At 37.0% G+C, this 72,089-nt stretch overlaps 15 non-coding genes and 1 pseudogene across 15 annotated transcripts; all 16 read right to left on the bottom strand.

The window, feature by feature from the left end:
• Window positions 1–27,463: 27,463 nt before the first annotated feature.
• Window positions 27,464–27,574, bottom strand: LOC150088013 (U5 spliceosomal RNA; annotated as a pseudogene).
• Window positions 27,575–28,843: 1,269 nt separating this feature from the next.
• On the bottom strand, window positions 28,844–28,958 carry LOC150088012 (U5 spliceosomal RNA). The gene has a single exon (XR_016546808.1). It is a non-coding gene; the product is annotated as a U5 spliceosomal RNA (small nuclear RNA).
• A 1,289-nt stretch (window positions 28,959–30,247) lies between these two features.
• On the bottom strand, window positions 30,248–30,362 carry LOC150088011 (U5 spliceosomal RNA). Its single transcript, XR_016546814.1, has one exon. It is a non-coding gene; the product is annotated as a U5 spliceosomal RNA (small nuclear RNA).
• A 1,275-nt stretch (window positions 30,363–31,637) lies between these two features.
• Window positions 31,638–31,752, bottom strand: LOC150088010 (U5 spliceosomal RNA). The gene has a single exon (XR_016546813.1). It is a non-coding gene; the product is annotated as a U5 spliceosomal RNA (small nuclear RNA).
• A 1,270-nt stretch (window positions 31,753–33,022) lies between these two features.
• Window positions 33,023–33,137, bottom strand: LOC150088009 (U5 spliceosomal RNA). The gene has a single exon (XR_016546807.1). It is a non-coding gene; the product is annotated as a U5 spliceosomal RNA (small nuclear RNA).
• Window positions 33,138–34,398: 1,261 nt separating this feature from the next.
• Window positions 34,399–34,513, bottom strand: LOC150088008 (U5 spliceosomal RNA). Its single transcript, XR_016546810.1, has one exon. It is a non-coding gene; the product is annotated as a U5 spliceosomal RNA (small nuclear RNA).
• Window positions 34,514–35,783: 1,270 nt separating this feature from the next.
• On the bottom strand, window positions 35,784–35,898 carry LOC150088007 (U5 spliceosomal RNA). Its single transcript, XR_016546843.1, has one exon. It is a non-coding gene; the product is annotated as a U5 spliceosomal RNA (small nuclear RNA).
• Window positions 35,899–37,149: 1,251 nt separating this feature from the next.
• Window positions 37,150–37,264, bottom strand: LOC150088006 (U5 spliceosomal RNA). The gene has a single exon (XR_016546818.1). It is a non-coding gene; the product is annotated as a U5 spliceosomal RNA (small nuclear RNA).
• A 1,291-nt stretch (window positions 37,265–38,555) lies between these two features.
• On the bottom strand, window positions 38,556–38,670 carry LOC150088005 (U5 spliceosomal RNA). The gene has a single exon (XR_016546842.1). It is a non-coding gene; the product is annotated as a U5 spliceosomal RNA (small nuclear RNA).
• Window positions 38,671–39,921: 1,251 nt separating this feature from the next.
• Window positions 39,922–40,036, bottom strand: LOC150088004 (U5 spliceosomal RNA). Its single transcript, XR_016546817.1, has one exon. It is a non-coding gene; the product is annotated as a U5 spliceosomal RNA (small nuclear RNA).
• Window positions 40,037–41,327: 1,291 nt separating this feature from the next.
• LOC150088003 (U5 spliceosomal RNA) lies at window positions 41,328–41,442 on the bottom strand. Its single transcript, XR_016546816.1, has one exon. It is a non-coding gene; the product is annotated as a U5 spliceosomal RNA (small nuclear RNA).
• Window positions 41,443–42,714: 1,272 nt separating this feature from the next.
• LOC150088002 (U5 spliceosomal RNA) lies at window positions 42,715–42,829 on the bottom strand. Its single transcript, XR_016546841.1, has one exon. It is a non-coding gene; the product is annotated as a U5 spliceosomal RNA (small nuclear RNA).
• A 1,273-nt stretch (window positions 42,830–44,102) lies between these two features.
• On the bottom strand, window positions 44,103–44,217 carry LOC150088001 (U5 spliceosomal RNA). Its single transcript, XR_016546809.1, has one exon. It is a non-coding gene; the product is annotated as a U5 spliceosomal RNA (small nuclear RNA).
• A 1,287-nt stretch (window positions 44,218–45,504) lies between these two features.
• LOC150088000 (U5 spliceosomal RNA) lies at window positions 45,505–45,620 on the bottom strand. The gene has a single exon (XR_016546839.1). It is a non-coding gene; the product is annotated as a U5 spliceosomal RNA (small nuclear RNA).
• Window positions 45,621–46,910: 1,290 nt separating this feature from the next.
• Window positions 46,911–47,025, bottom strand: LOC150087999 (U5 spliceosomal RNA). The gene has a single exon (XR_016546815.1). It is a non-coding gene; the product is annotated as a U5 spliceosomal RNA (small nuclear RNA).
• Window positions 47,026–48,305: 1,280 nt separating this feature from the next.
• On the bottom strand, window positions 48,306–48,420 carry LOC150087998 (U5 spliceosomal RNA). Its single transcript, XR_016546840.1, has one exon. It is a non-coding gene; the product is annotated as a U5 spliceosomal RNA (small nuclear RNA).
• Between the last annotated feature and the right edge of the window lie 23,669 nt (window positions 48,421–72,089).

Raw genomic sequence — 72,089 nt, 5'->3', positions numbered from 1 at the left:
TATTTTTGTTTTTAATTTATGGCCACTGCTACCGAATAACTAGATTACTAATTGTCTAGGACTGTTTCATCGAGCCCTCTTCACCCATCTAAATGTTTGATTCTTCCCTCGTATCACCATCAATCACTCATAAAATTCCACCCCATTATCGCCTTAACCGCACCACAAAATTTGAGAAGCCAGTTGCGAAGGGGAGCTCATTTTTCTCTGTGGACAGCAAACCGGCTCTACAAGGTGTGACCTGAGAGCGCCTATTATGTATGTATGTCTATTCACACTGTAATACGATCGCTGTCTTTCTTTACCCCCCTGGAAACAGCTTGAGTTCGAGTCTCTTGATGGGAGGAACTTTTTATCGGAATTTTTTTCAACATCATTGAGCAGTTAGTCGGTCTCAGGCAAGGGTCGCATGTTTTTCATCCAGCAAAGTAGGCAATCTACCAAAAATTCGCCCAATTTGGTTTTATGCAAAAACAAAAACAGCAAACTACACTGCTTGGTGAGAATTTTCTAATTGATTAGACGAGTAGTGGTAACCAAAGGTGGCACCTACAGGTACACCAAATCAAACGATTTCATTTAATCATTCCAACATAAAATTGTGATAACTACGCTAAAGTCTCCAAAAACACACAAGCAAGCCTATGCTCTCGTTTAATTTCACAGAGTCCCTTATACATTTCAGAACCACCACAAATCCTCTGCCCACCGATTTTGGCAAAATAGTTTTCTTATAAAGACTCTCTAGTCTTAAAATACCAGAATCTGAGACTGCAAACCAGAACGAACCTGGACCTGATTTCCTACATACCAGAGGGGAACCCAGAAAGTCTGGCCCTCAGCCAATGCTGACCTCTGAGTTAGACCAATGCCATCGCAAAATAATTAGATGTTTTCTGTACTCACTGTCTTGAATTGAAAAATATTAATGAGAGGAACACTGATACGATTAACTATCTCATTGGCTTTATTCGTCGCTAAAATGAATGAACAAAATACAAATAAACTTATTAATTAAGGAGAAAAAACTTTTCAACGAGTTTAGCTAGCTAAAGTTTAGCGTGATTAACTTAATTTTAAAATTAAGTTTATTATCGAGTTATTTAAATAAAATATAAAATCAGTTTATTTACGATATTTAAATGTTTTAATCAATTCAAATATTTAATCTTGGGAAGTGGATACTGAGTAGCATTTAAAATATCGGTGACGATGGTCAGACATGCAATTGGTAGGGAGAGTTCATCAATAATAATTTAGTTTTATTTTTACAAACTTGTTTTATGCACAATAAATATTTATTTGTTTCCTTTATTTAATATGTTAAATACAATCTTTACAGAGTTCAAAGTTGCTAAGCAGTCCTGTGCTTTCTTTCATTTCCTAGCCCGATGGAAAATGTCTAATGGTCATAACTATAGATATAAACTTTAAAAAATTTAAATATGCTCTCTGTTGAAATTATAAATTAGAGTTGAACTTACTGGAACCTAACTACATTTCGTCAGATTGTTAACCTTGACAAACAGGAAGTGCAGTTCATTCAGCGGTCGACAACAGCCTGACCGAATCTAAACTTCTTGTGATCAAATGTGTTATTTTTCCCTAATAGTTTGTATTGGTGTCCCATTTCAATGTCGTAATTCTACCAACGTTCTGTCTATCCCACTGAGGTGTCACACTTTAATCAGTTCCCTCCACCAAGATTCCTAGCTTTCAAGCCGTGTAACCCTCACCTTTGTAGTCGCTTCTCATATCGACATATCTTTGCTATTCTCACCAGACGAGTCCCGTCTTTTGATCCTTTTGACCCTTTCAAGACCTTGAGACCTCAGCACTCACTATTCCAAATGCGATCTCACCATTGACTTGCATAAATGAACAATAACCTTCTTCTTATCTCTCTACATGCAAAAATACGATAAATTATTGATAAGCCACTCTGCTTCTTCCTAGCCACCTGCTTGTAACTTATATAACCGATTGTATTGTAACTTAAAAGACTCCTTATTTATATCCTTCAACTCTGCGCCCCTCCAATGTATAAGTTATTTACCGATTGTTACTTTCCAAATATAAACCATACATTTAGCACTATTTCTCCGACCATCCATGGAACTGTTCAAATCATTTTAAAGAAGCCCATCTGACTTACACCGTTCACAATATTCAACATCGTATCCATTATTCCTCCTCGATATCTATCAAGAAAATCAGTACAAGGATGGCCCATTGCCGACCCGTGAAGGATCCTATTTATAATTTTTGCCCACTTCAAAGAGTAACCAAATAGCAACTCTCTACCTCTTAACTATAGCCGTGTTTCAGTCTACCTCAGGACCTTGCCCATTAATACAATTCTTCAGCTTATACAGCAACCATTCACGTGAAACGGTATCAAGTGTTTTGCCGAGATCTAGTAAATGGCATTATAAATAACTCCACCTATAAATGTCATTAAAGTTACGCCAACTGATAATCAAATTCTTACAGCAATGAGAGAATTTGATTCTCTCAAACAAACATGGGGATTCTATCTATGATGTAAGGAAATTTTACCGCAAGGAAAATGAAGATTATTGCATCGTATTAAGCATTAGACCACACTTCAGGCTGATAGGCATGTATGTCTGAAAACCAGGCAACTACGTGGAGGCGGATTGAAATTTTAAAAGAGCAGAGAGTAAACCCAGCTCCTGAGGATATATTTTCTCTTTCTCATTTTTCTTTTTTTCTCTTTGTCACGTTAAGAAAGCATAGCTACAGGAAAGTTTACTTTAGTTAAAGAATAATTAGCTGTTGAGACAAACTGTAGTCTCCTCCTGTGAGAATATTTAGAATGTATACAAAAGAGTGTACAAAAGTTAGTGGAGAGAAGACGAATTTTCTCAGAAATAAAAACAAAAATGGATAAAAAGAAGAATTGACAAGAGTTGTTCCTTAGCTTGAGGTCAATATCCATTTCATTTCTAGTTGCGCTGATGGAGCAAGGAAATGATCTAACCATTGAAAGAAAAGAAACGAACTGAAGATCAAAGTGGGAGATGATCTTTTTTTAAGGAATGTTTCAGCTAATCGTATTCCAGATGCAAATATTGAGAACAGTCCACGCTATATTTTGGAAACGTAGTAAATGCGAGTACTTTTATTTTTATTTTATTTTACAAATGACTGCCGCATCTAGTTTCCATGAATAGTCAGAAATATACTTGGTGTATTTTGACTTTTCGCATTTAAAATATGAAATCCCATCAAGAGTACAGTTTTAGAGTTCATTCTGGAAGCAACAAACCAACTTTAAACGCTGTGCAGAGTAATAGAGTGAATGTGTGGATAAAAACAGTTGATTAGACCTTCATTTATTTATTTTTTATCAGAGAAACTAATTAAACGTTGCCTAAGTAAAGGCTTTAATCATTTTTGGTCAAAACCCGTCTCTGTTTGGGTTCTTTAGAAATTGTGCTAAGGCCACGAATGGTCAGAAGTTCGTTTGGGAATTTATGCTGCACACATCTGTTAAAAATCATCATAAGTTTATGACCGAAAAAAATGTATACCCTGGACACCTGTCCTACATTTTTTACTGAATTTTAGAGTAGATATGCGCAGTAATCGGCTTAACTAGAAGTCATAATTACTGTAATCTCTGACCCGAAAGGTTAATATCACCAAGATGGATACCCCGAGGGGATAATTTGTGGCAGCTATGGTGAACGAGGCAAGGGCAGAATATCCGCAAAAGAGTTTGTGTTATAATCTTCATTCTGCGCTTTTTATCTTCTTCATGATTACGTATGCAAAGCCTTTCGTTTAAGGATTCGGACGAAGAAATAAACGTGTTTAACTGAAAGCTGTAAATATTCACATAAAACAGAAATCGCACTTAATATAAGTTTTTTCAAATACATTTATTTTTAATTAAGATGCCAATTAGCTTAAGGAGCTTTAAAAAGCTCCTTAAGCTCTTTGGTCCACGTCCTCTACGAACTTTGGGGTACCTGTACCAACAGCACCACTACATTCTATAAGTCCGCTTTTGGAGTAGTGGGAAATATCCCCTGTTCATCAACAACTGACAGTTCCATCTATGATTTCACTCTTGACTCAGTACTTCATCCTCAATGATTTGTAAATGTTTATTCATTTCCATTTTACAGTAAATTTTCGCTTTCTGTTTAAGTACTCAGTGCAGATCGTCAACTTGCAAAGTTGCAATCAATTATTTTTGGGGTTTCTCATGATATGATTCGTTTTTTGTAACCAATCTATAACCTGATTTCACAAAGTTATTTTTTTTCTAGTGACAAATTCTGTGATATACAAGAATTACCTCTGTGATAGTAGAAAAATCCGATAAAGATATGTTAAAAATCAAGTTACTTGCAACATGAAAAAGTTTTGAAGCAAAGTTATCTATGCATATTTTTATATTGACGAAATTCCAGAAATTTTCCACTTTGTAAAAGTGCGAGTGCCAAGCTTGTTGGGTCTTGAAGTGATCCATTGGAGTATATTCAGTGATCGATTTGAATTTGCAGGAGGTAAAATATTGAAAAACTCACTTCTGCGCCTAAGCTCGGACAACTACAGTTCCGACTGAAGGGGTCCTTTAAAAATTCCTCTAGCGTTTAATGGGATTCGAACAGCTCTCTGAACAAGTGATAAATGGTCAAACTACCATAGTGTCACATAAAATTTAAAGCTAGTAAAATTCAGTACGAAGAACTGAATGTTGTGATTATGCATTCAACCATTTTTCCATGCATTTCGCAATACAGTATACGGTGCTGAACTCTTGCAGCGTGATTTATCCTTTCTCTCCTCGTACCTCTGGTGGTACCCATGATGGTGCAAAGTATTACGCGAGTACTCCAAATTTCAAACATTAGGATTATCTCTGTGGTGATTTATGGTTATAGATCCGGGAAAGAATGTGATTGATAAATTTACAATATCGCATCGAGGTTTTAATTATATTGTAAGTAAAAAAGAAATTTGGCTAACATTATTTTAAACGCAGAAGCTTATCCTCTAGCTCTCTATTTAATTTTGATTTCATGGCGTATTGAGGACGCATCAGGAAATAATACACTGTGCTGTCTTGAGGGAAAAGGTCATTTGGGGTGATTTGGTTGGATTGAGACATAGACCATATTGGCAAACCCAAATTATACTGAAATATTGTTTTCTAAATCATCGCTGATTTCTTCCAACGTGGTGGCACACGGGATTTCTGCAACGCTGGAATCGTTTCTACAGACAACCAAAACGAAAGAAGAAAATTTAAACAGCCTTTAAAGAAAAGATTATGACATTGACAATTTTAAAATGAAATGGAAGGTATGTATACTCAATCATCAGCATATATGGAAAAAATTTGGAACAGTTTAAAATCTTACAATTCACGGAATTAAAAGATGTTCCAAAATAGCATGATATAAAGAGTTCTTTGTTTTTTTTTATGGAAAATGAGTAAACATTGATGATAGTAGATTATTTGACCAATTTATGAATTTTAAGGAATTTGTTTCTGAGAAAAAGAAAGATGATAATTGAGAAAACTTATAAGCCCATAGTGGGCTGAATATTTTAATCAACGTAAGAGTTCCGAGTTTTTAAAAATTGCTCAATATACATTTTCTATTTTTGGCCACAAAGGGAACGTAAAGCGTATATTTTCATTAATTAGCAATTAACGTAGCAACATTAGAAATAAAATGGAAACAGATACTGTGAATAATATTTTGTTAGTCACTTGTAATTTGAAAATGGATTGTTAAACATTTTACGATTACGAGGGGGTATCAAAAGGTTCGCACCCTTACCAAGAAATAATAGCCCTAGAAAGGTGAAACTTCACAGGAAGTTTAATCCTTTTCTATGTACTCTCCATATATATAGTAACACATTTCTCCTATCTATGGATCAGTTGTAAATGCCTTGATCATAGAAGTCCGCACATTTTTACCTGAAACCACGATTCCACTTCATTGATGACTTCCTGAGACGTGCATTGACATGTCTTTAGTCTCCGGATCATACTGGTACACCCAGCGTCGTCATTTCTCACCAGCCGATCGAAAAAAGTTCTCAACATCCGCATGACACAAATCCAACAGTTGGCAAGAACATTGCATTAGACATTGCTTCTGCAAAGGCGTCAGCAATCTTAGAACCCATCGTGCGGTGACCACAGACATGTACAGATGGTCATGTAAAATGCTGTGGGCAGACCCATAACTAATTCTCACTGCATTTGCCATGAAATTAATTGTCACACGTCAGTCACTCAGCACCAGCTGCTCAACCTTTGCAACCGTTTCACTGTCTGTGGATGTTGATGGCCTTCCTTCTCTTGGCTCGTCAAAGACACTTGTACGACCGCACTGGAACTCTCGTTTCCACTTTTTCACAGTGTCATAGGATGGACAATTGCCCATACACAGCTTTCATTTCTTCGTCGATTTCCTGAGCTTTCTTGCCCTGAAAATGCACGAACTTGATCAGTGCTCGATACTCCATTTTGTCAACCATAGCGTCCTTCCTCAGATTCCGGGCTCCACCTCTGGTGTACGATCACCTTCAGGAATGAAATTTCACATGTTAGTTATTGAATATGTAGACAACTTATATTAAAAACGGCATCTTCGTACTGATGTTTTATCCAGGTCAGAGTACGAACTTTCTGACCCCCTCGTACTTACTTTGTAATCCAGATTTACTGCAAATGATTGGCAGTAACGATAAATATGTATTGTAATTTTTTATAATAAATATAATTTTTAAATTGTCGTCCTTTTTTTCCTATTTTGTCCTAGTTTTTGAATTCTAGATCTGATAGCAGCACGTCACTTTGTAACACTGCAAGTTTTAGTAAAATTTTAAACTGCAGTACAATTCTCAATTGTACAGATTAATTAACAGACCCCCCAATACGCATAAACTACCAAATAAGAAAACTGCTTTGCCCATTTGTGTTTTGTGGGGCCAGTAGAGTTTAGATTATTTTCGTTCGATGGTTCAAAAAATATGTGTGTGTGCCTTTGTAATACCAATATTTATTTTAACATTATAATATATACAACTAGGAATAGTGTACGTTTTTAAAATGCCAACAGATATATAAATAAATATTTAACATATTTAACAAAAAGCGTTCAATTCTTAGCCTTTATTTATTATTTAAGAATATTAATTATTTATTCTCAGATATTGCCCAGTAATTCTCACGAGTATTAATAAATATCGTTACGAGTATACTGAGTTAGACAAGACAACTATGCATTCTATAACATACATACAAATTTAGAATTTAGCCTTCTGTTTGACTTTTGTAGTTTTTGCTTTTTGGCCTCAATCTGTGGGGATACTTAATCCGGACCAGAACAGAAATTTGTGGACATAACTTCCGTAAAGGATATAACGCTATATGCATTTTAAATTGTGTTTAAAAGTAAGTGCTGTGCTCAATTTTAACCGAATTAGTGCTGCATGAATACCAATCAAATGTGTTTTGTTAATATTTCAAACTTATCTAAATAATAAACTGTTCCGTTTGTATTCAGAGAGACCGCCCTGTCACGCCATAAATGATTATGCGTAGTGATTTCTTGCTTGCACTTCTTGCTAAATGATTATGTTAAGAACAAGACAAATGTTTCTTGGGGTCATAATTAGTCATAGCGAGTTGAAGTTCTTATCCTCTATTTGGAGAAACGCAGCCGCGTGACTAATCGCTTTGCACTGTTCTCAAGATTGATTACTACCTGGCTAGTAAGAGCAACATTTATTCTTTTAAATGAGTTGTGTGACTGCATTAAAGTCATTTCCATATTTATATAATAAAATTACAGAAATTTGATATTAAATCTAATATTTGGCTGGAATCAAATTTTTTTCTAAGACATACAAATATCATATAAACTGTCCTACAGTCGTTATAGAGGTCATTGTAATCTTGGTTTAAAACCCGCCTTGGCTGAATTAATCATTCTCGGGCGCTTTGTGCCCTCCCCCAAATCCTAAAATTCTCGCAAAAGGAAACTGATCAGAGAATACGCACCATTAATGGACAAATATACCTGCGAATCCTCGTCGCCTCTGTTGCCTTGGTGCATCCCAATACGCTGCTGTTCTGTGCCTAATTTTGTTGTTACTGGACTCTTGTGGTTCAGGGCATGCCGAGATAATAGGATACAAAGAGAATCCATTAATCTTGCATTTATTGAAGGGATTACCTCTGCAAACTTTAAATGCCATTGAAGAATTCACGAATATCGAACACTAAGTTTCATGAACAGTCTGTAAAAATTCTTTGTTAGTTAAACGTCCCTACAAAGGCACTGCATTCGCTAAACTTATTGTATATATCACTTCCGCGACGTAACTTTCTTGATCATGCATACTGCCGCAGTAATGATCCATGACGAGGTGGCTTACCGCTCGTAATTACCTACAGCAACCGGAATAGTGAAAGCAAACAACTGCAGAATTGGGCCTTCCTTCTGCCTTTACAATCGACAGATGAAGCTAAAGAAAAAAAAGGTTAAAATCCAGCGAAATGGCAGCCCGATCATTCATGTGGAGTAGAGAAATGTGGTTGGCTTTAAGAACATTTTTAACTCTGTTTCCAATGAATATTTCTCGAGTTGCAGACATCTCTCAAAAAAAATAAAAATAAAAGCGTTATGGCAGATTTTTTCCTATAAGATTATATTTTAAAGCTAAACCGCAGTCTCTTTGGACCATGGTTTGAAATACCATCAAACTCCGTGTAAACGAAATATTTCGTATTTGTTGATATCCGATTTCTTCTCAAACACTGTCTACCCTTTGATCTCTTCTTTTTGACCTCTTTTTACTGAAGGAAGTCTCTTAACCTTATTAACCGTATTAACCTTATTCAGTCAAATTCATTTAGGCCTTCATCGTTCACCTCTTTAAATTACTCTCCACAGTTTTTTTATTGTCCAATCAAAGTTATAGTAAAGTCATTTACCGTGATGTTAGTACTCGTCATTCCATCTGGCTTGAATCATATACCTTCTTATGATGAATCAGATACCTTCTTAAAATGAATCATATACCTTCTTGAAGGTATATAATTCATTTTATTTAAATTTAAAATATGCTCCAACCCATTGATTGGAGTACTGGTTCGATTTTTTGTTAAATTAAATGATTTTTTTAAAACATTTTCTGTGATTAATAGAAATGAAAAATAAATATATTTATCTCCTTATCAGTTTAACTACATTATCTTTATAGAACATTTAATAAAACACTATAGTTTGCGTTCTCTAAATTTAGCCATTTAGTTTACTTACAACTATATAATATTTATTACTCTTCTCCCATATACTTTTAAGCCTCTTTTCTCTATATATGTATCACTTCACAAGCTCATCACGATCACGAGCCTTCTATAATAGTACACGCGAAGTCTGCACGAGCTGTCAAAGCTAGCAATACTGAATTAAAACTATATTTAATCTATGAATTTCTTTTTTTCCATACAAATTGTATGGATTAATAAAATCATAAATAATAATAAACAGATATATCTAGTAAATTGTTTATTCACACTAAGTGTTTGCTTATTCTTATTTATGTTTTTAATAATTATTATTTATATTGTTTTACTATTGAGACGTCCATAGCCATTTTTTTTTAATTTAAAACAGCCATAGTTGAGAATCGAGTAACATATTTAGATGAAATTTGTGGTTTTTTGGTCCTGAATCGATCTAGAAATTACGACCCACATGTTATGAAACGCCCTGTATATTTAAATACCGGATGATGAATGAAACTAAATATAAGAAAAGCTCAAATCCATGACCTCTAGAACAATCTAGCCCACAAGGAGTTACACAGTTTGTTATTATCGAATAAAAAATGATGAAGGAAACTGAGTTTATTGGGTCTGAAAGGAAATAGGCCAATTTATGTAGGTTAAATTAGAGACAGAGTTTGTTGCTGTTTCCGTCTACTTTTTATTTTTATTTTTTATTTATTTATTATTATTTTTCGTTCTCTAAACTGATTACTGAATTATTGCCCTGAAGTTATAAGCAAAATTTAAATTCTCAAGCAGTTTCTTTTATTTTAATAGGTAGTTCTAATATGTAGTTTGTAGTTCTGTACTTTGTGAAAATAAGTAATTCTGTAGTTCAATTTGTTGTCATTCTAGTGCATTTTTATAGAAATGGAGACTGATGGGGAGGAAAAGATAAATTTATTTCGCTGCCGGAACCGGATATCTAAATGAAGCCGAGAAGTACCATTTCTTAAACGCATTTTACGATATGGGGTTGATTTAAATATTACTCAGAATGGATTTAGTGACGCAGCAGCGCGAGAAATTGACGGAAGTCTGCTATCGGTTTCGACGGAAGTCGAACCCGTTTTAACGATTCGAACATTTCACTCTCTACAAATAGTTCGGATTAAGTTTTAAGCTACATTCATATCCGGCTGTTACAAATGACCTATTTCTTTTAAAATAAGTCAGTCGTTTAAGGCAGAAACAGATAATACTATCCTGTTTTTATTAAAAAAAAACTCTTTTGAAAATAAATTATAAAACTGAAATTTAATTTAATGAAAAATAATAAATTTTATTTGAAATATAATCTGGGCACCATTATTCAAAAACTCTGGAAAAAAGGATCTTTTTTTGGACGTATATGTAAAGGATTATGATAATGGCTTAAATTTGGTTGGAACGAATGAAAACTAAGTAAAACCTGCCAAAGATTCCCATTTTTGAAAACCATGGTTGATTCCCCACGCCTCCATGGACCTAAGAATATCAGGCTTCAAGAAGAATATATACATGCTGTGACAGCAACAACTCAATTGGAAGTATTACCACATTTCCTCTAAACCAGACTTGTCCCCATGGGACTACCACCTTTTTGAACTGTTTTATTGGCTGCAAACTTGAACCTATAGAACCCTTCGAGATCGACATCAAGGGAGTCCATGCCTGTTGTCAGCTTTGCCTGACGAATGGAGGGTGATTGAGTCGAACTGACATCAGCGTCAGTGGCTCTGATCTTCATAAACGTTTTGTACCTGAATGTCAAGGCTGATGTGGACAAGGGAGGAGGAGAAATGACCTCTTGTAGAACCAAAGGCCTACTTTATTTTATGGTGATCCCAAACACGAAAGGTATTAGTAGCTATAATACTTAGTACCATGCATGGGTTGAAGGCTGAGAAAACGGAAAATTGTGATTTCCAGGGAATACTATATATTAAGGAAGGTTGTTCCAGAAAACAGAAGTAAACTGCAGCCGTTATCAACGCACTGCAGGATGGAAGCCTCCTCAACAATTCATGCTAAGGGAAATGGACCATAATCTGCCACGCTGGTCCAGTGCGGGTTAGCAGATCGACGGTATTTAGCGGGCAGGGGCTTGAACCCCGATCTACTCAAAGAGCGTGTGATACTGCACTCCGACTCCTGACCACTCGGCTACGGAGGCCGTTCAGAAGTATAAGGAGATAAATATGAGGGAAAGTTAGTTCTTTGAGTTGGAAGTTGGACCATGAATGGATGTTGACTAGATGACGCACCTCTTTATTACAGAACAGTCTATTTTCGCAATGCTCTGGAATAAAGAGGCTGAATTACATTTCAGAACAGTGTCCATGGAAGTATCTATAGAAAAGGCATGAAACAGAGACCTCATAAGAGACTGGTTATTAAGTAATCTGAACTGCCCTCTTTTGGATTGTTTAGGACATTGATATTCTGTAGGAGTTTTTTTATTTATTAAAAGCAATAGATATTAAATGTAAGTTTATTAAAGCACCTTTTATTTTCTAATTGTTACAAAAATGGTGGGGTTACATCTGTCAGGTAGAAGTTTATGATTTATTTATTATTTTTTAATTTTGCTTCGAGTTTACTGATATATCATCTTTTCTTAACGACAGTTTGGATGTTTATCATCGGTTTGTTAATGGCTAGTGTAGTTCCCTAATGGTAAGTGGTTAACTGCAATCCTAATATACCTTCAGCAATAAACTCTGCTTTGCTATGTTTAACGATATCTAGGTTTCTAGGCAGGAACACATTTCTTAACCTCGGCATTAACCATAGCTTCAAAACGCACCATCAAAAAAAGAGCAATCAGTTTATGAATAATCGCTCTCTTACGGACTCAATGCACTTTCTGTAACATAGAAAGAGGGAGGGGGGCTCTGTAAGAGAGAGATTATTGACTTATTTTGTGCCTTATTGTTATTGTCATTATAATTTGTAGCTCATTAGCATAAAAAAGCCATATTGCGCCATTATTTATCATGTCTGTACACACTTGAACAGACATAATACACAATAGAGGACCGAGTTGCATGGACTGAAAAACCCGGAATAACTGATGGGAGAAAAGATTATTCCCTCCGCCTAACATCGATATACTACTGCTTCAATTGAAGAAGACTTGAGAAATTCCTATAGTCATCGACGCGAATCGAACCCAGACCTCTCCAAACGATTAGCAGACAGCGATGTATGGTGCAGACTAAGTTGCCACGAAGGATGTCTGCATGTATACAGGAAGGTCTGCCCAAATTGGGTTCCCAAGCGTCTCAACGATGAATAGATACAAATATTTGCGAATGGGGTTGTGTCTGCAGAATCTAAAGCGATATGAAGAGGAAGGAAATGGTTTCTTTGAGCGCGGTAGCGAAAGGTTGCTGTGCAGATCGGATATGTGCCTAGTCTGTCGTGGAGATTGTTTTGAAAAGTGACTTTTTAGATGCTGCATCACCTCGATGAGACTGTTATGCCAACATGTTTCATGAGTAACTAGTCTTTCATTAGATAGCAGGTTGTCTTACTGACAAAGCGCAGAATTGTAAACTTGATTTCGTATTACCGCATGGCAGCTCACATGCGGTATACGAAATCAGAGTTTTCAATTCTGATGTACACAAAGCTAACTGTTGAAGTAGTGCAGTACTAGTACAACTCGTCATAAAGGCAAGCTTGTCTGCTGTAGAAATTATATTGCATTATCCATGCGTACTCCTGTTTCATGACATTCTTTTTCTTCAACTTCTTGACCAGGGCATAATTTCTCGTTTGCGATAATTGACAACAATTTTAGCTTTGAAATCCAAAAGGTAACCAAATTTTGCTTTTAAATTCAAAATTCGAAAAATCATAAAATGGTAAGGTAAAATCATAAAATCCTTGTACAGAATTTCAAAAGGGCAATTTTTTTTTAATTTTTTTAATATCAAACCAATTGCATCTTTAACCAATTTACTGGCATTTTTTTCTTCGCTTAGTGATTCTCTTTTCTAAGAGTGTTGTAGAAAAAACTCTTCAGAGTACATTATATAGATATTTTTTTCTTGTGACGAGCTGATACCATCTTTCTTTTAATACTTTTTGTTCATAGATACCCACAACAGCAAAACTATGCTTCAATATTAATGAATATTACCTACCTCAAAGTTATTCAAAAAAGATTCATTTGTAATAATTTAAATACGGTAATATGATTTACCATAATATAATATAATATGATTTACCATACTTTAAAAGTTGCTTGCGGAAAATAATTACAATAAAGCATAAACGTAATTTCTTCAAATAATCAGAACTGCCATTTTCGCAAGGAAACGTAACATGGGCTTGACACCACTATTTCTGAATTTTTCATTATGATAATGATGTGTCGATTGCTGTAATCACTCTTCGACCTAACGACTTGATTCATTCACAAAAGGAAAGGAAATAAGGTGAATATGTAGGTGGCTATAAGTCATTTTTTTAATTGATGACTTTACACCATTCTGATTCTTAACAGCTCATATGTAACTCAAACAAGCTACTGATATGATCAAATGTGTACACTTAGATTTTTGCTTTCCAGTTACTATCCGCTTATGTTTACAGGAGATCATCAAAATGACCACCGTGTGTCTGAATACAAGCCTGCGAACGCCTCACCTTCTTAGACCTTCTTACCCGCTCAAAGGTTCTAGAATCTGTTCGGTTTTCTGGTAGATTTGTTTTACACGTTTTCCGAGCATTTCAATGTTACCAAATGGAGTGGAATAAACAATGGCTTTCAGATGGCCCCACAAGTAAAAATCGAGTGGATTTAGGTCCGAAGAGCGTGCAGACCAGGCAAAGGGTCCTGCACAACCTATCTATTTATTAGGGATTAGCCGCTCATCCAAAGAGTTTTTGGATGAGCGACTAAAATGAGGCAGAGTACTGTCGTGCATAAACCACATGCGACGAATGACATCAAATGTAACTTCTTCCAACAAATCATTTGCATGATCTCTTAAAAAAATTGCAGTGGGATGCCTTTGTTAATATCCCAGGCAGAACAAAAGACCCGATTAAATTGTCGCCAATTCCTGCTCATACATTCATGCTGGATTGTTGCTGGTGTCTTGATTGAACAATGGCATGAGGATTTTCTTCAGCTGATTGATGAGCATTGTGAAAATTGACCACACCGTCCATAGTAAAAATACAGCGGATAGGAAATGCTAATTACGAGCACACATCTGCAGAAACCAATTACAAAACGCTTCTTGTGGCGGAAAGTAAGTTTCAATAAGCCCTTGTACTCTCTGAAGATGATATGGATAAAGCTGTTCATCCCATAACATTCTCCACACACTCATATGTCCCACGTTCTCTGCTATTGCTATCCTTCGGGTGCTGTCATCAACATTTTCTTCAATGATCGAGGACCTGTTCTTTCAAATCAACAGTTCTGGTGCTGATGTGTCCGCGTTCATGTATTCTCCGAAAGGTCTTATTTGGCACATGACGATTAGAGAGGTTTTCTGCATAAATACATATTGCTTCGGCTGCATTGCTTCTTGTAAGTCCATACAAGAGATTCATGTTTGCCATCTCTCGATTTGAATAAGCCTCCATTATCACAGCAAATGCGTAGTATCAAAATATTAATAACAAGCTCCTAATTTAGTGTTCTTGTCAGGAGAACTAACTGAAATCACTCAAAGAACACTACGTAATCTTAATATATTTCTTGACTAAATGTCTAATAGTATGAAAACGTTGTTTATGCATGTGTCATGCACTTCCATCATTTCTACTACCCAAGTAATATGCATGCATCGTTTAATTATACAGTATCTCATATTGTGAATACCTTCACAACGAGTTGCCGAGGTATTGCACTGCTTTCAATAAGTAAATAAAATCATTCGCAGATAAACAAGAGAGATAGTGAATACCTAATTAAGCTATGAAAGGGAGGTATGTGTTTATTGAAATTATACATACATGTTAATTAAAAAATAAGAAGAAAATTTAAAAGATCAAAATTATACTAGTATTATATTTGATTTTATTGAAATTATATAAAGTTAGGAGCGTAATCTTAGGAGAAGCTAGAGGGATTTAAACAGCTGGAATGGTCTTAATAAGCAACCTTTGCCTTCACAAAGAGTTAGCCTGATATTGAACTACTTTTAAACTTGATTGCCGGAGAGAATAATCTGACGTTTTTTGAAAGAGGAGACTATTATTATAATCTGCTTCAGGACTTGCTGGTACTTCAGAAGACAGCAGGTGGTCGTTGGACAGCAATAATTAGGCAAAATATAAGAGATGTCAGGAGCAACGCTCAAAAACAAAGGCTACAAAGATTTAAACTGCCTACTCAAAGAAACGCTATTATCGCTCACTTTGCTTCCACAAAGCATTGCCATGGTATTACACTACTTTTAATGAAATAGCGTCCAAGAGGTTAAATGCTCAGAACAAATTTCGCCTTCACAACGAGTTGCCATAATATAGCACTCCTTTCAAACCAGTGGCATCACCAAAAGGTTTCTACCATTTGTTTAAGCGGCTTATAACAATAACCAACGACAACATTAAAATTATCTTACCAACCTCCCCTTCAGGGATTCCTTGTGAATCACAAGGAATCCCTGAAGGGGAGCGAGTTAATGCTGCGTTCTACTTAAATATGCTTCGAAGACTATTGAATCGCATTTCTCGGGTGAGGCCACAATTTTGAGAGAAAGGCAGTATGTTCTCGTTGCACAACAAACCCCTCGCTCATTCCGCGCTTGTTGTGAAGACATTTTTGACGAAACATGGTATTTGTACAGATCAACCATTCACTATATTCTGCAGATCTAGCACCCGCAATGTCTTTCAGCAGAACAAATATCTCCCACATCACGTCTACTGTTCGGGTCTTTTGTCGATAAAAATATCAAGATAGGGAATAATAACATGTGTGTTATTGTTCTTGTTTTTGTATACTGGAACTCCACTGACTCATTCACCATCTTGCTTGATAGGCACGACACAATTGAATTTAGGCACTCAAACGCGCTCTTCGTTATTTAGCCAAGTTTCCTAGAACTTTGATATCTAGCAATGCTGAGTAACTGCGTCCGGGAGATCTTCGGAATGAGCTCGAAAACTTTGAAAATTAAGAGAAGGAACGGATAAGTTTCTCTGTTTTTGAAAAACTCGAGTAAAGAATCCTATATGGTTCTCAACGAATTACTTGCTGACTTGTCAGACTCCTTTTGGAGAGGCACAGTCGACAGCGCATTTCTCAATCCACGCGTGGTGAATGGTCTTGTAGGAGAAACGATGTAGAGTCCATTTCCAGTACATCAGATACTCTGGACAAAGCAACGTAAACCAACGATTGCTCGTGGTTCTTTTCATATTCGCGTACAACCGAATCGAAAGTTTCTCCTCGAGATTTATGAATGGTTATGGTACACGCCGGAATGAAGGAAAAGTGATTCTGTTTAGCTGACATCGTTTTATTGTTATTCAAAAACACACTGATCGTGCAGTGTCCGATCGGGATAAAGGCAACACTGATGTTATGCGATCGGGCATACTGGACGCCTCGTTTCTTGGCTAGGGAGCCGAATCGTGGAGCAGTTGGAAATTTGATCCAGAGTCGTTTAATGTTAGATATGCCTTCTTCAAATTCAATGCTTGCCAGTTGACTCAATACTCCATTTGCTGTTCCATCAGAAACGTCTATATTCGTGGTGACTAGATATGATTTGCCAACAACCAAGGGAAATTCGAAGGGTAGACTGCCAGTGTCTTAAGCTGACATTTCATGTAGATTCTGTCTTACATGGACTTCTTGCTCTGCCTTTTTGCACCCGATGAATATGTCTTGAGCGATTGAAGTCAACTTATCTTCTGACGAGTTAAGCACTGAGTTATTATAACAATTTACGGAATGATTGCGTTATGGTGTTGGGACAAAGTCAATCAGCTTCTTTAGTCACGAACTGCGATTCAATCAGTTTTCTTTCCTAATCTTCTAACTTTGAACAATTGCCGATTTCGGTCAACACGATGGAGAAAGCAACGTTAGACTGGCGTATCACTTCGTTCAACTCGTAGTATTGTATTTAAGTCGGTGATACGCTGTGCAATCTGTTTGTAGATGGGAGCAGCTCGTACTAGGGGAAGTTGGCGAAGATCTCCTATGAAATACATATCCTTCCCGCCAAAGATATAATCAATATTACCTGTTATTTGTTTTTACCTCATATCGACTTGAGATAACTGCTCGGCACTTATCTTACTGACTTCGTCGATAACAAGCGTTCGAACGTGTTTAAACAAGGTTCTGTATTGTTGTGCAACTTCGTACAACAGCGGCATGTTCTTGGAGATCGAAATTTTTAGCCACAAAAGAATATGGGCCAGTGGACTGCCACGATGTTTTAATTCGATGCGTTTGAAGTAATGTTTAATGAAGTACTTGCTGAAGGGGCTTCAACGTCTCGCTTGAAGTAAACTCATAATGGAGTCCACTAGTTTATTAAAATGAATAGAACATGCCACTGGATATTCGTTAGCCAATGTCGCCTTTATCAGATAATGTAAATTGGCAATAGTATCATCATCTGACGTTGCTCCATTATTTTGAAATTTGTAGAAGTTTCAAAAGTTTAGGCCATCCGATTTCATTTGCGCTCATATTCAGTCATGAAGAACGTGGTGTTGTCCAGTTGACGTATCATAGCAAACAGACCCTTCTTTTGCTGAACATATTACTATGTTCAGCGAAAGAAGAAGAGGATCTTTGCCAGTGACTTCGAACGCGACTAAAACTCCTTACAAACGATAAAGTGGCGTAGCAGTGAGATATTTTTTCCACACTTTTATTTTATTTTTTATTTTTTTTTATTATTTATTACTCCAAAACAGCCGAAGCCTTACAGAGGAGGAATTTGACAGTAGCAATATAGTAATCATTCTATTTACAATCTGTACACAATGTCAGGTATCAATATACAATTTCAAATATACAAGGTCAATTTACAACATATACAATGCATATCATGCGTTACAAGCGATTTGCATTTTAGCAAAGCTGTGGTAACAGAGAAATTTGTATTTGTAAGAAATTTGTTGTTTTCTTTTCTTGATAGTTCACATTAAGTAGTTGCATTGATTGATTTGTGTTATTATTCTTATTGTTATCCCTATTTTTTTTTTTTTTTTCCTAATTGTTGTTTCTTATCTTAGTTCATTGAAGAAAAAAAATTTTTTTTTTTTTTTTGTTAAAGCTAAGTATACCTATCTTTATAGTATTATTATTGTTGTTATTATTAAATTAGTCATTTATTTTCATTCTTTATTAGTTTGATTGTAAAACCTTTGTAGCTCTTTTTGATATTAATGTTTTCATTTAGGATATCAATGTTGGATTCATTCAGCAATTTTGCAGTTCTGTTGAAGTAATGGAATCTGAGTTGATCAGTTCTGATGGCTCTTGTGCCAGCATATTTTGTCTTCTCAAGACTCTTGGAGGACAGCTGAAGTTGATCAGGTAGAGCAGCTCGGGGGCATCGAACTTTCCAGCCACGAGATGCATTAGGAATTTGCAGTCTGCCGCAGCTCTTCTTTGGTAGAGTGGTACAATCCCGAAGTGAATGCACCATTCATTGTAGGATTTTGTGTTCAATTCCAACCTAGATTTGTACACCAGGAATCTGACTATGGATTTCTGAATACGTTCCAGTTGTTTTATAAGAATTTTGGTGTGAGGATTCCAGATTTGTGAGGCATATTCTAGAATTGGGTTGATTATCATTATGCAAGCTGTTTTTATGAGCTGTACGTTGGTGAAATCGAAACAGGTTCTTTTAACCAGTCCAAGGGATTTGGAGGACTTAGCTGTAGTTTTATTTACATGTGTGTTGAAGTTTCCCTTCTCAGAAAACCATACTCCCAAATCTGAAACCTCATGTATTCTCAATAGCTCATGATTATTAGCTTTATAGGGATAATTAATCTTGTGTTTTTTGTAATAATCTGCGACAGACATGGTGCAGCATTTGTTTAAGTTTAGTGTTAGACCATTGTTTGTGATCCATCAGGTGATGGTGTCTAGTCCATTTTCCAGTGATTCACAGTCTTGTGTTGTTTTGATGGTTTTGTATATTTTAAGGTCATCTGCATATGAGAGCACTTTGATGTCAACATGTTGCATACAATCTTGTATGTCGTTAATATATACAGCAAAGAGTAGTGGCCCCAGAGGAGAACCCTGTGGGACTCCCCTTTGTATATGTAAAGTGGAGAAGTATCTTCTTTCAAAATGAACTCTGCTTTTCTTGTTTTCAAGGAAGTTAGACATAAGTGATAAGGCATTACTTGATAAACCTATGTTTTTACGACGCTCTTTCTCCTTAGTTCCATTAAATAACTGGATTTATGAATTTTCTTGCATTTTATGTGTATCTTAATGCAGTGATCGTCCAAGCTTCGTGCCAACGCTTCAGCCAGCATCTTATTTGCATAAATAGCAGAAATTAAACGTTCAGTGACGAGATCTAATTGGTAAATGTTCTGGTATCGATGGATAAGAAAATTCATTGGACTTCGATAGCACCGGGATTCAATTGTTTTGTTTGTTTTTTTCCCAAAGACACGTGGCAGCTATTACAAACACACCTGTCGTCAACAATCTCATCTGGAAATTTCTGAAGTACAATTTCATTGGCCAAAGCTGGAGGACGTTTCATATCATTTTTGTACCACAGATGATCACAAATGGAACCAAAGCCCTTATTCCAAAATCTTCTTTCAAATTCTTTGTATGTGGAATGATGTTTGTTGTAATTTAAATAAGGCAAAGCAGGAGTAGATTCTTCAGAAACTTTCAAACGATTTAATCGAGGGAAAATATGTCGCGTCGAATGCAGATCCGAACTAGCAAAGCTTGCAATTGATTGCTCCCGACTTGTTGATGGCTGATTCAATTTAGAAAGTCAACGGGAATGTCGAGAACGTGAAATTTTTTTCATCATTTTTGCACGTTCTCAACATTCCTGTTAACTTTCTGCAGCTGGTTTATAATCTTCTTCGGTTTAGATATATAAGCGAGCCTTATAGGTTTATTCGCTTTCAGTGTCGGTTTCTGCCAACGCAGGCTAAAATGTAATTTTATTTATTTACTTTTTTTTTTCGTTTATCTTATCATGAATGACGAAAGAAAATAAATACACTTTGAATTTTTCAAATCGGTTCAGTAGAACTGGAGTTGTCACAATATGAGGTGACTACAGCTAGTCACTGCCCAGTGAAGAGTAATAAAACAGGTGGAGACTGATATTCGCGATCGCAGCTAACTGAGTAGTGGTGGATGACGTTGCTACTTCCGTCACTCGATTTCGTGACATACTTCTGCTCCAAAAACTACGTGAATGCGCATAAAATTATATAAAGTGCATACTTCTTTTATAATGTTTTTAAAAAATTCCACCAGGTGGGACTACAAAAATACACCCTGTAGGACCATTGTATTGCTCCCCTCCACGGTAATCTTTAGTAAAAAGGCAAAACAATGTCACGCTAGAAGGAAAACGTGAGCTACAGAATTATTCACTCTAAGCATGGCCAATCAAATCAATATGAGCTAGAAATTGGTGTTTTCTAAAATATTCTATAATTAAAAGTAATTTAAAAATTCTTCCAAAGATTAGAGGATATATCTTATTTAACATATATTATATCAATATATTATATATGTAAATATCAATTTGTCGAGTAAAATTAATTTATTATAATAATATTAATTGTAAATGTACTATTAATACATATAGTAGAACCCGGATAAAATGTTTTCCGAGAAAATGGAGGTTTAGAACTTCTTAAGAGGGGAAACTTCTTAGAAGGGAATATGACCTAAGGATATGAAATACTGTATTAACTGCACAAATAAATATGACTTGGTTTAGTTTGGTCTAGAATTTTCCAGCGCATTATCAAAAACGGCTATTATGCGCCAAGGCAAGGTAAAAATACAATCAAAAATACAATGGTAACTTTGAAAAGTTATTTGGTCAAAACGTTTAGAATGCATATATGTATACTGGAATTCTTGAAGTCACTACTTACGACCAGGGTCCTTCACCTGACTGTGAATAAAAAATATTTCACAAGGAAAGTTTGTGTAGGTGTTCCCCAGGACGGAGTTCTTTCAGGGCTCATCTTTATGGCTGCCATTCACCCATTCCTATGCCAGCAAACAGAATTTATTAGTTATGCAGACGACTTGAAGCTCCTCTTTCGGATCCACGCGATCGCTCGACCTGATTATGTTTCTGAAACCATTATTAACAGCTTTAAGAATTTGATTACATACTTGGCACAGTTTTCTCTTAAGATAAATATAAACAAATCTGCACAAATGGTGTTCTCACTAAAATCAAACCCAACGCAACTAAACCTTGAAAATCCACGGTACCCCCGTCACCCCAGTCACCAAGCAAAGAGATCTCGGCGTTATCTTCGACCCTAAACTCAGTTTCAAACACCATGTTGCAGACATTCACAACGAGGTCTGCAGATCCAGATGGCTTGCCAAACAACACCTCCTTCATGTCACAGAGCCTGATTACACGCTCAAATACATATAGCGGTTTCTGCAGCCAGTCATCACCTATGGTTCAGAAATCCAGAAATCTGGGCGTCAGCAACGAAAACCACGCTAAAAACCATTGCATCTGATAAGTACTGGCTTCTTCAGTGGATCCTCTTCAAGCATAAACTCCCACCACTCACACATACTTTAGATATCACCCAACTTCTCAATTATAGAAAAGTCTCCAATCGGATATTCACCTTCCGCTTGCTCGTGTCAATTAAAATGATAGCGGGTGAAGTCAATACGCCAAGTTTTTGGCAGATTTGCAATTGGAGGATCCCCCGAAACCTTTAAGAGCCCTCCCCTCTCTGCAGTCTGTGGCGTGGAGACTCAGGAAAGGCGATAGATTCCTGCCCATGGAGATGCTCCACAACGTCCATTAGATGGATGTGGACTACAAAAATTCATAGAGGACAAATCGTACAGAAGACGCATCATCAGGAAAAGCCGAGTGACTGCCATCGTCTTTTCATCGCTTTTCATGTTCTGTCATTTCCCATGTTAATATTAATTTTATATGTAAAATATGTAATTATAGGTTTTATGTAATTTTTCCTGTATTAGTTATTTTATGTTAAACCCCTAGCATTGTTGCTGTTAATTATGTAACCATTCACTTCCTGCAATAAAGATATTACCTATGTATAAAAGGCCATTTATATATATATATATATTCTAAAAATATATGCTTTATTTTATATATATGTATATAAATTAATAAGTTGTAAAAAAGTAAAAAGAGTTGACACCTTGTCATTGTCGGATAAAACCTGACTGAGTGTAAGAGGCTCAGTCAGACGGTTAAAAGCGGTAAAACGAGTATTGCTAAAATCTAGACAGTCGGTTAAAATGTGTCCGATAGATAAAACCATGTCGTAGGACCCACACATAGGAGGGTCATCAGTCCCCAGCAAATACGAATGTGTCAGATGACTGTGTCCTATGTGGGTCCATACAAGAACAACTTCCTCCTTACGATTCCTGCGCAGACTTGACATCCACGGTTCAATTACAGGCTTCATATGATATAATTTGTTCGTAGTCTGTCTATTCCATGAATCCTGCCATTGGGAGTGTATCTTTTGATGTATTATTTGCCTGTAGTCTACATAGGGGACTGACAGGCAGCGATTATTATTGGGAATTGCTGATTTGGCTACGATGTCAGCCAAATAATTTCCCCTAATCCCAATGTGGCTGGGAATCCAGCAGATGATGGAGAATTCATGGAGAGAGTGGATCTTCTGCTGAACCCGAGACAGAATTGGGTCAGGATTATACATCTTCTTCTTCTTCAAGAGGAGGGTTTCCATTTACAATGGGTTTCCTCAGCCTACAAGTTATTTCTTGTTAGGAATTTTTTCCCGCCATAAAATGCGGTTCAAGGTGTCTTGGTCGGTTAAGCCTCGGGCTGTCATGCACTCCCGTACTCCATCCATCCATGTCCTCCTAAATCTTCCTCTTCTCCTTCTTCCAGGAGGTATCCATTCCAGGATAGCCTTTGGATATCTGTTTTCTTGCATCCGTTTTACATGTCCATACCATGTTAGACGCTTTTCTTTGATGGTGTCAATAATAGTCTTTTTCACTTCCATTTTTTCCCTTATGTCTTCATTCCGTTTTCTGTCTCTTCTAGAAGTTCCTGCTGAGCGTTTCCAAAAATCCATTTCTGTGGAGAGCAATTTGTTTACGGCTCGCCTATTCAATGTCCAGGTTTCCGCTCCATACAACAGAAGACTTTGTACAATCGTTTGAAATATGTTTCTTTGTTTTATTTAGGATATTTTTGCTCCACAGAACAGAGTTTAACGTCCCAATAGCCTTTCTGCCGTCTGTAATTCTCTTATTGATCTCTGCTTGGGATGATCCATCACTTTGTAAGATTGATCCCAAATATTTGGATTTATCGACTTGTTTGATTTTAAAACCTGCAATATTTAGAACGTGTCCTGGCCCTGAAGACAACATTTCAGTCTTGCTAAAATTGATTTTTAGACCCCATTGTTTATATTCCTCAAACAATTGACGACATGCATACTTTGCATCTTCTAAGTCTTGTGCTATCACCACCTGATCATCTGCAAAAAAGTAAATTGTGAATGTAGGTGTTCTTATTAATCGGCAATCCCATTTTATTACATTTTTTTTTTTTTGACCAGGATCTTAGGCAGATGCCGATATAAATTTTGAAAAGTGTTGGTGACATGCAACAACCTTGTAATAAGCCTTTTGAAGTGTGGAATTCAGGTGAAAAAGCTGATCCCACTTTAATTCTGCATCTATTATTCCTGTAAATTGCCTTAATAATGTTAATCAGTTGTCCATCAATATTTGCCTCTTTCAGTGCTTCCCATAAGAGTTTTCTTGGAACACTGTCATATGCCTTTTCAAGGTCAATGAAAATCATAAAGATTTTTTTTCCTTTTGATTGACATTTTTCAACGATCTGTCGTACTGTTGAGATATGATCTATACATGACCTCCCAGCTGAAAAACCACTTTGTTCTTCTGATACCTCGATTCGGGCTTCTAAATGGTTCCTGATCCATTTTCCAAGGATCTTTAACAGCGGGTTCAGGACGCATATTCCTCTGTAATTTGAACAGCTTTTCCGATCGCCCTTCTTATAAATTGATGTAATATATCCTGTTATCATTTCTTTCGGTATTTCTTCTCCTCTCAGTATACTATTTAACAGTTTTTGTATCAGAACAGCCACTCCATATTTCAGAAGTTCCATGTAAACTCCTCCAGGTCCAGATGATTTGTCATTCCTTCCTTCCTTCCTTTAGCAGGAGTTCCACTTCCCTAACAGAAACTTTTAAGCCGGAGTCTTCTACACCAAAATCCTCCATCGTCTTGAACTCTTCCCGGTCTTCTTTTAAAAGTCCTTCATAGTACTCCGTCCAGTCTTTCAAAGGTATTAATTGCAAGCCAGCATTGTGTTTATTCTGTTTTCTTAAGGACCTTCCACGATTCCGCTGATTGCTTGAAGCCCAATTTGCTATTAATAGTTGCGCATTTCCTTTCCCTTTCTTCATTTTTCGCTTCTACTACCAACCGATTGTCCTTTTTCTTTTTTTCAACATAAATGTTCCTATATGCATCATTCCTATCACCCAGCCATTTCTGATATGCAAGTCCCTTTTCCTCTACAGCAGCTCTTACTTTTCTGTAATCCAGGTCTTTTTTGGTCCTTGGCTCTTCTTTTTGCCCAGGATTTCATGAGCTATTTTTTAACAGTATTTTTTAAATATTCGTAGATTTCTTCAGTATTACCGTTTATCTCTAGGTTAATTGCAGCATCCAGTCTCTGGGTGAAGTTGTTTCTAATGCTGTCGTCCTGGAGTAGGTTAACGTTAAATTGATCCATTTGTAGCATTTCTCCTTCCCTGCATTGTTGGTTGTCCACACATATGTTATTAATCCAGTTCCACCTCAGTGTTGTTTTAACAAGAAAATGGTCAGATCCATATTCAGCTCCTATATAAAACTCTGACATCTTTCAATATATATGTCCCTGAATGTTTTGAAATAATGTAATCTATAACTGATCTAATTTGTCTTGTCTCCTGTGACCATGTGTATTTATGGATATCCTTATGTTGGAAAAATGTGTTGTTTATTCTCAAGTCGAAACTGTTCACAAAGATTGCATAGTCTATCTCGGTTCTCATTCCTCTCTTTCTCTCCAAATCTTACAATAACTTTGCTATTTTTGTTCAGTTCCTACTCTTGCATTGAAATCTCCATTAGAAATATATCTTTATTCTTAGGAATTTTTCTATTAGTTCTCTCAGATCCCATATTCATCCTTCAAGGTATCGGCGGTGTCATTAGTCGGGGGTATATTCCCAAAATGCATATTTCTCTCCGTACATTTTCAGTTCCAATGAGATCATTCTTTCATTAATAAATTGCCAGTTTTTGATGTTGTGTCTCAATTTCTTTTTAACAGCAATAGAAACTCCTGCTCTTGCTCTTCACCCTTATCAACTCCACTCTAAAAATGGTAGTATTCTCCCATTATTTTCCTCTCCACATCCCTTTTCCTTTGTCTCTGATAACACGACGATGTCTAACTTGAATTTTTCCAGTTCATCAGAAAGAAAGTTTCTTTTAGTTGAAAGGCATTGAATATTCCAGCATCCCAAATCATAGACCTTTCTCCGTTTGCCGAGTCGTTCCCGAAAGTGCAGTTCCATTTTCATTTCACTTGTAGGACGTTCATCATTTGTATATTTTTTACACTGAACGAGGAGCTAGCCCGTTGCAGCAACCCCCAAACTCGAGGGCCGGGGTATCTCTCTTAGTCTGGCCCCTACCCTTTGATCTGTCGGCTTGGGAGGCCCCTACCAGTAGCTAAGCTACCACCAGATTAGCTCTCCGGATCATGGGGACACACAAGCCACCCCCCCACCCACTGCGACAAGGTGGAGAATACCATCGGGGGAGCAGGATTATATATCACCAATAATAAAGCCTGCAAGATGCTAAAAGAATCGGAATATAAAAGAACCGTTGGTGCTGGCATTTACTAATATGATCCAAGGTTTAACTCTATAGCGTGCAGCTCCAAACTTCGTACCAACGCTTCAGCCAGCATCTTATTTGCATAAATTAAACGTTCAGTGACGAGATCTAATTTGGTAAATGTCTGGTATCGATGGATAAGAAAATTCGCTGGACATCGATAGCACCGTGACTGAATTTTTTATTTATTTTTTTCCAAAGACACGTGGCAGCTATTACAAACACTCCTGTCGTCAACAATCTCATTTGGAAATTTCTGAAGTACAATTCCACTGGCGAAGCAGGAGGAAGTTTCATATCATTTTTGTACAACAGACGATCACAAATGGAGAAAATCGAATCAAGCCGTATTCCAAAATCTACTTGCAAATTCTTTGTATGTGCAATGATATTTGATGTATTTTAAATAAGGAAAAGCAGGAGTAGATCCTTCAGAAAGTTTATCTAATCGACAGAAAATATGTCGCATCGGATGTGGATCCGAAATTACAAAGCTTGTAGTTGATTTTTACCGGCTTGTTGATGTCTGATTTAATTTAGAACGTCAACGGGAATGTCGAGAACGTGAAGTTTTTTTCTTCATTTTTGCATGTTCTCAACATTCCTGTTAACGTTCTGCAATCTTCTTCGGTTTAGATATAAGATTATTGGCTTTCACTTCTGTTTCTGCCAAAGCAGGTCTAAAATGAAGTTTTATTTATTATTTATTTATTTTGTTTTTCTTATAGATAATGACTGGAAAAAATGGGTACACTTCGGATTTTTCAAATCGGTCCAGCAGAACTGGAGTTGTCACAAAATCGGGCGACGCCAGGTAGTAAATGCACAGTGAAGTGTAATAAAACAGTCGCAGCTGACGGAGGTGGGTGGTGGATGAAGTAGCTACTTCTGTCACCCCATATTGTGACATACTTCTAGTTCAAAACTAACTGGATGCACATAAACTTTACATATTTCTCTTGTTATGTTTTTAAATAAACCCACCAAGTGGGACTACAAAAATACGCCTGTAGGCCCATTGCTCCCCTCCCACGGTAATCTTTAGTAAAAGGCGAAAGATTATCACGTTTGAAAGGAAACCTGAGCTACCAAATATTTCACTCTGAGCATGGCCAATCATATCAATATGAGGTAGATATTGGTGTATTCTACAAAATTCTATAATTAAAACTAATTTAAATACTCTTCAAAGATTAGAAGATATATCCTACTTAATATATTTGGTATCAATATATTATATATGTACAGAGCACTTTATCGAGTAAAATTATCCGATAAATTACTCGAGTGTATATTATTTACAATTTGTCGTTTAGCAAAACATCTTTTGATCCACCGAATTCACAGGAATGATTAGAAGCAATAAGTCTCTTTCCTGAGACCAATGTAGTAGAGCTGCACATTTGACCATACTGTATATCAATAACACTTGCAACTCAGTGATTACAATTGTTGAAGCTGTTATGCTGTGGGCCAATTGTCCAATTGCTCGTAGCATAACATACAATAGGAATAATATATATTTGTAGTACAGCTTGAGAGTGGAAGGTTTCAGACGCCAAGAAACGTTGGAAATTCTGATTATTTTCCATGTCAAAATCTAGATTTCGCTTAGTACATATTTAGCACAGGAAATGAATTGAAGTTTCTTATCTGATATAATTGCTATGTGTTTGTTCGAGTTAACTAATTTTATTGATTATTCTTTAATCTTAATTCTTCGAGCTGTATATGTGGAATGATGTTTGTTGTAATGTAATTAAGCAAAGCAGGAGTAGATTCTTCAGAAAGTTTCAATCGATCTAATCGACGGAAAATAGGTCGCATCGGATGTGGATCCGAAATTGCAAAGCTTGTAGTTGATTGGTACCGACTTGTTGATATCCGATTGAATTTAGAACGTCAACGGGAATGTCGAGAACGTGAAAATTTTTTTCTTTCATTTTTGCATGTTCTCAACATTCCTATTAACGTTCTGCAATCTTCTTCGGTTTAGATATAAGATTATTGGCTTTCATTGCCTGTTTTCTGCCAAAGCAGTCCAGAAATGAAGTTTTATTTATTTATTTTGTTTTTCGATTTTCTTATAGATAATGACTGGAAAAAATGGTTACACTTCGTATTTTCAAATCGGGTCCTGCAGAACTGGAGTTTTCACAAAATGGGACGACGCCAGCTAGTCACTGCACAGTGAAGAGTAATAAAACAGGTGGAAACTGATTCTCGCTTTCGCAGCTGACTGAGTGGTGGTGGATGAAGAAGCTACTTCTGTCACCCATGTGGTGACATACTTCTAGTCCAAAACTAACTGGATGCACATAAAACTTTATACATTTCTTTTGTTATGTTTTTAAATAAACCCACCAAGTGGGACTACAAAAATACGCCTGTAGGCCCATTGTATTGCTCCCCTCCACGGTAATCTTTAGTAAAAGGCGAAAGATTATCACGTTTGAAAGGAAACCTGAGCTACCGAATATTTCACTCTGAGCATGGCCAATCATATCAATATGAGGTAGAAATTGGTGTATTCGACAAAATTCTATAATTAAAAGTAATTTAAATACTCTTCCAAAGATTAGAAGATATATCCTACTTAATATATTTTGGTATGAATATATTATATATGTAAATAGCACTTTATCCAGTAAAATTACTCAATAAATTACTCGAGTGTATATTATTTACAATTTGTCGTTGAGCAAAACATCTTTTGCTAAACGACAAACGACAAACCACCGACTTCACAGGAATGATTATTAGCAATAAGTCTCTTTCCTGAGACCAATGTAGTAGAGCTGCACATTTGACCATACTGTATATCAGTAACGCTTGCACTCAGTTATTCCAATTGTTGAAAGCTGTTATGCTGTGGGCCCAATTGGCCAATTGCTCGTAGCATAACATACAATCGGAATAAATATACATTTGTAGTACAGCTTGAGTCTGGAAGGTTTCAGACCCGAAGAACCGTTGGAAATTCTGATTATTTTCCATGTCAAAATCTAGATTTCGCTTAGTACACATTTAGCACAGGTAATGAATTGAAGTTTCTTATCTGATATAATTGCTATGTGTTTGGTCGAGTTAACTAATTTTATTGATTGGTCTTTAATCTTAATACTTGGAGCTTTATATGTGGAATGATGTTTGTTGTAATGTAATTAAGGCAAAGCAGGAGTAGATTCTTCAGAAAGTTTCAATCGATCTAATCCACGTAAAATATGTCGCATCGGACGTGGATCCGAAATTGCAAAGCTTGTAGTTGATTGGTACCGACTTGTTGATGTCTGATTTAATTTAGAACGTCAACGGGAATGTCGAGAACGTGAAAGTTTTTTTCTTCATTTTTGCATGTTCTCAACATTCCTGTTAATGTTCTGCAATCTTCTTCGGTTTAGATATAAGATTATTGGCTTTCATTGCCTGTTTCTGCCAAAGCAGTCTAAAATGAAGTTTTATTTATTTATTTTGTTTTTCAATTTTCTTATAGATAATGACTGGAAAAAATGGTTACACTTCGGATTTTTCAAATCGGTCCAGCAGAACTGGAGTTGTCACATAATCGGGCGACGCCAGCTAGTAAATGCACAGTGAAGTGTAATAAAACAGGTGGAAACTGATTCTCGCTTTCGCAGCTGACTGAGTGGTGGTGGATGAAGTAGCTACTTGTGTCACCCCATATTGTGACATACTTCTAGTCCAAAACTAACTGGATGCTCATAAAATTTTACGAATTTCTTTTGTTATGTTTTTAAATAAACCCACCAAGTGGGACTACAAAAATACGCCTGTAGGCCCATTGTATTGCTCCACTCCACGGTAATCTTTAGTAAAAGGCGAAAGATTATCACGTTTGAAAGGAAACCTGAGCTACCACATATTTCACTCTGAGCATGGCCAATCATATCAATATGAGGTAGAAATTGGGGTTTTCTACAAAATTCTATAATTAAAAGTAATTTCAATACCCTTCCAAAGATTAGAAAATATGACCTTCTTAATATATTTTGTTATCAATATATTATATATGTAAATAGCACTTTATCGAGAAAAATTACTCGATAAATTACTCGAGTGTATGTTATTTACAATTTGTCGTTTAGCAAAACATCTTTTGATCCACCGACTTCACAGGAATGATTAGAAGCAACAAGTCTCTTTCCTGAGACCAATGTAGTAGAGCTGCACATTTCACCATACTGTATATCAATAACACTTGCAACTCAGTTATTACAATTGTTGAAAGCTGTTATGCTGTGGGCCCAATTGTCCAATTGCTCGTAGCATAACATACAATAGGAATAAATATACGTTTGTAGTACAGCTTCAGAGAGTGAAAGGTTTCAGACCCCAAGAACCGTTGGAAATTCGGATTATTTTCCATGTCAAAATCTAGATTTCGCTTAGTACATATTTAGCACAGGTAATGAATTGAAGTTTCTTATCTGATATAATTGCTATGTGTTTGTTCGAGTTAACTAATTTTATTGATTGTTCTTTAATCTTAATACGTGGAGCTTTATATGTGGAATTATGTTTGTTGTAATGTAATTAAGGTAAAGCAGGAGTAGATTCTTCAGAAAGTTTCAATCGATCTAATCGACGGAAAAAATGTCGCAACGGATGTGGATCCGAAATTGCAAAGCTTGTAGTTGATTTGTACCGGCTTGTTGATGTCTGATTTAATTTAGAACGTCAACGGGAATGTCGAGAACGTGAAAGTTTTTTTCTTCATTTTTGCATGTTCTCAACATTCCTGTTAATGTTCTGCAATCTTCTTCGGTTTATATATAAGATTATTCGCTTTCATTTCCTGTTTCTGCCAAAGCAGTCTAAAATGAAGTTTTATTTATTATTTATTTATTTTTTTTTTCTTATAGATAATGACAGGAAAAAATGGGTACACTTCGGATTTTTCAAATCGGTCCAGCAGAACTGGAGTTGTCACAAAATGGGGCGACGCCAGCTAGTCACTGCACAATGAAGAGTAATAAAACAGGTGGAAACTGATTCTCGCTTTCCCAGCTGACTGAGTGGTGGTGGATAAAGTAGCTACTTCTGTCACCCCATATTGTGACATACTTCTAGTCCAAAACTATCTGGATGCACATAAAACTTTACATATTTCTTTTGTTATGTTTTTAAATAAATCCACCAAGTGGGACTACAAAAATACGCCTGTAGGCCCTTTGTATTGCTCCCCTCCACGGTAATCTTTAGTAAAAGGCGAAAGATTATCACGTTTGAAAGGAAACCTGAGCTACCGAATATTTCACTCTGAGCATGGCAATCATATCAATATCAGTAGAAATTGGGGTTTTCTACAAAATTCTATAATTAAAAGTAATTTCAATACCCTTCCAAAGATTAGAAAATATATCCTACTTAATATATTTTGTTATCAATATATTAAATATGTACAGAGCACTTTATCGAGTAAAATTACTCGATAAATTACTCGAGTGTATATTATTTACAATTTGTCGTTTAGCAAAATATCTTTTGATCCACCGACTCCACAGGAATGATTAGGAGCAACAAGTCTCTTTCCTGAGACCAATGTAGTAGAGCTGCACATTTGACCATACTGTATACAATAACACTTGCAACTCAGTTATTACAATTGTTGAAAGCTGTTATGCTGTGGGCCCAATTGTCCAATTGCTCGTACCACAACATACAATAGGAATAAATATACGTTTGTAGTACAGCTTGAGAGTGGAAGGTTTCAGACGCAAAGAACCGTGGGAAATTCTGATTATTTTCCATGTCAAAATCTAGATTTCGCTTAGTACATATTTAGCACAGGTAATGAATGGAAGTTTCTTATCTGATATAATTGCTTTGTGTTTGTTCGACTTAACTAATTTTATTGATTATTCCTTAATCTTAATTCTTCGAGCTTTTTATGTGGAATGATGTTTGTTGTAATGTAATTAAGGCAAAGCAGGAGTAGATTCTTCAGAAAGTTTCAATCGATCTAATCGACGGAAAATAGGTCGCATCGGATGTGGATCCGAAATTGCAAAGCTTGTAGTTGATTGGTACCGACTTGTTGATATCCGATTGAATTTAGAACGTCAACGGGAATGTCGAGAACGTGAAAATTTTTTTCTTCAATTTTGCATGTTCTCAACATTCCTATTAACGTTCTGCAATCTTCTTCTGTTTAGATATAAGATTATTGGCTTTCATTTCCTGTTTCTGCCAAAGCAGTCTAAAATGAAGTTTTATTTATTTATTTTGTTTTTCAATTTTCTTATAGATAATGACTGGAAAAAATGGTTACACTTCGAATTTTTCAAATCGGTCCAGCAGAACTGGAGTTGTCACAAAATGGGGCGACTCCAGCTAGTCACTGCACAGTGAAGAGTAATAAAACAGGTGGAAACTGATTCTCGCTTTCGCAGCTGACTGAGTGGTGGTGGATGAAGTAGTTACTTCTGTCACCACATATTGTGACATACTTCTAGTCCAAAACTAACTGGATGCACATAAAATTTTACATATTTCTTTTGTTATGTTTTTAAATAAACCCACCAAGTGGGACTACAAAAATACGCCTGTAGGCCCATTGTATTGCTCCCCTCCACGGTAATCTTTAGTAAAAGGCGAAAGATTATCACGTTTGAAAGGAAACCTGAGCTACCGAATATTTCACTCTGAGCGTGGCCAATCATATCAATATGAGGTAGAAATTGGTGTATTCTACAAAATTCTATAATTAAAAGTAATTTAAATACTCTTCCAAAGATTAGAAGATATATCCTACTTAATATATTTTGGTATGAATATATTATATATGTAAATAGCACTTTATCGAGATAAATTACTCGAGTGTATATTATTTACAATTTGTCGTTTAGCAAAACATCTTTTGATCCACCGACTTCACAGGAATGATTAGAAGCAACAAGTCTCTTTCCTGAGACCAATGTAGTAGAGCTGCACATTTGACCATACTGTATATCAATAACACTTGCAACTCAGTTATTACAATTGTTGAAAGCTGTTATGCTGTGGGCCCAATTGTCCAATTGCTCGTAGCATAACATACAATAGGAATAAATATACGTTTGTAGTACAGCTTGAGAGTGGAAGGTTTCAGACCCCAAGAACCGTTGGAAATTCGGATTATTTTCCATGTCAAAATCTAGATTTCGCTTAGTACATATTTAGCACAGGTAATGAATTGAAGTTTCTTATCTGATATAATTGCTATGTGTTTGTTCGAGTTAACTAATTTTATTGATTGTTCTTTAATCTTAATACTTTGAGCTTTATATGTGGAATGATGTTTGTTGTAATGTAATTAAGGCAAAGCAGGAGTAGATTCTTCAGAAAGTTTCAATCGATCTAATCGACGGAAAAAATGTCGCAACGGATGTGGATCCGAAATTGCAAAGCTTGTAGTTGATTTGTACCGGCTTGTTGATGTCTGATTTAATTTAGAACGTCAACGGGAATGTCGAGAACGTGAAAGTTTTTTTCTTCATTTTTGCATGTTCTCAACATTCCTGTTAATGTTCTGCAATCTTCTTCGGTTTAGATATAAGATTATTGGCTTTCATTGCCTGTTTCTGCCAAAGCAGTCTAAAATGAAGTTTTATTTATTTATTTTGTTTTTCAATTTTCTTATAGATAATGACTGGAAAAAATGGTTACACTTCGGGTTTTTCAAATCGGTCCAGCAGAACTGGAGTTGTCATAAAATGAGGCGACGCCAGCTAGTCACTTCACAGTGAAGAGTAATAAAACAGGTGGAAACTGATTCTCGCTTTCGCAGCTCACTGAGTGGTGGTGGATGAAATAGCTACTTCTGTCACCCCATATTGTGACATACTTGTAGTCCAAAACTAACTGGATGCTCATAAAATTTTACGTATTTCTTTTGTTATGTTTTTAAATAAACCCACCAAGTGGGACTACAAAAATACGCCTGTAGGCACATTGTATTGCTCCCCTCCACGGTAATCTTTAGTAAAAGGCGAAAGATTATCACGTTTGAAAGGAAACCTGAGCTACCGAATATTTCACTCTGAGCATGGCAATCATATCAATATCAGTAGAAATTGGGGTTTTCTACAAAATTCTATAATTAAAAGTAATTTCAATACCCTTCCAAAGATTAGAAAATATATCCTACTTAATATATTTTGTTATCAATATATTAAATATGTACAGAGCACTTTATCGAGTAAAATTACTCGATAAATTACTCGAGTGTATATTATTTACAATTTGTCGTTTAGCAAAATATCTTTTGATCCACCGACTCCACAGGAATGATTAGGAGCAATAAGTCTCTTTCCTGAGACCAATGTAGTAGAGCTGCACATTTGACCATACTGTATACAATAACACTTGCAACTCAGTTATTACAATTGTTGAAAGCTGTTATGCTGTGGGCCCAATTGTCCAATTGCTCGTACCACAACATACAATAGGAATAAATATACGTTTGTAGTACAGCTTGAGAGTGGAAGGTTTCAGACGCCAAGAACCGTGGGAAATTCTGATTATTTTCCATGTCAAAATCTAGATTTCGCTTAGTACATATTTAGCACAGGTAATGAATGGAAGTTTCTTATCTGATATAATTGCTTTGTGTTTGTTCGAGTTAACTAATTTTATTGATTATTCTTTAATCTTAATTCTTCGAGCTTTTTATGTGGAATGATGTTTGTTGTAATGTAATTAAGGCAAAGCAGGAGTAGATTCTTCAGAAAGTTTCAATCGATCTAATCGACGGAAAATAGGTCGCATCGGATGTGGATCCGAAATTGCAAAGCTTGTAGTTGATTGGTACCGACTTGTTGATATCCGATTGAATTTAGAACGTCAACGGGAATGTCGAGAACGTGAAAATTTTTTTCTTCAATTTTGCATGTTCTCAACATTCCTATTAACGTTCTGCAATCTTCTTCGGTTTAGATATAAGATTATTGGCTTTCATTTCCTGTTTCTGCCAAAGCAGTCTAAAATGAAGTTTTATTTATTTATTTTGTTTTTCAATTTTCTTATAGATAATGACTGGAAAAAATGGTTACACTTCGAATTTTTCAAATCGGTCCAGCAGAACTGGAGTTGTCACAAAATGGGGCGACTCCAGCTAGTCACTGCACAGTGAAGAGTAATAAAACAGGTGGAAACTGATTCTCGCTTTCGCAGCTGACTGAGTGGTGGTGGATGAAGTAGTTACTTCTGTCACCACATATTGTGACATACTTCTAGTCCAAAACTAACTGGATGCACATAAAACTTTACATATTTCTTTTGTTATGTTTTTAAATAAACCCACCAAGTGGGACTACAAAAATACGCCTGTAGGCCCATTGTATTGCTCCCCTCCACGGTAATCTTTAGTAAAAGGCGAAAGATTATCACGTTTGAAAGGAAACCTGAGCTACCGAATATTTCACTCTGAGCGTGGCCAATCATATCAATATGAGGTAGAAATTGGTGTATTCTACAAAATTCTATAATTAAAAGTAATTTAAATACTCTTCCAAAGATTAGAAGATATATCCTACTTAATATATTTTGGTATGAATATATTATATATGTAAATAGCACTTTATCGAGATAAATTACTCGAGTGTATATTATTTACAATTTGTCGTTTAGCAAAACATCTTTTGATCCACCGACTTCACAGGAATGATTAGTAGCAATAAGTCTCTTTCCTGAGACCAATGTAGTAGAGCCGCACATTTGAGCATACTGTATATCAAAAACATTTGCAACTCAGTTATTACAATATTTGAAAGCTGTTATGCTGTGGGCCCAATTGCTCGTAGCATAACATACAATAGGAATAAATATACATTTGTTGCACAGCTTGAGAGTGGAAGGTTTCAGACCCCAAGAACCGTTGGAAATTCGGATTATTTTCCATGTCAAAATCTAGATTTCGCTTAGTACATATTTAGCACAGGTAATGAATTGAAGTTTCTTATCTGATATAATTGCTATGTGTTTGTTCGAGTTAACTAATTTTATTGATTGTTCTTTAATCTTAATACTTGGAGCTTTATATGTGGAATGATGTTGGTTGTTATGTAATTAAGGCAAAGCAGGAGTAGATTCTTCAGAAAGTTTCAATCGATCTGATCGACGGAAAAAATGTCGCAACGGATGTGGATCCGAAATTGCAAAGTTTTTGTTGTTTTTTACCGGCTTGTTATGTCTGATTTAATTTAGAACGTCAACGGGAATGTCGAGAACGTGAAAGTTTTTTTCTTCATTTTTGCATGTTCTCAACATTCCTGTTAACGTTCTGCAATCTTCTTCGGTTTAGATATAAGATTATTGGCTTTCATTTCCTGTTTCTGCCAAAGCAGTCTAAAATGAAGTTTAATTTATTATTTATTTATTTTGTTTTTCTTATAGATAATGACTGGAAAAAATGGATACACTTCGGATTTTTCAAATCGGTCCAGCAGAACTGGAGTTGTCACAGAATCGGGCGACGCCAGCTAGTAAATGCACAGTGAAGTGTAATAAAACAGGTGGAAACTGATTCTCGCTTTCGCAGCTGACTGAGTGGTGGTGGATGAAGTAGTTACTTCTGTCACCCCATATTGGGACATACTTCTAGTCCAAAACTAACGGGATGCACATAAAACTTTACATATTTCTTTTGTTATGTTTTTAAATAAACCCACCAAGTGGGACTACTAAAATACGCCTGTAGGACCATTGTATTGCTCCCCTCCACGGTAATCTTTAGTAAAAGGCGAAAGATTATCACGTTTGAAAGGAAACCTGAGCTACCGAATATTTCACTCTGAGCGTGTCCAATCATATCAATATGAAGTAGAAATTGGTGTATTCTACAAAATTCTATAATTAAAAGTAATTTAAATACTCTTCCAAAGATTAGAAGATATATCCTACTTAATATATTTTGGTATCAATATATTATATATATAAATAGCACTTTATCCAGTAAAATTACTCGATAAATTACTCGAGTGTATATTATTTACAATTTGTCGTTTAGCAAAACATCTTTTGCTAAACGACAAACGACAAACCACCGACTTCACAGGAATGATTAGTAGCAATAAGTCTCTTTCCTGAAACCAATGTAGTAGAGCCGCACATTTGACCATACTGTATATTAATAACACTTGCAACTCAGTTATTACAATTGTTGAAAGCTGTTATGCTGTGGGCCCAATTGTCCAATTGCTCGTACCACAACATACAATAGGAATAAATATACGTTTGTAGTACAGCTTGAGAGTGAAAGGTTTCATACGCCAAGAACCGTGGGAAATTCTGATTATTTTCCATGTCAAAATCTAGATTTCGCTTAGTACATCTTTAGCACAGGTAATGAATTGAAGTTTCTTATCTGATATAATTGCTATGTGTTTGTTCGAATTAACTAATTTTATTGATTGTTCTTTAATCTTAATACTTGGAGCTTTATATGTGGAATAATGTTTGTTGTAATGTAATTCAGGCAAAGCAGGAGTAGATTCTTCAGAAAGTTTCAATCGATCTAATCGACGGAAAAAATGTCGCAACGGATGTGGATCCGATATTTCCAAAGCTTGTAGTTGATTTGTACCGGCTTGTTGATGTCTGATTTAATTTAGAACGTCAACGGGAATGTCGAGAACGTGAAAGTTTTTTTCTTCATTTTTGCATGTTCTCAACATTCCTGTTAATGTTCTGCAATCTTCTTCGGTTCAGATATAAGATTATTCGCTTTCATTTCCTGTTTCTGCCAAAGCAGTCTAAAATGAAGTTTCATTTATTATTTATTTATTTTGTTTTTCTTATAGATAATGACTGGAAAAAATGGATACACTTCGGATTTTTCAAATCGGTCCAGCAGAACTGGAGTTGTCACAAAATCGGGCGACGCCAGCTAGTAAATGCACAGTGAAGTGTAATAAAACAGGTGGAAACTGATTCTCGCTTCCGCAGCTGACTGAGTGGTGGTGGATGAAGTAGCTACTTGTGTCACCCCATTATGTGACATACTTCTAGTTCGAAACTAACTGGATGCACATAAAACTTTACATATTTCTTTTGTTATGTTTTTAAATAAACCCACCAAGTGGGACTACAAAAATACGCCTGTAGGCCCATTGTATTGCTCCCCTCCACGGTAATCTTTAGTAAAAGGCGAAAGATTATCACGTTTGAAAGGAAACCTGAGCTACCGAATATTTCACTCTGAGCGTGGCCAATCATATCAATATGAGGTAGAAATTGGTGTATTCTACAAAATTCTATAATTAAAAGTAATTTAAATACTCTTCCAAAGATTAGAAGATATATCCTACTTAATATATTTTGGTATGAATATATTATATATGTAAATAGCACTTTATCGAGATAAATTACTCGAGTGTATATTATTTACAATTTGTCGTTTAGCAAAACATCTTTTGATCCACCGACTTCACAGGAATGATTAGTAGCAATAAGTCTCTTTCCTGAGACCAATGTAGTAGAGCCGCACATTTGAGCATACTGTATATCAAAAACATTTGCAACTCAGTTATTACAATATTTGAAAGCTGTTATGCTGTGGGCCCAATTGCTCGTAGCATAACATACAATAGGAATAAATATACATTTGTTGCACAGCTTGAGAGTGGAAGGTTTCAGACCCCAAGAACCGTTGGAAATTCGGATTATTTTCCATGTCAAAATCTAGATTTCGCTTAGTACATATTTAGCACAGGTAATGAATTGAAGTTTCTTATCTGATATAATTGCTATGTGTTTGTTCGAGTTAACTAATTTTATTGATTGTTCTTTAATCTTAATACTTGGAGCTTTATATGTGGAATGATGTTGGTTGTTATGTAATTAAGGCAAAGCAGGAGTAGATTCTTCAGAAAGTTTCAATCGATCTGATCGACGGAAAAAATGTCGCAACGGATGTGGATCCGAAATTGCAAAGTTTTTGTTGTTTTTTACCGGCTTGTTATGTCTGATTTAATTTAGAACGTCAACGGGAATGTCGAGAACGTGAAAGTTTTTTTCTTCATTTTTGCATGTTCTCAACATTCCTGTTAACGTTCTGCAATCTTCTTCGGTTTAGATATAAGATTATTGGCTTTCATTTCCTGTTTCTGCCAAAGCAGTCTAAAATGAAGTTTAATTTATTATTTATTTATTTTGTTTTTCTTATAGATAATGACTGGAAAAAATGGATACACTTCGGATTTTTCAAATCGGTCCAGCAGAACTGGAGTTGTCACAGAATCGGGCGACGCCAGCTAGTAAATGCACAGTGAAGTGTAATAAAACAGGTGGAAACTGATTCTCGCTTTCGCAGCTGACTGAGTGGTGGTGGATGAAGTAGTTACTTCTGTCACCCCATATTGGGACATACTTCTAGTCCAAAACTAACGGGATGCACATAAAACTTTACATATTTCTTTTGTTATGTTTTTAAATAAACCCACCAAGTGGGACTACTAAAATACGCCTGTAGGACCATTGTATTGCTCCCCTCCACGGTAATCTTTAGTAAAAGGCGAAAGATTATCACGTTTGAAAGGAAACCTGAGCTACCGAATATTTCACTCTGAGCGTGTCCAATCATATCAATATGAAGTAGAAATTGGTGTATTCTACAAAATTCTATAATTAAAAGTAATTTAAATACTCTTCCAAAGATTAGAAGATATATCCTACTTAATATATTTTGGTATCAATATATTATATATATAAATAGCACTTTATCCAGTAAAATTACTCGATAAATTACTCGAGTGTATATTATTTACAATTTGTCGTTTAGCAAAACATCTTTTGCTAAACGACAAACGACAAACCACCGACTTCACAGGAATGATTAGTAGCAATAAGTCTCTTTCCTGAAACCAATGTAGTAGAGCCGCACATTTGACCATACTGTATATTAATAACACTTGCAACTCAGTTATTACAATTGTTGAAAGCTGTTATGCTGTGGGCCCAATTGTCCAATTGCTCGTACCACAACATACAATAGGAATAAATATACGTTTGTAGTACAGCTTGAGAGTGAAAGGTTTCATACGCCAAGAACCGTGGGAAATTCTGATTATTTTCCATGTCAAAATCTAGATTTCGCTTAGTACATCTTTAGCACAGGTAATGAATTGAAGTTTCTTATCTGATATAATTGCTATGTGTTTGTTCGAATTAACTAATTTTATTGATTGTTCTTTAATCTTAATACTTGGAGCTTTATATGTGGAATAATGTTTGTTGTAATGTAATTCAGGCAAAGCAGGAGTAGATTCTTCAGAAAGTTTCAATCGATCTAATCGACGGAAAAAATGTCGCAACGGATGTGGATCCGATATTTCCAAAGCTTGTAGTTGATTTGTACCGGCTTGTTGATGTCTGATTTAATTTAGAACGTCAACGGGAATGTCGAGAACGTGAAAGTTTTTTTCTTCATTTTTGCATGTTCTCAACATTCCTGTTAATGTTCTGCAATCTTCTTCGGTTCAGATATAAGATTATTCGCTTTCATTTCCTGTTTCTGCCAAAGCAGTCTAAAATGAAGTTTCATTTATTATTTATTTATTTTGTTTTTCTTATAGATAATGACTGGAAAAAATGGATACACTTCGGATTTTTCAAATCGGTCCAGCAGAACTGGAGTTGTCACAAAATCGGGCGACGCCAGCTAGTAAATGCACAGTGAAGTGTAATAAAACAGGTGGAAACTGATTCTCGCTTCCGCAGCTGACTGAGTGGTGGTGGATGAAGTAGCTACTTGTGTCACCCCATTATGTGACATACTTCTAGTTCGAAACTAACTGGATGCACATAAAACTTTACATATTTCTTTTGTTATGTTTTTAAATAAACCCACCAAGTGGGACTACAAAAATACGCCTGTAAGCCCATTGTATTGCTCCCCTGCACGGTAATCTTTAGTAAAAGGCGAAAGATTATCACGTTTGAAAGGAAACCTGAGCTACCGAATATTTCACTCTGAGCGTGGCCAATCATATCAATATGAGGTAGAAATTGGTGTATTCTACAAAATTCTATAATTAAAAGTAATTTAAATACTCTTCCAAAGATTAGAAGATATGACCTTCTTAATATATTTTGTTATCAATATATTATATATGTAAATAGCACTTTATCGAGAAAAATTACTCGATAAATTACTCGAGTGTATGTTATTTACAATTTGTCGTTTAGCAAAACATCTTTTGATCCACCGACTTCACAGGAATGATTAGGAGCAACAAGTCTCTTTCCTGAGACCAATGTAGTAGAGCTGCACATTTGACCATACTGTATACAATAACACTTGCAACTCAGTTATTACAATTGTTGAAAGCTGTTATGCTGTGGGCCCAATTGTCCAATTGCTCGTACCACAACATACAATAGGAATAAATATACGTTTGTAGTACAGCTTGAGAGTGGAAGGTTTCAGACGCCAAGAACCGTGGGAAATTCTGATTATTTTCCATGTCAAAATCTAGATTTCGCTTAGTACATATTTAGCACAGGTAATGAATGGAAGTTTCTTATCTGATATAATTGCTTTGTGTTTGTTCGAGTTAACTAATTTTATTGATTATTCTTTAATCTTAATTCTTCGAGCTTTTTATGTGGAATGATGTTTGTTGTAATGTAATTAAGGCAAAGCAGGAGTAGATTCTTCAGAAAGTTTCAATCGATCTAATCGACGGAAAAAATGTCGCAACGGATGTGGATCCGAAATTGCAAAGCTTGTAGTTGATTTGTACCGGCTTGTTGATGTCTGATTTAATTTAGAACGTCAACGGGAATGTCGAGAACGTGAAAGTTTTTTTCTTCATTTTTGCATGTTCTCAACATTCCTGTTAATGTTCTGCAATCTTCTTCGGTTTAGATATAAGATTATATGCTTTCACTGCCTGTTTCTGTAAAAGCAGTCTAAAATGAAGTTTTATTTATTTATTTTGTTTTTCAATTTTCTTATAGATAATGACTGGAAAAAATGGTTACACTTCGGATTTTTCAAATCGGTCCAGCAGAACTGGAGTTGTCACAAAATGGGGCGACGCCAGCTAGTCACTGCACAGTGAAGAGTAATAAAACAGGTGGAAACTGATACTCGCTTTCGCAGCTGACTGAGTGATGGTGGATGAAGTAGCTACTTGTGTCACCCCATATTGTGACATACTTATAGCCCAAAACTAACTTGATGCTCAGAAAATTTTACGAATTTCTTTTGTTATGTTTTAAAATAAACCCACCAAGTGGGACTACAAAAATACGCCTGTAGGCCCATTGTATTGCTCCCCTCCACGGTAATCTTTAGTAAAAGGCGAAAGATTATCACGTTTGAAAGGAAACCTGAGCTACCGAATATTTCACTCTGAGCGTGGCCAATCATATCAATATGAGGTAGAAATTGGTGTATTCTACAAAATTCTATAATTAAAAGTAATTTAAATACTCTTCCAAAGATTAGAAGATATATCGTACTTAATATATTTTGGTTTCAATATATTATATATGTAAATAGCACTTTATCCAGTAAAATTACTCGATAAATTACTCGAGTGTATATTATTTACAATTTGTCGTTTAGCAAAACATCTTTTGATCCACCGACTTCACAGGAATGATTAGAAGCAACAAGTCTCTTTCCTGAGACCAATGTAGTAGAGCTGCACATTTGACCATACTGTATTTCAATAACACTTGCAACTCAGTTATTACAATTGTTGAAAGCTGTTATGCTGTGGGCCCAATTGTCCAATTGCTCGTAGCATAACATACAATAGGAATAAATATACGTTTGTAGTACAGCTTGAGAGTGGAAGGTTTCAGACCCCAAGAACCGTTGGAAATTCGGATTATTTTCCATGTCAATATCTAGATTTCGCTTAGTACATATTTAGCACAGGTAATGAATTGAAGTTTCTTATCTGATATAATTGCTATGTGTTTGTTCGAGTTAACTAATTTTATTGATTGTTCTTTAATCTTAATACTTTGAACTTTATATGTGGAATGATGTTTGTTGTAATGTAATTAAGGCAAAGCAGGAGTAGATTCTTCAGAAAGTTTCAATCGATCTAATCGACGGAAAAAATGTCGCAACGGATGTGGATCCGAAATTGCAAAGCTTGTAGTTGATTTGTACCTGCTTGTTGATGTCTGATTTAATTTAGAACGTCAACGGGAATGTCGAGAACGTGAAAGTTTTTTTCTTCATTTTTGCATGTTCTCAACATTCCTGTTAATGTTCTGCAATCTTCTTCGGTTTAGATATAAGATTATTGGCTTTCATTGCCTGTTTCTGCCAAAGCAGTCTAAAATGAAGTTTTATTTATTTATTTTGTTTTTCAATTTTCTTATAGATAATGACTGGAAAAAATGGTTACAATTCGGGTTTTTCAAATCGGTCCAGCAGAACTGGAGTTGCCATAAAATGAGGCGACGCCAGCTAGTCACTTCACAGTGAAGAGTAATAAAACAGGTGGAAACTGATTCTCGCTTTCGCAGCTCACTGAGTGGTGGTGGATGAAATAGCTACTTCTGTCACCCCATATTGTGACATACTTGTAGTCCAAAACTAACTGGATGCTCATAAAATTTTACGTATTTCTTTTGTTATGTTTTTAAATAAACCCACCAAGTGGGACTACAAAAATACGCCTGTAGGCACATTGTATTGCTCCCCTCCACGGTAATCTTTAGTAAAAGGCGAAAGATTATCACGTTTGAAAGGAAACCTGAGCTACCGAATATTTCACTCTGAGCATGGCAATCATATCAATATCAGTAGAAATTGGGGTTTTCTACAAAATTCTATAATTAAAAGTAATTTAAATACTATTCCAAAGATTAGAAGTTATATCCTACTTAATATATTTTGGTATCAATATATTATATATGAAAATAGCACTTTATCGAGAAAATAACTCGATAAATTACTCGAGTGTATATGATTTACAATTTGCCGTTTAGCAAAAGAACTTTTGCTAAACGACAAACGACAAACCACCGACTTCACAGGAATGATTAGTAGCAATAAATCTCTTTCCTGAGACCAATGTAGTAGAGGCGCACATTTGACCATACCGTATATCAATAACACTTGCAACTCAGTTATTACAATTGTTGAAAGCTGTTATGCTGTGGGCCCAATTGTCCAATTGCTCGTACCACAACATACAATAGGAATAAATATACGTTTGTAGTACAGCTTGAGAGTGCAAGGTTTCAGACGCCAAGAACCGTGGGAAATTCTGATTATTTTCCATGTCAAAGTCTAGATTTCGCTTAGTACATATTTAGCACAGGTAATAAATTGAAGTTTCTTATTTAATATAATTGCTATGTGTTTGCACGAGTTAACTAATTTTATTGATTGTTCTTTAATCTTAATACTTGGAGCTTTATATGTGGAATAATGTTTGTTGTAATGTAATTCAGGCAAAGCAGGAGTAGATTCTTCCGAAAGTTTCAATCGAACTAATCGACGGAAAAAATGTCGCAACGGATGTGGATCCGAAAGTGCAAAGCTTGTAGTTGATTTGTACCGGCTTGTTGATGTCTGATTTAATTTAGAACGTCAACGGGAATGTCGAGAACGTGAAAAATTTTTTCTTCATTTTTGCATGTTCTCAACATTCCTATTAACGTTCTGCAATCTTCTTCGGTTTAGATATAAGATTATATGCTTTCACTGCCTGTTTCTGCCAAAGCAGTCTAAAATGAAGTTTTATTTATTTATTTTGTTTTTCAATTTTCTTATAGATAATGACTGGAAAAAATGGTTACACTTCGGATTTTTCAAATCGGTCCAGCAGAACTGGAGTTGTCACAAAATGGGGCGACGCCAGCTAGTCACTGCACAGTGAAGAGTAATAAAACAGGTGGAAACTGATACTCGCTTTCGCAGCTGACTGAGTGGTGGTGGATGAAGTAGCTACTTGTGTCACCCCATATTGTGACATTCTTCTAGTCCAAAACTAACTGGATGCTCATAAAATTTTACGAATTACTTTTGTTATGTTTTAAAATAAACCCACCAAGGTGGGACTACAAAAATACGCCTGTAGGCCCATTGTATTGCTCCCCTCCACGGTAATCTTTAGTAAAAGGCGAAAGATTATCACGTTTGAAAGGAAACCTGAGCTACCGAATATTTCACTCTGAGCGTGGCCAATCATATCAATATGAGGTAGAAATTGGTGTATTCTACAAAATTCTATAATTAAAAGTAATTTAAATACTCTTCCAAAGATTAGAAGATATATCCTACTTAATATATTTTGGTTTCAATATATTATATATGTAAATAGCACTTTATCCAGTAAAATTACTCGATAAATTACTCGAGTGTATATTATTTACAATTTGTCGTTGAGCAAAACATCTTTTGCTAAACGACAAACGACAAACCACCGACTTCACAGGAATGATTAGTAGAAATAAGTCTCTTTCCTGAGACCAATGTAGTAGAGCCGCACATTTGACCATACTGTATATCAATAACACTTGCATCTCAGTTATTACAATTGTTGAAAGCTGTTATGCTGTGGGCCCAATTGTCCAATTGCTCGTACCACAACATACAATAGGAATAAATATACGTTTGTAGTACAGCTTGAGAGTGGAAGGTTTCAGACGCCAAGAACCGTGGGAAATTCTGATTATTTTCCATGTCAAAATCTAGATTTCGCTTAGTACATATTTAGCACAGGTAATGAATTGAAGTTTCTTATCTGATATAATTGCTATGTGTTTGTTCGAATTAACTAATTTTATTGATTGTTCTTTAATCTTAATACTTGGAGCTTTATATGTGGAATAATGTTTGTTGTAATGTAATTCAGGCAAAGCAGGAGTAGATTCTTCAGAAAGTTTCAATCGATCTAATCGACGGAAAAAATGTCGCAACGGATGTGGATCCGAAATTGCAAAGCTTGTAGTTGATTTGTACCGGCTTGTTGATGTCTGATTTAATTTAGAACGTCAACGGGAATGTCGAGAACGTGAAAGTTTTTTTCTTCATTTTTGCATGTTCTCAACATTCCTGTTAATGTTCTGCAATCTTCTTCGGTTCAGATATAAGATTATTCGCTTTCATTTCCTGTTTCTGCCAAAGCAGTCTAAAATGAAGTTTTATTTATTATTTATTTATTTTGTTTTTCTTATAGATAATGACTGGAAAAAATGGATACACTTCGGATTTTTCAAATCGGTCCAGCAGAACTGGAGTTGTCACAAAATCGGGCGACGCCAGCTAGTAAATGCACAGTGAAGTGTAATAAAACAGGTGGAAACTGATTCTCGCTTCCGCAGCTGACTGAGTGGTGGTGGATGAAGTAGCTACTTGTGTCACCCCATTATGTGACATACGTCTAGTTCGAAACTAACTGGATGCACATAAAACTTTACATATTTCTATTGTTATGTTTTTAAATAAACCCACCAAGTGGGACTACAAAAATACGCCTGTAGGCCCATTGTATTGCTCCCCTGCACGGTAATCTTTAGTAAAAGGCGAAAGATTATCACGTTTGAAAGGAAACCTGAGCTACCGAATATTTCACTCTGAGCGTGGCCAATCATATCAATATGAGGTAGAAATTGGTGTATTCTACAAAATTCTATAATTAAAAGTAATTTAAATACTCTTCCAAAGATTAGAAGATATATCCTACTTAATATATTTTGCTATGAATATATTATATATGTAAATAGCACTTTATCGAGAAAAATTACTCGATAAATTACTCGAGTGTATATTATTTACAATTTGTCGTTTAGCAAAACATCTTTTGATTCAATGACTTCACAGGAATGATTAGAAGCCATAAGTCTCTTTCCTGAGACCAATGTAGTAGAGCTGCACATTTGACCATACTGTATATCAATAACGCTTGCAACTCAGTTATTACAATTGTTGAAAGCTGTTATGCTGTGGGCCCAATTGGCCAATTGCTCGTAGCATAACATACAATAGGAATAAATATACGTTTGTAGTACAGCTTGAGAGTGGAAGGTTTCAGACCCCAAGAACCGTTGGAAATTCGGATTATTTTCCATGTCAAAATCTAGATTTCGCTTAGTACATATTTAGCACAGGTAATGAATTGAAGTTTCTTATCTGATATAATTGCTATGTGTTTGTTCGAGTTAACTAATTTTATTGATTGTTCTTTAATCTTAATACTTTGAGCTTTATATGTGGAATGATGTTTGTTGTAATGTAATTAAGGCAAAGCAGGAGTAGATTCTTCAGAAAGTTTCAATCGATCTAATCGACGGAAAAAATGTCGCAACGGATGTGGATCCGAAATTGCAAAGCTTGTAGTTGATTTGTACCGGCTTGTTGATGTCTGATTTAATTTAGAACGTCAACGGGAATGTCGAGAACGTGAAAGTTTTTTTCTTCATTTTTGCATGTTCTCAACATTCCTGTTAATGTTCTGCAATCTTCTTCGGTTTAGATATAAGATTATTCGCTTTCATTTCCTGTTTCTGCCAAAGCAGTCTAAAATGAAGTTTTATTTATTATTTATTTATTTTGTTTTTCGATTTTCTTTTAGATAATGACTGGAAAAAATGGTTACGCTTCGGATTTTTCATTCCGGTCCAGCAGAACTGGAATTGTCACAAGATGGGGCGACGCCAGCTAGTCACTGCACAGTGAAGAGTAATTAAACAGTAGGAAACTGATACTCGCTTTCGCAGCTGACTGAGTGGTGGTGGATGAATTAGCTACTTCTGTCACCCCACATTGTGACATACTTCTAGTCCAAAACTAACTGGATGCTCATAAAATTTTACATATTTCTTTTGTTATGTTTTTAAATAAACCCACCAAGTGGGACTACAAAAATACGCCTGTAGGCCCATTGTATTGCTCCCCTCCACGGTAATCTTTAGTAAAAGGCGAAAGATTATCACGTTTGAAAGGAAACCTGAGCTACCGAATATTTCACTCTGAGCTTGGCCAATCATATCAATATGAGGTGGGAATTGGTGTATTCTACAAAATTCTATAATTAAAACTAATTTAAATACTCTTCCAAAGATTAGAAGATATATCCTACTTAATATATTTTGGTATCAATATATTATATATGTAAATAGCACTTTATCGCGTAAAATTACTCGATAAATTACTCGATTGTATATTATTTACAATTTGTCGTTTAGCAAAACATCTTTTGATCCACCGACTTCACAGGAATGATTAGAAGCAATAAGTCTCTTTCCTGAGACCAATGTAGTAGAGTCGCTCATTTAACCATACTGTATATCAATAACACTTGCAGCTCAGTTATTACACTTGTTGAAATCTGTTATGCTGTGGGCACAATTGTCCCATTGCTCCCAGCATAACATACAATAGGAATAAATATACATTTGTAGGTACAGCTTGATAGTGGAAGGTTTCAGACCCCAAGAAGCTTTGGAAATTCTGATTATTTTCCCTGTCAAAATCTTGATTTTGCTTAGTACATGTAATGAATTGAAGTTTGTTTTCTAATATAATTCTAATATTCTAATAATTTTCTAATATTAATTGTTACGTATTATTAATATATACATTAGGACCCGGATAAGGTGTTTCCGAGGGAGTGGAGGTTTAGAACTTCTTACGAGGATGACCTGAGGTTATGAAATACTCTATTAGCTACTCAAATAAATATGATTTGGTATCGTATGAGATTTTTCTGGCGCATTAGGAACAATGGCTGTTATGCGCCAAGGCAAGGTAAAAATAGAATCTTGTAACTTTGAAAAAGTTAACTGATTCTATTTAGAATAGAGTGTCTGTATTCTATAATTCTAAATTTCTATAATTGTATATAATACAGTATATGTACATGATATATTAGCTATATAATAACGGTGTAAATACATCATAGTTAACCCATATATTTGAGCTACGATTGTAGCGTAGAAGGCATCGTTCTAATTGTATCTCATAATGTGGTTGCCTGCACAACAAGATAGCTACTATTCAATTACTTCAAATAAATAATGCTTCTCTAGTAGAGAAGACTACTGTTATTTATTTTCAGCGTACCACCACCCAGACGATCGTTTCGAAGCTTTTTGGCTTCGTCATCAGTGGGCGGGTAGGTAATACAATATGCCATCTCATTTGCGAAGTTATATCCACATTATGAGAGATGCCAGAAGGGTGTGGTGGTAATGTATTTGGAAAATTAAATGCACTAGGCATAATCCTTATGGGTTTTGATAATGTGGATATAACTTCTCTCATAATGTGGATATAACTTCGCAACTGAGATGGCATATTGTATTACCTACCCGCCCACTGATGACGAAGCCAAAAAGCTTCGAAACGATCGTCTGGGTGGTGGTACGCTGAAAATAAATAACAGTAGTCTTCTCTACTAGAGAAGCATTATTTATTTGAAGTAATTCAATAGTAGCTATCTTGTTGTGAAGGCAACCACATTATGAGATACAATTAAAACGATGCATTCTACGCTACAATCGTAGCTCAAATCTATGGGTTAACTATGGTGTATTTACACTGTTATTATATAGTTAATTATCAAAACCCATAAGGATTATGCCTAGTGCATTTAATTTTCCAAGTACATGATATATATATATATATATTGTATGTATAGAATACATACAGTATATTACAGTAAGTTGTAAAAAAGTAAAAACAGCTGACACCTTGTCATTGTCGTATAAAATCTGACTGAGTGTATGAGGCTCAGTCAGATGGTTAAAATTAGTAAAACGAGTATTGCTAAAATCTAGTCGGTTAAAATGTGTCTGATAGATAAAGCCATGCCCCAGGACTCACATATAGGAAGGTCATCAGCCCTCAGCAAAAGCGAATGTGTCAGATGATTGTGTCCTATGTGGGTCCGTGCAAGAACAACTTCCTCCTTACGATTCCTGCGCAGAGATAGATTGTTGTTGTTTGGTTTTTAGGAGCATTAGCAACTAAGGCCATATTGCTCGGGGATATGCGGTGGTCATTCCTTGACCTTTCCGCATCCTTCGTATTTGGTGGTGACGGGCTCGAACCCCAGTCTAATCAAGAAGCGCGTGTTACACACTGCTGCTCCTTCCCACCTGGCTACGGAGGCGCCGCAGAGATAGAGACTACCAATAAATTGCATCAGATAAAGCCTGTAATTGAACCGTTTTCTGTCTATTCCACGAATCTTGCCCCTGGGTGTGAATCTTTTTGTGTATTATTTGCTTGTAGTCTGCATAAGTGCCTGACAGGCAGCGATTATTATTGAGAATTGCTGATTTGGCTGCGGTGTCAGCCAAATAATTTTTAATTATTTGGCTGACACCGCAGCCAAATCAGCAATGTGGCTGGGAATCCAGCAGAAAAGGATATCGTAATCACGTTCATGGAGAGTGTGGGTTTTCTGCTGAGCTTGAGACAGAATTGGGTGAGGATTATACCTCACCGATAACAAAGCCTGCAAGATGCTCAAAGAATCCTAATATAAAAAGAACCGTTGGTGCTGGCCTTTACTAATATGATCCAAGGGTAACTTTAGCGTGCAGTTCTGCAGTGAATCTGCTCTGATACGGTGGTGTCTGTAAAGGCAGCAACAGATCCTCCATATGATTCCGAATTCGAGCCGTCTGTGTAAAACTGGCACGAAGTCAGAATGTTCAGCTCTGTGTGCGGAATAAAGCTGCAGGTAGACAGATGATGGAGTGTCCGACTTTCCCCAGTTTTTAAGAGAAAAATAAAAATGAAATGATATACTGTACATAGATAAGTTAAAGATAATTTTTAAGTATTATTTCAGAATTAATTTATAAATATTTTACATATTTTACTCTGCCTATGGGAAACATTTTGATGATTTATTGAAAACTCCACTGGCCTGGTGGTCGTGCGGAGTATAAACCATAACATTTTTTTTTTTAAATCACCTACCGAAGCAGGTGAAATGGCTTCGTTTCTGTTATATCTCATATTGTGAATGCCTTCACAACAAGTTGTCCTGATATTGAACTACTTCAAATAAGGTAGTTCAATATCACTTCGACAGTGAATTCTCGAATAGGCAACACTTCGCCAGGGGATTCTCGGCTGTTACCACCAGCCCTGGGTGGTGCTATCCGCCATACAGCCTGAAAACAGTAGTTTGTTCCTTTGTAATAGGCGAACTTGAAGTATTTTTTTTTTATTATTGTTTTTGCTAAATGAAAAACAGAATCATTCACAGATAAACGAGAGAAACAGTGAATACCTAATGAAGCTATGAAAAGGAAGTATGTGTTTATTGAAATCATAGATACGTGTTAATTAAAAAAATAAGAAGAAAATTTAAAAGACTCAAAATTATACTAATGCCATTTGATTTTATTTAAAATCAAATATAAAGGTTAGGAGCGTTATCTTAGGCGAGGCTAGAGGGATTTAAACTGTTGCAAATTCGTAATGAGCAACCTTTGCCTTCACAGAGAGTTACTCTAGTAGTGAACTAGAGTAACACTACTAGAGAGTTACTCTAGTAGTGAACTCTAGTAGTGACGTGGTTTCTTTATTCACCTCGATTCCCGTCCAACAGGCCGTGCACTGCGCCAAAAGGCTCCTTGAGAGCGACTTAAGCCTCCAATCCAGGACGTCACTATCCACTGATGACATCTGTACCGCCCTCAACCTATGCCTCTCTAGCAGCATCTTCACCTTTGAAGACTCACTCTACAAACAAGTACATGGCACTGCTATGGGTGCCCCTGTCAGTTCCGTAGTAGCTAACATCGCCATGGAAGATCTGGAGAAGCAGATACACCAGAACCCACCTACACCTATTACAACGTGGTGTAGATATGTCGACGATATTTTTACCATAATACCACGTGGTTCTGAAACGGTACTACTAGAATACCTCAACTCTCTATCCAATTTCATCAAGTTTACCGTAGAATCAGAGGTGGACGGTTCGCTCCCGTTTCTGGACGTGCTAGTGCATCGCGTAGGCCCACATCTAGAGACCTCAGTATACCGCAAACCCATGTGGTGCGGTCGATTCACCAACTACGGGTCCGGCCACGCTCCAAGCCATCTCAATAGCACTGCCCGCACCCTGTTCTCCAGGGCCTGGAGCCATTCCAGCACCGACACAATTAGACGCAACGAGATCTCCCGTGTGAAGGCGGACTTAACCAGATGCGGTTATCCATCCCATGTACTAAACAGATGCTTGTTACAGGCACAAGAACTTACTTCCAACCCAAGACCTCCGAAGCAAGTCGGCATATCATCCGCCTACATTCCGTACTATCCAGGAGTGTCAGGACGTATCTCGAAGATCCTGAGAAGTTACAACATAAAATGTGTACAATTACCAGGTAGGAACCTACGTTCACTTGTCTCCAGTGTGAAGACCCCTGTCACACCTGTCTTACGCAGCAATGTAGTGTACCGTATCACCTGTAGGGCCTGTAACAGTTGCTACGTAGGTGAGACATCGAGACGTCTCCAGGATCGCCTCACGGAACACGACAGAGCAATCCGGCTTGCCGAAACTGACCAGTCCGCGCTTGCAGAACATTTTTGGGCTACCAACCACGATCTTGACCCCAAGCGCGACTTTGAGATAGTGGACCACGCGCGACACTTTCGCCACCGCCTATGGCTAGAGTCACTAAACATAATGAACAACCCTAAGGCATTAAATCGCCAGAAAGGCATGCGTATACATCCAATCCTGGAGACAACCGTTTTATTGATGGATGATCACTGGCGCAAGGCAGCACACGTCCGTGCTACAACAATGACGAATGAGTAACGTGCCACACTTTGCTTGTAATGTATTCAAAAAATTCTGTCAGTTGAGAAAGGGACACGAGTTCCGAAAGCTTCTGGAAATATTTTATTTTATTTTATTTTACTGGGTATACTTTAAATAAATATCTGTTAAACTATGGACCCCAGTACTCCAGGCCCATTTGTCACTAATCTAGTACGTACTAAGATCGAGAAGCATGGTAATCAAATGAACAGAGAGAGAGAGAGATTTAAAAACAAGACTAAACAAGCTAAAAGAACAGAGGAAGCAGCAGTTTGTTAAACGAGGAAATGTTGAGAGTCAAACCGAACCGATGTGAAACTTGCTGAATATTTGCAAAACAAGGAAAACAGGATTAGCTGCTAAATAGCTGGTACGAAGTGATAGGAAAAAGGAGAATCTATGTTTGCAATTAATGACATCCTAGACAAAAAAGGTATCGTGTGTCAGCCTCCTGGAATTCGAAAGAGAGTCTAAATAGTTACAGAAAACCCTCATGACGATGACCAGAACTGAGCTGCTTCCTGTTATTTAAGCTAATTCTTTTACATTAAAAATTGATAGAATAAGGCAAAGTTGCTCTTCAACCAAAACAGATGTACATTTTATTTTTATAAATACAATGAAAGCACATTCAGAGTGTAACTTAAAAGAAAAAGTCCTCTGAAAAAATAAAGATATTTTAATTTGAAACCGTGGGTAAGTACGTATTAAGAGTTTTAACGAGACCCTTGAGATTTTTCTCGATAGTTTTCCGGTTCCCCCACTGAGCCCATTGCTCCCTAACTGTGAAAGTGAACCGCTTATTATATAAGCTGAATTTAATTTTTTTTAAATATTTTTTGTTTTTATTTTTTTGGAAGTGTGTAAAAAATATTCCTGACAATTTGTTTTTGAAAAAAGTGTGTCCACAGTGGACAGAAGATTTTCACCAGTCTGGATCAGAGGGAAATGCTTTCAGAAATTCTTTCAGTGAATGCTAATTCGTGACGAAACGTGGCCCACTTCACTCCATTGTCAAATAACGCCTAGAATCGAGTACACCCAAGAGACTTTTCACCATCAAGGTGTCTTTTCAGATGCGTAAGGAATAATGTGTGTCAATTTTCTGTCACTAAATTCGACAGTCAATGTGCAATATTATAATAATCTGTTATTCAACGCTGTACGCCAAGTAATTCACAAAAGAATGGACAGAAAACTTTCAAAGTAGATTATCCTGCTCAGAAATCATGAATCATCCTTCTTACAGCTAGGTACTGGCCCTCAGTTATCTTCATTTCTTGGAAAGTATGAAAATACATTGTGCTGCCACTTTATTAGGTTCACCTACCTAGTAGCGTGTTGAGTCTCCTTTAGCCTTCAGAACAGCCTGAATTCGTCTAGGCATGGATTGAGCAAGATGCTGAAAACGTTGTGCAGGATTGGAGTACCATGCAGACATGAGTGTGTCACGCAGTTCCTTGAAATTCGACGGAGGTGTAGGCCTGGGGCGAACAGCCCTTTCCAGCTCATCCCAAAGATGTTCAATAGGATTGAGATCCACGGAATGAGCGGGCCACTGTAGCAAAGAAAAGTCATTGTCATGTTCCTGGAATCATTCCATAGTGATTCGGGCTTTGTGCACTGGCGCATTATCCTGCTGGAAGTAACCATCTGACTAAGCATAAATTGTCAACATGAACGGATGCACTTGGTCAGCAACGATGTTTAGGTACGATGTGGCATTAAGACGTAAATCTGTGGATATCAATGGATATCCATAACACTGCCCCCACTACCTTGCACAGTAGTCGTCAGACATGACGAGTCCATGGATTCATGTTGTTTTCGCCAAATTCTGAGCCTTCCAACAACATGATTAACCAGGAACTTCGACTCGTCAGACCAAGCAACTGTTTTCCAATCCTAGGTAGTCCAGTGCTGGTGTTGCTATGCCCACAAGAGGCGTGCTCTCTTGCTCTTCATTGATAAAAAAGGTACTAGATGTGGCCGTCAGCTGTTGTATCCCATTCGCGACAAAGAGCGACTAGTTGTCCGTTGCGATATTTTGTTCTGCGCACCAAAGTTATATTCTGACGTGATGTGCGACATTTTGGCCCGTCCGTTTGCTTGCACAATTGTAGCCACCCTCTTCTGACCTCTCTCATTAACAAGCGATTTTTTTCCACAGGAGTGTCGTTGAGAGGATGTTTTCTGTTCGTTGCACCATTCTCGATACACCCTTGAAACTGTGGTGCGTGAAAAGTTCAGGAGAACTGCCGTTTTCAGAGATGCTTTGTCCAGCACGTCTTGCACCTACTACCATGCCACGTTCGAAGTCCCTTAGATCATTCCTTTTCCCCATTCTTGCTACGGTTTGTACGCTTAACTGATACTATAAAGGTTGTTCTGTTGCATTTATATCCACAACTGTGGTCATGTGACTTGCAACCTTGTGGGGAAAAACCATTTGTGTGCACAGCAGGGGTGTACCTAATAATAATATGGAGCACATTTATTGTATATCTGTGAGGAATTCCAAACGGATGAAGAATTCAACACCGTGAGCCACTCAAGAATTCAATCCTTGAATGGCTCCATGATCAGGTTACATCTTTCTAAATTGCCAGCACCAGTGTCTTATCACGATGAGGGAATGATCATGACAAACAACGGCCTTGAAAAGGAGTGACAGTATGATAATTGAGGTAAATGTCATTCTTACAAATAAACTAAGGCCTATGCCAACTTCGAACCATCCCTGTTAAAAAGAGAGATAGAACTTTTCTAAAGAGACCCAAGTCGCACTACAGCACACTGGTCCACGATAGAATTTCTAAACTATTTTGCAGACACAGCAGTACTTGAATTGCCCTCTAACGATCATTTTGATCAAAGGTTTATCACTGTGAGAGTTTAATGAAAATGTCTGTACTTTTCATATATATAAAAGCATTTGGACTATTTTGTCCACTTATACGGTTTTTTTTTTTCCTTTTCGATCAGGTGATTTTAAACTGCAATGAATATTGCAATGGTCTTAGTACTCATAATAGAGCAACCCACTATACCGTGAGTTGGCCAGATATCGCACTACTTTAAAACAGATGGCATGACCTTGGTTAATCAGCTATTATGATGTAAAGAAGTGGTGAAAACAATTAAACAGATAGACGAAACAAATAAATGAGAGATTAGCTTTGGCAATTAGTTATACAGGAGTTTGCTCTATTGTGACCATCGAAATGTTCACAGCTTTAGAATTATACAGGCGCTTGCTTTGTTTCTGAGGTACTAAAACCATTACAACATTCACAGGATTCATCACCGTTCCGCCTTTCCTTTCTTATTCGATGCGTGTTTCGTAATAGACAATCCAGTCATTGTCTTTCACCCTCCACTTCGAAATTTTATGGACAACCGCTCAATCAGTATTAAGTCATCTGACTACATCTGATCGAAACTGAGTAGCCTCCCAATCACTCTCCAGCGCGAACAGTCAAGCAAAAGGTTACTTTTAGCCATTCTTAACACATTGGAAACTCTGACGTTACCGGATGGTTTACCAAACGAGGAATAAACTCACTTTCCTTCCTACTCTGTTATAAAGTATGGTTGCTGGATAGGTTACATTACCCTAGAGTGAGACCACATTAATTGGTAGGCGGTCTATGGAATTAGCACCACTTTTTAGGTGGGTACTGATCCGTTCACTGCATACATGAAAAATACGTTACAAAAATGGATGTAGTAATGTCAGAACGGCCACTGCTGAGCGTTGAAATAGAGGTGCTGTTTAAAATTACTGTTGCGAACTCCAAATGCATGCCCATCCCCAACGATATAGCTATCCCGGCAGGTGATCGATTAGTAACCTCACGTATGATGCCAATCAGTTTGTTTGCTCTACCATAATATTACAAAAACAAATATCGGGATGAAAATTCTTTACCTGAGCCACTGTCTTCCATTAAGAAAGGAATGTGGTGGCGGGATAAAGATCGTGAGTTATAATAAGGTCAGACTGGTCAGGATGTGAACTCGTAAAACGAGTTCTGTCTCGATGGAGAAGAAATCGACGCTGTTCGAAAGCTGTAAAGCAAAATCGCTTCTCGATACACTCTTACAAGTTTTAAAACTAGTCGAGAGACTTCTTCACAGAGCTCTTGGGGATTTAAAAACCAGAGGAAAGTGAGAAAACAGTGCGTAATTTATTATGTTCTTTTTTCATTTTAATTTTGAGAAATTCACAGACGTTGTAAAATGCTAACTGCTTTGTGTCAGTGCAATAATAAAGTTATAAATGATGATTTGACTTTCCAAAAAAAAAGGAAACTTTTACCTTATATAGAATCAATCCAAACTGTGTTTCCATGAGAACAAATCCCATGTCAGTACATTTGTTAAACTATTTACTAATAGTTCACTAAACAATTAGTAAAAGTTTATACAGTGGAGAAAGCCAAAGTCCCAAGGATGACGTATGATAGATCTTTCGGCCCATAGATTTTACATGACACAAGTATTCAGAAAGATACCTCACTGTGCTTCCAAATTTTCACTTTAATTTCTCCCGAAATCAGGCATTTCTCAGTCGTGCAGGAAATAACCTTTATGGAAGACTCTACCAGATTTTCGTATTTCTGGGATAAACTGACTTCGACATTGAATTCTTTAACAGATGGATTGGCAGACATCGCCCACAGAAAAGTTTGTACTAAAAAATCAAGAACCGCCGTTGATGAACTGGAGGAAATTATTAGGGAAGTGACTGGTGGTGTATTCTTCTGGGCTTTCTTTCATATGCAGAAGAAAAAGCTGGGATCAGATTGAGAAAGACTATTGGGAGCTGCTGCCTGTGCTGAAATTTGAATTTGTGCAAAGTAGGTGGAATAAACTTGTCTAATGAACATTGGTTGATTAAATCTTTCCTGTTGTAGAGTAGTCTGTCTGCGCGGTGATTATCACCTGGGAATTTAATACTGGACAAACGCAGATGAGAAATAATTGTCGTTGCTCCTCAAAAACACAGCGTGGTAGTGATTGGAGAGGTGGATGGCTGGTGTCGATGTTTAGTAATCTGGCATAGTTTAAGTCATTAGATTTGGAAGGAGTTATTCCATTTGAACAGATGCGATCCGCTGTGTGAGAATGCGATGTTATTTGTAATCAGCAGCCATTTTCTGCAGGTTAATTCCAAGACGCAGCAGTGCCTGTATTTTAGGGAGTGGTTGGGCAGATAGAAAATAATTGCAAAGTTTTAGAGGGTTGTATCTGAGGATTAGTGTGGGGTCAGACCTCGAGGATGGCACAGGACTGTTCTACTCACAGAAATCCCAGATATTCGGGGCATTTATTTATCACTCCTGTGAACATTTTTACCGTAGCCATTAAACTCCTAATGGGAGCCTGGGTTCGTTTAGCTTCTCAGCCATGTCAGTGGTTCTCAATTGAGGGGGACGGCGATGCTCATTTGTGACCCATTTCAGGGTCCAGTATTCACATGCGAACATCGGTTTTTGAAGGAGGGGCGAAGCAGATGCCCAAATTTCAGCAGCGTATAAAATAACGGATAAACAGTGGTTTGAATATATCTGGCATGAAGTAAATAGCCCCCGTGGTAGCACAGTCGCCGTCCTCCCCATACCAGGTGGACAAGACCTGAGTTCGAGTCACATCGATGACCGGAGGAATTTGAGGAAATTTTATGGGCCTTTTTCCGCAAAGTGGCTGAGTTAGTCGGTCTCAGGTGAGGGTATCATGGCTTTTTCTACCGGAAACTCGGGTTTTTCGTCCAGCAAACAGAAAATCGACCTCAGAACATACACGCTTTACACATAATACACACAGCGCAATGTGGCCTTAGTCTCTGATGCTCTAAAACCCTTCAACAACATGAACTAAGTGTTGTTTCGCTCTCGAGCGTAAGGTGAAAAATCGCTTCCAGGTTTTCTGTGTGCGCGTCAAATCTCAACTCGGATCAAAACAGACACCGAGGTCATTATGGCAGGTAACCACTGGGATGAGAGTGCTAGAAACTGTTGGTTGAATTACTGTTGGTGGTTGTTTGAATGAATAAATCATTATTGCAGATTTAGAAGGGTTAAGGTTTAACCGAAAATTGTAAGTTGAAAATGAACTTTCCGACGTTTCAGTTTTCTGAAACCGTGATTATACATCTTCGCGATGGCATCACACTCTCCTTCAATCAAAAAATTTAAATGGCGCTGTTTTTAAGGGCGGCACCCAACTCTATGTGTCAAATGCGATTGGGTACAGTTAGTTAGGGCCACTAACTAACCAAACCCAACATTAATTAATTTCACAGAATGTCAATTCCTACTTATTGATCAAGAATTAAGAGCAGAAATTGAAGGTGTATTCTAAGAAAGTGATGTGTTTGAAACAGTCAATAATATATAAATGAATAAAACCTTAATGGACACACTTATGATGCTGTGAAATTTCTGCTCGTCCTCTGGTTGCACCTTCCCTCCATTGCTGAAGTGATATTTTCCTCTATGAACAATATATAAGGTGTGGAAGTTTCGTACCTTTCTCTGTCTTATCAAAGTGATGTTGAATTAATTTCTGTTGCTTGCATAAACCTTTGTGAAAACGAGGTCGTTAACTAAATGCAGTGACCTAAATGAAACTCATTGAGACACAAAAATGAAAACGTAAGTCTTTTACAGAGCTTCCATCAACATCATCATTTGTTACATACACTTCACATGCAAAAAAGTTTCCTCCTACGATGTCCTTAGAACACATTCCCAAAATAACACAAGTTCACACAGTTCAAGTTTATAGGGGGGGGGGTTAGGTGTGAATCCACTCGAATTTGCATGTAAAATAATTGTGCAGTCTATAAATTTTGAGTCAGATATTGCAAAAAATGTAATTTATCGATTAAAATACAATTTTTAGCTTAAAAGCATCGATAGTTTCTCTAGTAATAGACCATTTTTCTCTGTTAATGACAAATGATTGCTCACCAACAAAATAACATCCAGTCCCTGAACCGACTTCCTTATTCTAAAAGTCACAATCTCCACGAGGAAACCTTTTCTGAAATTTCAAAATGTAATTTTTCCAAGCGTAACTAATGATTCATTTAGTAATAACAATGGGATTTTCTTAGGAAAATAACGCTCTTACCTACTCATTTGATGATAAAACTCACGTTTTGTTCGCCAGTGATGTTCGAAGATAAGGTACAGTGAATTACTCTGCAGTTCTCTCAGTCAATGTAAAATTATGCAACGTTTTCTTAGGTCATATGACTTCGTATCTCTAGATGTTCAAGACAAAGACACACGCATCCAATTCACAATGTTCAGAAACTACACGCGATAATAGTCAGATGGTGAAGCTTTTTTACAGCAAAAAGCAAATCAGTGGACAATATTTCCAAAAGGATGTGTACGGAGCTGATAGTGCAAGTGGGAAGCTACGAAATCCAGCTGTTGAGCAAAGGGAACAAAGACATAAGAAGAAGAAGGATGAGGAAAAGTGGATTTTACGACACGTCATACTCTAGTAATGCTGTCAAAACTGATATTCCTTAACGCGTTGATGACATCAGTTGTCAAGAGAGACATATTCATTCGCTGAGCTGGTACTCCGGTCGTAAATCATCAAAGCGAATATCTCGGATAACGACTGAGTTGTTGATCACGTGCAAAAGTAGATTCGAGAGGAAGACGTACTTTTATTTACAGGGAATATGCGTTGTTTTTTCGCAATGGCGTTAAGCCATAAGGAAATTAGTTGAAAAGTAATAGGTATGCATAAAGAGAGGCGTCAAAGACTACTCCAAAGAGTTAAGACTGTGAGGCGTCAGTGTACTGGCTGTAAACTGCGTTTACTGATTGGTCGGTTTGATGGCTTATACCTTAAGCCGATTCTTCTAGTAAAAAGAAAAAGAAAAACAAACTCTGCAATCCTCTCCCGAGACTGAAATTCGGCTTACGACACTAAAGTTTCCCTCATGGACTCAAATCCAGATCTTTTCTACACTGCCTGGAAGGGCAATGAGTGTGATCAATGTTCCTAGTGGTAAGGGCAGGAGGTTATGATTTCAGAAGAGTATGCATTCGGATCTGGAATGTGCATTGAAAAAGATTGAATTTTCTTGAAAGGATCCAACGAAGGGTGGCCAGTGATGTGGATGATATATTCCTGATGGTGTGAGAGAGAGAGAGAGAGAGAGACATGAACTAGGATGCATACCTACACCCTGGATAAGCTGGATCTCAAAAAAGTAGACGAAGCGAAAGCTTAGTAGAATTTAATGAGGAATTGAGTAAGTATTTATTGTCAGCAATAGGACATGTAACAGTGAGGGATTTGTTTTTCTTTTGCTGTTGCCTTAAAAGCCTGACTTCCTTGCATCATTTGACCTTTAATTCCCAAGATTTTTAAATATATTTGAATAAGTTTTAAGCGAGAAAATATTTGGGGCATTACGTTTTGGGAAGCCTTTGTATAACACTGTATACACACATCTTGAATTAGCTGTAATCAAAAATGTATACAGTACGTATATAAAAATAAAAATCAATAATTCAGGGGTAAAAAAATATTTGTTCACCTTTCTTTGAAGATTGTTTAGACGCTATACAAGCTGGCGTGAGGGAAGTTTTTTATTATAAAAACCAGTTTCCAAGCAAAATTCTGTTTCAAGGACATTCCCTCAACACCTACAAACGGGGTATAATCTGTGTCAAGTTCAAGATGAAGATCACAAAGGTCGTATCTTTCTAAGCGCAGCTAAGGCGCGACCATAAAATTAGTTTCCTCTTAAAGGTCTGTGATCCTGGTCTCTGAGTGGACGGATTTGGATAGAGAGACTCGATGGGGCAAGGTTCTGCTCGTTTTCGTCATTAATCTCGGTAAATATGCAGTCAGGATAATCGGAGAACACCAACTACTTCCGTGTTTGGGGAAGAGCGTACCAGAAAAACAACAAATTTACGTTTTCTTCCTGACTTACAAATTCACTTCACAAATACGTCATTAGCAGTCGAAGGTGCCGGAATTATATTTTTTTAAATAATACCAGAGTGTGGAATTTCTGTAAAGGACTTTGATAATTAAAAAGAGCTGTAGTTTTCAAAATATATAATTTAAATTTTATATATTTGAGTATCTCTAATGCAGGCACAAATAACTGCGCCCCTTGGCCCCAGTTTGCCTTGGTGTTAATTCTTCTGTACGTTAATTCCAACTGAAAAACTCTTTTACTTTCATAACCAACATTTCTAGTTCCGTTTAGGTAAACTTCCCTCTTCCTTAATGCGAACACTGTGCACGAGGAGGTACTTTTATCATTTACTTTTTTGTTAATAGCAAATCAGCTGTGCCGATGTTATTAAGGACACAGTAACGTTTAACGAGACAAATGATCTTGTCCACTGATATAATCGTCCATTTAAAGAATTCATGATTCGGTGAACACAAGGCACGAGTATCTCCATACCGCTATAAATCTGAGCTGATTGATTCGCATATAATTACGATAAATCCTACGTATCTCTTTAAAGGTTAATTTCTTCCTGAACTGATTACAGTATGGCCTGGTGTTATGCAACTGTAAGTTTAAGACGCTCAAGCTCACTTCGACATTGTTTATTGAGAAAAAAAAGACTTTCCTCCTTCTAAGGAAATAAAAAACATCTATTCTACAACCCAAGCCCCTAAGTACCCTAAGTAGACCCTACAGTAATTTCGCATGGAAAAAGAAAAAATTAAAAGTCAAGATTTGCTGAAAGAAGTGCTATTTTTCCTTAATGCAAATGATAACCTATGACCATCTACTCGCGAGGGCGACAAGGAAGCGCATTATTGAATCCAGTAATTTGGAATGTCGGCCAAACACATTATAACTGTGCAGAAGTCCTCATCTGACGGGTAAAAAGTAAGCCGTACTTTACACAGCAAATGCGATGTAGAGGTCAGCAGCTCATCGACTTTTTGTGTAATTAAAATGCACTTAGAGAGCTTCCCCTCGATTTCAGGGTTCATTTTCATCTGTGTTTAACAAGAACAGCAACAAACATGCAGGCACAAATTTCAATTTGGCTGTGCAAAGAGAGATTAAAAATCATTCTCTGTCTGGAATATCAGTTAAATTCTGGAAAGCCAGATCAGTAGACTTGAAAAATGATACGCCAGAAACAACAGTAGGAGCAGTTTTAGTGACTATTGTGGATCGCATCTGCACCGACTACGATTATGGTATGGTTTATGGTCCCCAGCAACCGCTAGAATCATATTTCGCACTTTAGCTCCATCAATAAAATCAAAGTATCGATGAACTGTTGCGGAATCAGTAGCCACTCTTGTCCAAGTGTTGCTTCTAGCTGATTAATGTTTCACTGGACAGTCCGGACAAGATGTAGTGTTTCCCTAGGGCGTCTCAGGCTTTTTCAGTGGGCGCCTCCGTAGCCAGGTGGGAAGGAGCAGCAGTGCGTAGCACACGCTTCTTGATTAGACCGGGGTTCGAGCCCGTCACCACCAAATACGGAGGATGCGGAAAGGTCAGGGAATGACCACCGCATATCCTGGAGCAATATGGCCTTAGTTGCTAATGCTCCAAAAAACCAAATAACAACAAACAAATAACAAGCTTTTTCAGTGGAATTAAAGTCAGGGGTGCGTATTATTGACCAAATGTTCCCTGCGGATTCGGCGTTATCATCCATCAGAACGAACTTTTCGTCTACAGTACCAACTCCGGGGTCCCTTTCCTGATTATGCGAAGATTTCTACGACCATAGAGGTTACTATCATCTCATTTACTGACTGACTTCCTTTACGTACCCAAGATTGTTTTGACTTTCTCTTTCAAGTCATACTACGACCGCCAAAAATCGGACTACTGGCTACAACCTGGGCACATTTATGAAGGTTATATGACGTCATTACACATCATTCCAATTACGATGTTTGAGGGCTCACAACCTTCTGGCCCTACGATGTCGAGCACTTAATGGAACACACAACCACACGTTCCGCTGCTGCAAAGTGTCCCGGTAATTGGGTAGCGTTCAAGCATTGATTGAGACAGAGAGGAGAGAGAAAGAGAGAGAATGTCTACGACTCTGATGTGAACATTTACCAGCCTTCTAGGTTTCATAGAACCGGTTCCATAGCCTGCTGGTGATATTTTCTTACACACCAATCATTCCTCAACGCGGCTGTTCTGACTGTCATCCATCAGAACGAATTGATTCATGATTGATGTATGAATGAAGACATTTATACTTTATCCAATCTTCGGAAGACTCCATGAGTGTAAAACGCAAGTAAATCCGTCTGATATATCATCAGACGATAACAGGTCGTCTGTTCTCCGCTGCAGCTTTAGTTCACGAATGAGATGCGTCTTTTTTTTTCTTTTTTTTTTTATGTAAACCCCAAACACGAGAGGTGTTGGAACCTATAGTACTTAGTACCGTGCATGGGTTGCAGGTTGAGAAGACGAAAGAAGATATTTGTTGACATTCGACTTGAACTTCTGTAGATTGTAATTTTCAGGAAATACGTATGAAGGAAGGTTGTTCCAGAAAACGGCAGTTGAATGAATAAATGAGGAAGATGAAAAGTTGGTTCTGTGGGTTTGAAGTTGGACAGTAAATGGATGTTGGCTGGTGGCGGCACGTCTTCGGACTGTTTTGAAAGAGAGAGCGGGAATTATAGAAGCTAATTCAGAAGTACAGTGCCCATGGAAGTATCTGTAGAAGAGGCATGCAGCAGAAACAGTACGTCTATGAGACAGCGAGTGGAGAGACTCTGTTAGAGATGAATCATTAATTAACCTAACTGCCCTCTTCTGAATGGAATCAAGAAGCCTGAGAGAGGTTTTGGGGGCACCACCCCAGATGTGGGAACAATATTCCACGGCAGGGCGGATTTGCGATTTGTACACAGTGAACAAATCGCAAATGTGAAGTGTACAGTTTGGAAGAAAAGTAACGCCGAGAGCGAAAGAGAAAACCAAGTTTTTTAGATGCAGAGGAAGCAATATTTGTAATGTGCTTGTGCCAAGAGAGATTAGAAGTCAGGGTAATCCCCAAAAGAGATCATTTTGCCTAGAAATCGGAGTGTCACCAAAAATAAGTTTAAGAACAGAAGAATCCTTTTTGCGAGATATAAGACAAGACTGAGTTTTAGAAGGATTGAAATCAACTAAGTTGTCTTTGCCCCACTGGAAGGTTACCTGGAGATTGGCATTATGGAATTGGTAGCAGATTTTCGAGAAGTTGAAGCTGATTGAGCAGGACAAGGTTTCTCAAAATGAAAAGTGGAATGCAATGTGCTATCATCGGCAAAACTATGGATAGGATTTCCAGTCAATGGAAGAAGGTCATTAATATACAAGAGGAAGAGAGTGGGGGAAAGAACTGAACCTTGGGGGACACTGGCATTAGTGGAGAAGTCAGAAGACAGAGAGCCATCTACCATCACCCTCAGTGAGCGATCAGAGAGAAAACTGGATAACCAATTACAAAAAACAGTTGGTAAACCATAAGATGGAAGCTTGTTTAGAAGACATTTATGCCAAACACGATCGAAAGCCTTTGAGATGTCAAGAGTAACTGCTTACGTTTCACCGAACTTTTCCATTGAATTTGTCCATAAATGGGTAACATAAGCCAGAATATCACCAGTGGATCGACACTGACGGAATCCGTGTTGGCGATTGTTGATCAGACGGAAGTTTTCTAGATAGTTTAAGAATTGGAAGTTAATTAATTTCTCCATTACTTTAGAAAGAGTAAAAGTAATTGCAATGGGACGATAATTGGATGGGAGGGATTTGTCACCCTTTTTAGGAACTGGCTGGATATGAGCAAATTTCCAAGCAGAAGGAAAAATACCTTTGGAATAAGAAAGTGAAAAAAGGCGGCAAAGAACAGGAGTAAGTTCAGGAGCGGAGGTTTTGAGAACAAGTGGAGAAATACCATCGGGACCTGGAGCTTTCTTAGCATCAAGATTCGTCAAAATCCTTCTGATATCCTTTTGACGGAAGAGCACAGGAGGCATTGAATGGAGCGTGTTGGGAATGGAGGGAGGTGTTTTACCAAGATCATTAATACATGAGTTGGAAACAAAATGGGATGCTAGCAGATCCGCTTTATCCTTGGGTGAAAAGACAACATAACCTTCTGGTTTCGACAGAGGTGGGAGCAGAGATGGGCAAAAGTTGCAGCCAATAGCTTTGGCAAGAGACCAGAATGCTCGGCTACCATTGGAGCAAGAAGAAAGTTTTCTACTCTTAGCCTATTAAAAATCTAGTTTGGAGTGATTAATAACTGCTTTACAATTGTTGCGAGCTTTGGTGTAGGCAGAAAATGAAACTGAAGAATTAGAAACAAGCCAATTACGATATGCAATATTCTTCTCTTGAACAGCCTTAGCACATTTATTGGAAAACCAAGGTGTAGATAAAGCATGAGAATTTAAAGTGGAGTGTGGCATAAATGATTCTTTTCCTGCAAGAATAATTTCACTGACACGATCTGAGCAAACGTTGACATCAGAAGTTTTGAAACAGTAATCTGACCAAGGAAAAGAAGAAAAGAAATCTCGCAGGTCATACCATTTTGCATTCTTGTAATGCCAAACAACACCAGGTTGGGAATAGTCATGAGATAAAGGCTCCATTGGAGAAGAGAAAATCACCAAGTTGTGATCTGAGGTGCGTAAAGGACCACTCACTTCGACTGTGTACTTAGAAGGGTTGTTTGTGAGAAAAAGATCAAGCGTGTTAGCTGTATGGTTAGGATTGTCTGGTATTCTGGTAGATAAATGAACAATCTGTGAGAGGTCATTAGTAATTGCAAAAGCCTCAGCATCTCGACCAGCTAGATTTCTGTGATTAGAAAGTGGAAGCCAGCTGGAGTTGTGAACATTAAAATCACCAAGGAAAATTACCTCACTGTTAAGAAAGTTGGACTGGAGAAAGTCAAGTTGCAAAGAGAGGAAGTCAAAGAGTTCCAAGTGATTAGTGGAGTTGGGAGAACGGTAAAGACAACAGACAACAAGTACCACCTTTGAGGCGAAAGGAATCATACAGCCAATAATTTGAGCAACTGAGATGAGCAGTAGTTTAATCAACCGATAACTGAGATTCTGTCAGAAAAGGTACATGGGGTTTGGCAGACTGCAAGTTGAAATGGACATCGTTGAGATTAGAATTGAGACCACGTATATTTGTGAAATTAATTAGGAAGTGCTTGGGAGGTTTAGATCTTTTCCCAGATAATCTTGCTCTATTAGTTTGACAATTTATGGTGTATTCAATAGTAAGAAAAAGTGGGTGGGACATGCTGTATGAAGTAATGAAATTTTTGGATATGGCGTACACGTGGTAAGAATATCCCCAGATCCTTGACGTAACATGGCCTCGACAATGTACCCCCCCCCCCACACACACTACCCGGATTCCCTCCAGTTACTGTCTGGCAGAGTAGAGGTAGCAAGATTATACACTAGCTGATCCGGAAGCCTCCTAGAGAGTTAACAATAGGTCCGGTCCGGTGTACTAACTAGCGGGCGGCCTGCGAAAACCGTTTTAGAGCTGTACCCTCGAAATGTAAGGAAGATTGGATCTCGCCACGATGTTCATCATAACCTCAAAAGTCATCAGTCATACTGCATGATGGAAGAGATGGGAAGGGCTGACCGGAACTTAGCTCTGGAGACTTTACATGGGTTCCACCACTTGAAGCCTCCAATAAGCACTGTGGTGGTATTGCACCGGTTGATGAGAGTCATCTATGTGCGTCTGTGATATGTTCGAGTATATAGCGAAACGGTCGCATGTTTGAATCTGGATGTTCTCTACCTATATTTGTTGGAGAACTGAGTTCGAATCTCGTCGATGGAGTGAGGAATTTGTATGGTCCTTTTTAACAACGTGGCTGAGTCAGTCGGTCTCAGGCGAGGACAGCATGTTTTTCCCCGAAAACTCGGATTTTCGTCCAGTAAATAGAAGATGACCAAAGAAAACATGTAATTTACAGGCAATATACACGAAACAACATGGCTTCAGTCGCCGATGCTCCTAAAACCCTCGATCAACAACAACATTAGTAATTTTATTCATCACGTAAGTCCATGAACGTGTGCAGTCATTCGACCACAATGGCTATTGGTACTGTACACTGTATTGTTTAGTGAGCCCCTAATTATTTTGACTAACGTACTGGTACATCACTAGGGGCCCAATCCCGTCCCGCTTTTCCCAACTTGCCTAACGCATATCAAGCTTATCTTACTTCCGTGGAAGAAACCTCTCAGGTTGATATTTGTGTGTGCCTCTCACAATAACATCTCTGCAACATTCATCGTTTCGCTCCATCTTTATCTTACAAATATTTTTCAGCGGATTTTTGTGCATCATTAATATATTTTAAGCGTTCTACATCCTTCCTTGTTTTCTTTCTCCTCATTTTAGCCAATTTAAACATTTCTGTTTCTTCTCTTCATAGTCTTCTAAGTAGTACAGTGACATCTGTTGGAAAAGGCCAGGGTTCGAATCTCGTCAATGACTAGAGGAACTTTTATGGGCTTTTTTTCACTCCGTGGCTGAGTTAATCTGTCTTAGGCGTAGATAGCAAAGTTTTTCGTCAGCAAAACTGGCAAATCGACGAGAGAACACACGCAATTCAAGAACATAATACTTCTCCCTCTACTCAAAGTTTCTTTATGAAGATGTCCTCGACCTTTAATCTCTCTTGCAATATCCTTTGAACAATTCTTTGTACTTTCCGTCATCTCTTTCCCAAAATTAGACTTTCATCTGGAATAACTTTCCAATTCTGTGAATCACAAAAGATTTTCTCTTATTAGGAAGTAATCAATTTGTGAAACGCATGCTCCACTATTGTCATTGGATGTTCATCTTTAGAAGAAAGTGTCAACAACTGTCCAATTTCCAAACAAAAAAATTATCAATCCGTTCGCGAAAGTCATGTCCCACCTTTCCATATCTTTATTCTTCACATTTCTATAATGGCTATTCGAATCTCCACCAATAGCAATTAAGTTCTGCACCTTACACTCTGCAGAATCCCTTCAAGTTTCTCCAGGCATTGTATGACTCGCAATTACTTTGTCAAGGTTTTAAGGTTTATTTGTTTAAATATTTTAAGAAGCGGAGGAAAAGGAAAATGCAAACTCCAAGTATCCATCTTGGTACCGTTCGGTTAAGCGAGTGCTTTACCATTTAAGTCACGCCGTCCCTTGTGGCCATATATTTTTAGTACTTTTTATTATTCTTCGGGAATTGCAAAATGATAACCGGGCTAGTTTTTATCTTACTTGGAAACTACTGTTATCTACGCCGCATATCTTATTTTGTGTCTTTGGGAATCTTATATACAGTCGGAATCTTATATAAGTCAACTCAAATGTCGGATTAAAAAGAACAAAAAAGTTTATTTGGCAAGATTACACGTTGTTTACGAGTAGCAGCAAATTACACACCAACTCTTGGCCTCGTGATCCTGAGCATCTCTCCACTGTAATTAAAGGACGCCAAGATGTATTGCAGCAGCTAAAGATGGTGACCTTAGACATCACTTCAAGCAGGTTAAGAAAGGTAGGAGAAAATTAAGGTGCAAAGAAAGATATACAAAGACATCTTTCTTGTACATATCTTTATTACTTTTTTGAATTATTATTCCATCTGTGTATGGGGAACTTATTTCATCGGAACCTTATCTCCGATAAGATCTACCTAAAGAGAACCCGCTCATAAATCTTTCTTTTTTTTTTACTTTTGGCGAGATAAAAATACATCGTCGATTAACCTTGAATTTTTAACGGTTTGAGGTCGAGTGTGTAACGACTCGTGTCATTTGAGTCCTATTTTAGGCCACGTTTTTTTAATAAGATATGGATATTAGTCGTTAACAGAAGAAGGAAAAATCTGCGTGGACCTTACGGGCCAGTTAATATTACCAACACGAAATGTTTCCTTTTATCTATTTGCGCTCCCGGAAATTCCTCCGGGCTCCTTTCTAACAAACACAAGTGATTGTGGTCAAGATATTCTACACGCACTCTCCAAAAGGTTGCCACTCCAGAATATGAGTACGAGGACAGAGAGAGAGAGAAATATAAGAGTCGCTAATAATTTCTACGCTTCTTTTCATATTACAACCAGAAAACAAGGAGAAATAATCAATCTTAGGTTTTAAACAAAACAAAATATTTGATAAACATGGAATGTTGGCGATGGTTCAAAAACAGAATTTGGAAAAGCAATTGCTTTACTGCTTGAATCTAAAACTCGTTGGAACTTATCATGCTTTTTAATTGATTTTATCAGTTAAGATACTGCGTTCGAAAGACTTTTATAGACTTAAATTCGAGTATAAATTTTTGTGACGATTAATTTATTATCTAAAACTATCTCTGTTCTTATGCCAATCAAATTAGCTGTGGAAGCACCATTCGCAAAGATTGGAATCTTTTTAACTGCAGATGCAACTCAAAATTGATGATGGCAACTGTTCAAGAACAAAATTCTAAGAAATGAGAAAAGTATATACAAACACAGACGCACAGATCTCTCACAGAAGACTCTCTGATAGATCTGTGCGTTTCCGTTACAAACTGGCTTGAATTCCGTATTTCACAGAGACGCACAGATCTGTCACAGAGTCTTCTGTATTGGCATGCAGGATCACAAGATGAAAGCGAATTAGGATTAACTTTATTTCCACGACTAAATAAATCTGCCATCATAAAGATCGTTTAATGAAAAGACCTCATTTGTCCTGTCCATGAAAGACATACTACAATTGGCAATAGAAGAAAGATTTAAAGTCGAAATTAAGATTTAATTTGGAAGCCGAAATGACCTTTTTAGAGGTAAGTCAAATTTGCAAAAAAATCAGTAAACTTTGGAATGATGAAACCATCATTCCAAGCCTTTGATCCCATTTTACCCGGCTATTGAAAACTTATGCAAATTTAGCATCGAAATCCTTTTCTCAGTTCCATTAGCACAATGGAACTGAGAAAAGCAGCACAGGCTGGTGTACTTGGGCTAATAATGTCAAATTTTGCATTCACAAACACGTTTAGCGTTAGTGTTAAAACTGGAATATTTTTTGGGCCTCTCCACAGATGACATCAATTATAAGCGCCGACCTTGGTTTTAATCTTGGAACAATTTTTCTTTGTTTCCTAACGATATAAACTTGTTGTTTCTTTTGTAAAACTTGTTCATTTGGGAGTCTGAACAATTTAAAGCAGTGGTTTCATTAAAAGGTTGAGGTTGCTTACCAGTTTCTTATTTTGCCACTATAATGGTGTTTTTGTTTTGTTTTTAAACCTGAATCGTGGAGAGCAACAACAGGAGTTGGTAGAATGGAATTATTTTCACACTATCTAGTCTCATCTCCGAATTTCACGTTATTTGAGACATCATTAGAATTATTTTTTAATTAGTTCAGGGTACTATAAACTACACCGAGTGATCACCGAATTATGACCACCCCTATGAAAACTGAATGCGACCCGGTGACCACGTGAGCTACGAGAGTGCGGAGTTAGTTGACCTACGTAGCACAGATAAGGTGTCAGTGGTTCAGTAGGTAGTAAAATTCCGAGCGTGATGGGTAAAAGGAAGAAAGATTGTGGGTGCTCGACGAGCGGGTGCCTTGATTTCCCAAACGGCTGAACTGGTGGGATTTTCGAGAGCCGCCGTAGTTAAATTGTACCAGGACTGGCATCGAAATGGTCAAACAAAGACCCGACGGAAAAACTGCAAAGATCAGCGAAAGGTTGATCTTAGAGGTGAGCGCCGGGTCCGATGACTCATACA

This window comes from Mastigoproctus giganteus, chromosome 3 (assembly GCF_048544385.1).
Source record: "Mastigoproctus giganteus isolate SK-2022 chromosome 3, ASM4854438v1, whole genome shotgun sequence".
NCBI classification, from domain to species: domain Eukaryota; kingdom Metazoa; phylum Arthropoda; class Arachnida; order Uropygi; family Thelyphonidae; genus Mastigoproctus; species Mastigoproctus giganteus.
This window is presented reverse-complemented; position numbering and strand designations above follow the sequence as displayed.